General features: G+C 36.4%; 2 protein-coding genes and 2 long non-coding RNA genes across 5 annotated transcripts; 3 read left to right on the top strand and 1 right to left on the bottom strand.

Annotated features, from left to right (window-relative positions):
* The first annotated feature begins 23,310 nt into the window (after positions 1-23,310).
* LOC134201083 (uncharacterized) lies at positions 23,311-24,767 on the top strand. Its single transcript, XR_009976257.1, has 2 exons — positions 23,311-23,586; positions 24,243-24,767. It is a non-coding gene; the product is annotated as an uncharacterized LOC134201083 (long non-coding RNA).
* A 3,574-nt stretch (positions 24,768-28,341) lies between these two features.
* Positions 28,342-29,685, top strand: Mor (moricin). Its single transcript, NM_001043364.2, has 2 exons — positions 28,342-28,480; positions 29,364-29,685. Exons 1-2 carry the CDS (start codon positions 28,364-28,366, stop codon positions 29,445-29,447), a joined length of 201 nt encoding a protein of 66 aa, NP_001036829.2. The 5' UTR covers positions 28,342-28,363; the 3' UTR covers positions 29,448-29,685.
* A 1,193-nt stretch (positions 29,686-30,878) lies between these two features.
* On the bottom strand, positions 30,879-48,516 carry LOC101741987 (uncharacterized). 2 transcript variants are annotated; one of them, XR_009976256.1, is made up of 6 exons: positions 48,308-48,516; positions 36,281-36,398; positions 34,078-34,213; positions 33,219-33,282; positions 31,927-32,706; positions 30,879-31,109 (listed from the first exon to the last, which is right to left on the bottom strand). XR_009976256.1 is itself a non-coding variant. In XM_012695872.4 (6 exons), exons 1-6 carry the CDS (start codon positions 48,389-48,391, stop codon positions 30,983-30,985), a joined length of 684 nt encoding a protein of 227 aa, XP_012551326.2. In that variant the 5' UTR covers positions 48,392-48,516; the 3' UTR covers positions 30,879-30,982. The 2 variants fall into 2 exon arrangements, 1 of the variants encoding a protein (XP_012551326.2); XM_012695872.4 differs by having other exon boundaries at positions 32,552-32,706.
* A 16,227-nt stretch (positions 48,517-64,743) lies between these two features.
* Positions 64,744-69,884, top strand: LOC134201082 (uncharacterized). Its single transcript, XR_009976255.1, has 2 exons — positions 64,744-64,863; positions 68,931-69,884. It is a non-coding gene; the product is annotated as an uncharacterized LOC134201082 (long non-coding RNA).
* The last annotated feature ends 2,205 nt before the right edge of the window (positions 69,885-72,089 follow it).

Here is a 72,089-nt window from a genome sequence, read left to right as displayed (position 1 = left end):
ACAATAATATTTTTTATTAAATGTTATTAATAAGATAACATTACATCTTAATATCTATATTTTTTTATCATTTATACAATTTTCTTTTGTTCCTAGCTTTTGTGATTAGCCCTGCTGTCCACGATTTCGCATGAGATTGTAAATTTCGTGCACCGTTCCCGTTGCACTGATAAGTGAAATCGATAGTGAGTATTTGTTAAGCTCGTTTTTCATTACGAATATTGGTACCTGCCTGCAGCATTTGAACACCGGTATAGTCATATCGCTTAATACAAATGCACAGAATGCAATGCAAAATCCTTTAGGCCACAACGACTTGGAAACGAAAGTTTTATGTAAATTTATTCTGTCTTAAGGAGGGTTTTCCTGACTTAAACTTTAGCAACTGACGCATCAAAAAACCGAATATTATCCTGCGGCTTTCCTACGGTAAATTCATCACCAACATTCCCGTGTTTGTGAGTTGTGAAATAACTATTTTTCGTATTACGTGGTAGTAGGTAGGTTCTCCTGGTTTTAAAATATTTTTAAAAACGATTTTACCATCAGATGCAATTTATCTTCTCTCATGTTATGTTTCAATTACGTATGTTATAGATGTGAATTATATTTGCATAACTTTGAGAAATATTGCATTTAATTGTCCATATTTTAAGCTTAGACGTGTATCTTTACGGTTGTTACTGACGCCAGGTGATTTCGAAATGCGAGTTGGAATTTTCGCAGAAATAAACTGGAGTCGTTGTACGAAAGTGAGAGCTTAAAAAATGCTGATTCGTCAGGACTTATTCATGATGATGATTCATTCAGACTATCGTAAGGGATCCAGTTGGAAACAAAAACGGCTATACGATTAAAAATCACTTATTATTAAGACGGTTGAATAATGCAGTAGAAGACGCGTGCGTATTGATTGGCTACATCCGATTCATGTGTTTTATTCTATCTAATCGCTGGTACCCTCGAGGGGTTATTATAGCTAATGGGGCTCAGCCTGAGAAGACTTGCTCACATTAGCTATAATAATATGAATCTATAATACCACTGGATCGGAATCACGACCAAATCATATGAACCGGCGAGAAACTTAGTGGATTGTGTCTAAAAGTTAGGTCGCACATCTAACTCTTGTCGATTGAGAACGATAATTGGTGCTTGGAGTACCTAAAACCACTGAGAGTGGATTGGGAGGATCGAACAAGCTATGCTTAGGGCTACGACGGGTGTGCTTTGTTCCGTCGTCTGGGTCAAGTATGTAAGTAGAGGCAACCACGATAATAGGATTAACGCGTCGCGCCGCTTTTTCGAAGAAACTTTCTGACGCTAACTTCAGATACTTACGTAGTGGCTCGATTACGAGGCTATCACGAAGATTTATATTCCTCGCATATCATAATGCTTCGACAGCTATCTTGCATAAACGGGATCGGATGACCTGGATGAAGTTAATGTGGGTGCGGGTCGCGTGAGGGAACACTCCACATACATAAGTCATAACAGCAGACAACTTACAACCGTATACAACTTTTATAGTGTCATCTTGTTACGAAGCATTCACGTGGTCGTCATTTTTATCTTTTTTGGTCATGGACCCAAGCATATCGTTGCTTTTTAAGCTGTATCTAAAAACGGTTCTCTAACAGTATCTAAAATACGTCTTAACGGAACTCACGTTATGCGGAATATCACGTATATTTTTAATTGACCATTGACGTGAAATAAAACCGAAAACAAAACTTTCCAATTTCATATCTAACTCCACTTCAGTCTAAAATATATCTTTTATTTAATTTTAACATTTCAAAGTTTTGAGATTCAGTAATTTTATAGATAATCACGTCTCCTATGATAGTTAGGAAAATTTAGTTGTGAATTACTAAAAGTATAACGTGAAAATAAATTATTACATTCTTATATCCATTGTTTTTTATTGAATTTACATACCATTAGTACACTAGTTTGCATATTGTTACAAATATTTTTATTGACTGTTAAGGTTGATAGATATATAGTAAAGTTAAAGGATTACCCAACGATCTAAGGCTACCATCGTTAAGAATTTCAGGAACACAACTAGGCAGCTACCTATTGCTTATTTGAAGAATGATAAGCTCTTAAACAAACACTTTGGAAAAAAGTTCGTTCCAAAGCCGGGTGGTATGTGAAAAAAATATCTCAGGCAAGGCACTGTGGATCAACGCTATGATTCTAGGTAATATGGATGAAGCCCTCAGAATACTCCTCATAAAACATAAATCGAACCTAAGTTCCTCCTTAGTCTTAGAGGTTCCTAGCGAGCCATGATATTAAAATTAGCATAAATTGAAATTACCAAATATTTTATGTGTATCAATCATTAAAGAATACTTGAATTTCGACGACTTAAATTGATGTTTTTCTTTGTAAAAGTAAAAAAATATTCAATGCATCTCAATAATCAGTATGTACTTTCAAAATTCGTGACGTTAGAAAAACGACACTTCTGTTTAAAAATTTAATCAAGATAATTGTAGATTCTATAATTCAACGAATTAGGTTTGGATAAGACCAGCGATTGTAAAAACATAAATGGAAAGTTTGTTACTGGAGAAATGGTGTCGGTAAAGCTTTATAATTACCATTGAAAAAATGCTTTTGATGAATGAGAAAACTCCATTTTTTATATTTGCTTTGTTCAGTTTATTGAATAAGTATGTTTTTTATTGTATTGTTGAGTGATTGAACTCACGGCTAGCCTGCTGATAATGGGTTACCGGGCTCTATAAAGGGTCACAATGTGAAGCCGTTTCCTTTCTTGAAGTTGAATTGTAAATTTTGTTGTGTGTTACTTATGTATTTTCGCATGAATCAAGTTGTAATGAACTGGCGGTCAAAATACACAGATATTATGGGGTAGGGTGGGAAAGTGGAGTAATAAACTGAACTGTAAAGAAAACCAACGGCAATTGTAATGATACCTTTATAATATTTATTTAAAAACAAAAAAACATTATTGATTTGTAAGTTTATGTTGTTTCTAAGGTAGTTCGTGATTAACCTTGATTTCCACGGTTACGCACGTGGCTATAGACTTCATGGGCTGTTCCCGCTGCGGTGAGAACTTTAAAGCCTTTGGCCTGAAAAAAAAAAATCGATAAATAAAAGAGGTTGAGACTAAAAAAAGTCTTTAGTTAATTAATCTTTAGTGGGTTTTTAAAGTAATTTAGTTATAATTATTGTGTTTAGGAAACTTATCATAAATTCTATGAGTTTTGATTTTGTATTTACATATAAAACAAAGGTAAAATTTATTTAGGATGCTTTTGTTTGGGTCAGGAGGGAAATCACTGGACTTGTTTACTAAACAAAACCTACTGAGAATGAATTATTCAAAAATATATTCTATAAATATTATATACTCACAATAATTTTCCCACCCTTCTTCAGACTTTTGACAGGAATTTTCGGATCAGCCTGCCCACTGCAAATCATCAATGACAGGGCTACCAGTACAACAATGAAATACTTAAGGAAGTACATAGTGGATTTTATTTTGAATAACAGCAAAATATTCGGTGTACCAGCGTTGAATGACATGAAAAATGACCGAACATCTTTATTTATACTAATTCATAAGAGTATTTTCCTGATCTGACTAGACGTGATTAACCCATCAGAGAAACCACGGTTTTATCTTGCGGTTTATATTTATTATTATAGAATTGAAGTGTTGATTATTATTTTTATTTGGAGTATCTACAAAATAAAAAGGAAAAATTCAACTCAGTAATTTTAGTGTAATAATGGTTTAGTTGTTCATTGAAATAATCTATTGTTTATGGTGTGAGACCCCTTTACTACTTCACAATAATGTGTTTAATAAATTGTAATAAATTTTAATTAAAAATAGTGTAAGAAAAATGAATTTTATTGTAAAAAAAGGCATGGGGTGCATGCTATCAGTAGTTATAACTATTTTAAGTCATCTTTTGAGAGAATTACATAAAAAATTGTCGTTTGTTTCACATTGATTAATAAATATTTTATGAACAGATATGAGTAGAAGGGTTAACTATATATTAATACGTGAAGCAAAAATTTTGTACTCCTTTTTACGAAAATTGCGCGGACGGAGCAGTATGAAATTTTCCACACTTGTAGAGAATATAGAGAAGAAGTGCACAATGTTAATATTTTTTTAAAATAATGCATAAAAGATACATTAAATCATTAAAAAAAACATTACACACACTACATACCATGTATTTGACGCACACACGCATGCATAGATTATACACTTAATATATTTGAGACACGCATGTATACTATTTATTGTCAAACTTTTGTTTTTGACGCCTGTGATCAAATTGAGAATAGATTAAATATTGTTTGTCTTTATTAATATTTTTTTATAGAGTAGCCTTGGCGAAATTTGTGATTATAGAAGTATAAATACAATCATAATGTGTACAAATTTACAATTCCAATTAATTATAGTAGAATTTCGACTACTGCTAGTTTTGATAATATCCTGAAAAGCACCCCCTGCTTTTTTATAATAAAATAATTTTTTCTTACGCTATTATTAATTCAAATTTATTAAAATTTATTTTCTATTGTTTAGTTGGATTTTCTATAAAAGCGTATTTTGTTAGTTTTGTTAAACTATTATTTATTTTTCATTTTTTAGTTGAATTTCATTTTTTTTAATTTTTTTTTATATTTAATTGTCATTGGTCCTAATAAGTATACCAAATTTCGAGCTAATCCGACGTTTTGAAGGGGGTCAAATCATGTTCAAAGATTCCGTTACTAACATACATACATACGTCTGAAGCTAATAAAAGCGTATTAAAAAAAGGTGACTGTCCATAGTAGAATATCATTCGTATTATTTTTACTAATTTGAAATAATTGTGAGTTATATTGATAACACTATTAAATCATTCGCTTCGATTATAGTAAGCAATAAAATTAACTAGTGGTCCCCTGTTAATCGAAATTCTTCTAATTGAAATTATAAGTTTGAACATTATTATGGTTCTATTGTCAAAGACTATTATTTTACTTCCTATAATCATAGATTTCGCTAAGACATTACATTATAGACAAATAATATTAAAGACAAACAATATCAATCTATTCTCAGTTTGACCCATGTTTGACTAGACTTTTTAAAATAAAAAAGTGACAATAAAAAGAGCGCCTATATAGGTACGTGTGAATGTGTTAAATACAGGGTAGTATGTGTCATGTTTTTTTTATTGATTTAATGTATTCTTTAGGCATAATTAAAAAAAAATTAGCATTCTGCACTCCCTCTCTTTTCCGCCCTACTTCAGGCCCTGGATAGGAATTTTAGGATCAGCTTGTTCTCCACAAATCATCATTGTCAGAGCCATGAATAAAATAACAAAATAATTCAAAGAAGTTCATTGTATTTGAAGTTTTTGGATTTTTTAAGAGTGTCAACTAAGGTGCACACAATACAATATAAATATCTTTTATATATTTTTTTCTTATTCCTTAGATGAGTGAACGAGCTTACGGCTCACCTGGTGTTAAGTGGTCACCGGGAACCATAGACATCAACAACGTAAACGCTGCCACCCACATTTAAACATGATTTATGTCTCAGCCTGTACAGCACAACGACTGCCTTACACTTCTAACCGAAACATCTTACCTACCCGTGCGGACTCACAAGACGTCCTACCACCAATAATAATTACGCAAGTTATAATTTGTGCGGGTTTGATTTTTATTATAAAAATTGGTACCTGCCTGCAGCATTTTAACACCGGTATAGTCATATCGCTTGATACGAATGCACTGAATACAATGTCTTATCCTTTAGGCCACGACGACTTCAAAACGAAAATTTTATGTAAATTTATGCTGTCTTAAGGAGGGTTTTCCTGACTTAAACTTTAGCAACTGACTCATCAAAAAACCGAAAATTATCCTGTGGCTTTCCTACGGTATATGACAAAATTCTCACTGTTGTTGTCATTCATAATTCATTACCAACATTTCCGTGTTTGTGAATAATAACTATTTTTGTATTACGTGGTAGTAGGTGGGTTCTCCTGGTTTTAAAATATTTTATAAACGTATTATCATCAGATGCAATTTATCTTCTCTCATGTTATCTTTCAATTACGTATGTTATAGATGTGAATTATATTTGCATAGTTTTGTGAAATATTGTATTTAATTGTCTATACTTTAAGCTTAGACGTGTATCTTTACGGTTGTTACTGACGCCAGGTGATTTCGAGATGCGAGTTGGAATTTTCGCAGAAATAACCGGAATCGTTGTACGAAAGTGAGAGCCTAAAGAATCCTGATTTTTCAGGACTTATTCATGATGATTATTCATTCAGACTATCGTAAGGGATCCGTTTTTAAACAAAAACGGCTATACGATTAAAAATCACTTATTATTATGACGGTTGAATAATGCAGTAGAAGACGCGTGCGTATTGATTGGCTAGATCCGATTCATGTGTTTTATCCTATCTAATCGCTGGTAGCCTCGAGGGGTTATTATAGCTAATGGGGCTCAGCCTGAGAAGACTTGCTCACATTAGCTATAATAATATGAATCTATAATTCTTTTCTTTTTTTTTATTTATTGCCCTTGTAGGCAGACGAGCATACGGCCCACCTGATGGTGAGTGGTTACCGTCGCCCATGGACTTCAGCAATGCCAGGGGCAGAGCCAAGCCGCTGCCTACCGCTTAATACTTTCCACAAGCCTGGTTTGAAGAAGGACATGTCATAGCGCTCGGGAAACACCGTGGAGGGGAGCTCATTCCATAGCCGGATGGTACGTGGCAAAAAAGACCTCTGGAAACGCACTGTGGATGACCGCAGTGGCTCCAGGTAGTATAGATGAACTCTACTCCGGTGGCGGGCGGTGCGATGGTAAAAACGAGATGCCGGTATCATCTCGAACAATTCCTCAGAGCACTCCCCATGGAACATACGGTACAAAATACAGAGGGAACCGAAATCCCTCCGCAGACCCAGAGGTTCCAAACGATCCGTGAGACCGGGATTATCGACAATCCGAACGGCCCTCCTCTGTATGGAGTCAAATGGAAGAAGCTGGTATTTGGGAGCCCCGGCCCAGAGATGGGAGCAGTACTCCACGCGAGGCCGGACTTGTGCTTTATAAAGCAAAAGCCTTTGTCCAGGCGTGAAGTACCGCTTCGCTCTGTTGAGGACTCCCAGCATTTTAGACGCCAACTTGGCTTTGCCTTCCAAATGACTCCGAAACTGGACATCGCTCGAAATGTCGACCCCAAGTATCCCAATACTCTCGGAAGGTTGCAGGGATACTCCTTGGAATTGCGGCGCCATGACAAAGGGGTCCTTCTTCGCAGTGAACGCGCAAACTTGTGTCTTTAACGGGTTGAATTGAACCAAGTTCAATTCACCCCATTTGGAGACTCGCCCCAGAGAGTTCTCCACTTCAGACACAAGTTTTGATCGTCTCTCTTGCACCACGCTCCGAGAGACACTCTGATGGCCGATATATCGCGCATCCCCCGTGCTGTCATCCGCATAGCAATGTATGCCATCAATAGACAGCATGTCATTGATATACAGGATGAAAAGCGTGGGGGAGAGCACCGAACCTTGTGGAACGCCAGCGTTAATGGTCATGGTATCAGAACAGTCACCGTTTACAACGACCGTGATGCTCCGCCCATCCAAAAAGCTAGCGATCCACTTGCAGAGACCCTCGGGGATTCCGTAAGATGGTAGCTTCGACAGAAGTGCCCTATGCCAGACCCTGTCGAAGGCCTTCGCGATATCAAGGCTCACAGCAAGAGCCTCGCCCTTGCTCTCCAAGGCTTCAGCCCACCTGTGAGTAAGGTATACAAGAAGATCGCCAGCTGAGCGACCGTGACGGAAACCGTACTGTCGGTCACTGATCAGCTGGCGATCCTCCAGATACTTCAGGAGTTGTATATTAATTATTCGCTCCATCACCTTGGAAAGCAAGGAAGTTATCGCGATAGGCCTATAGCTCGATGGGTCCGACCGGTCACCCTTCTTGGGGATAGGGTGGACGTGGGCAGTCTTCCATGAAGACGGAACCCTGTTAGTGCAATAAGAGAGGCGATACAAACGCGTTAGCGCAGGCGTCAGCTCAGGGGCGCACGTCTTCAGAACCACTGCAGGGATGCCGTCTGGCCCGCTCGACTTATGGACGTCCAGGAGTCGGAGTTCCCGCCTGACTGCACACTGTGTAAAGCAGATCTCCGGCAGGGAACTATCACACCGGAGGATGTTCGGTGGTGTGGCACCCCCGTCGTCCACAGTCGAGTTCGAGGCGAAGAGTTTGACCAGAAGGTCAGCCTTCTCTTTCGCACTATGGGCCAGACTGTCATCGGACTTGCGTAGTGGTGGGAGACTAGACCTGCAAAAGTTACCTTCTGCAGCTTTGGCGAGCGACCAAAAAGCACGGCTCCCAGAGGGATAGCTCTTCAGTCGCTCGCCAATTCTAGTAACGTGCTCCGTTTTCGCCCTGGCAATAACCTTCTTGTAGGACCTGGAAGCGGCGTTATATTTCCGCCTTTCCTCTGAGATGTTAGGATCCCGACGTCTCCTAGCATCATCCCATGCAACGTATGCAGCGGTCCGCTTGAGGTGTGCAGCATCCCTGCTGGCATTGTTATACCAGGGTCTGCTGCGACCCCCAACGGGCACTTCAGAGGAGGGGATAAACAATTCCATCCCCTGGAGCACCACGTCTTTAAGACGGTCCGCACAGACGTCAGGATCAGCAGAGGAAAAGCAGAACCGCCCCCATGGGTAGGATGCGTAAAACTCACGCAATCCATCCCAATCTGCTGACAAATACTGCCAAACTCTTCGATACCTGGTCGTCGTTCGACGACTAGGACGAGAGAGTGGTGTGGCAGCACGGATAAGGCAGTGATCAGACGATCCAAGTGGAGCGTCGACCACCACACTGTATCCGGCTGGATCGGTGGTCAGCAGAAGGTCCAACAGAGAAGGCTCGTGCCCCTCAATATCTGGGACACGGGTGGGCTGTGTCACCAGCTGGGAGAGGCCGTAGGGAGGTCAGTGGTTCTGGACCCCAACCACTCTTGGTGGTGAGCGTTAAAGTCTCCAAGAACCACCACCTCCGCAGATGGGTACTGCTCAAGCACGCGGTTAGTCCTCTCTTGCACATGCTCTATCAGAGCTGAACCTGCATCACTGCTGTGGGACCTGTACAGGCACGCGTAGACTCGGGTACAGCCCCCGTGATCTACGCGCAGCCACAAGAGGGACAGGTCCCGTTGTTCGAGGCTTCGTAGACGGCGACAACAGACATCAGCCCGGACGAATACACACACCCCGGCTTTACGCAGGAAGTTGTGCTCCAATACGTATCCGGGGTATTCAAGGTACGAAGTATCATCCGGAGCAGATATCTGCGTCTCCGTCAGAAAAAGGAGGGCAGGCTGCGCCGTCTCAAGATGGTGGTGTACGGCGTCGAGGTTGCTATGTAGACCCCTTACATTGCTGAAATCCACATTAAATGTGGAATGGGGAATCGCCGACAAAATCCTTTTCCTTTTTCGAACTTTCATTTTTTTAAATTTTTTTTTATTTGGAGAATGGGATTGGGCGGGGTAGGATGTTCGAGGTGAAATCGTGACAATACCTGAATAAAGCGCGGAACACAGTACGTGCTCGACCACGGATTGCGTGAGAGACTGACGCAGGGCATGGAAGGGCCCCCAGTCCACCCTGCGTGCGATCGCCGGGATCCACTCCGGTCTCCGACTCCGGCACGATGACCGCACGACAGGATTTTACACCGGTTGGCGGGACAGCTTCCTGGGGCGGAGTTTAGTAGTGACACCCGGGTTCAGGGCCCCAACTGACCGGCGGGCGGCGGCGAACACCGTTTCACTGGGTCTCCCTATACCCCCGTCAAACAATCACGTCCCGCGAGCTCACACGCACGTCTGCTCCGCATGTTCCAGGTATCGCCAAGATTCACCCCCAACAAGGAAGAGGAAAGGGAAGGAATAACACTGGCTCTCCAACCCGCACGCCGGAACACAGCTACGCTATTTGGCGGCGGACTCGAGTTGGAGGGTGGTCGCCAGCCAGTCGGACAAGTCCTACCACCGATTATGTATTCGGCTCCCGTTTTGCACCACCCAGGGGTCACTTGTAGGGAATCGCGGGTTAAACCTACGGAAGCGGGAAGCAATCAACCCCCAAATATATACCCAATACCACCGGATCGGAATCACGACCAAATCATATGATCCGGCGAGAAACTTAGTGGATTGTGTCTAAAAGTTAGGTCGCACATCTAACTCTTGTCGATTGAGAACGATAATTGGTGCTTGGAGTACCTAAAACCACTGAGAGTGGATTGGGAGGATCGAACAAGCTATGCTTAGGGCTACGACGGCTGCGCTTTGTTCCGTCGTCTGGGTCAGGTATGTAAATAGAGGCAACCACGATAATAGGATTAACGCGATGCACCGCTTTTTCGAAGAAACTTTCTGACGCTAACTTCAGATACTTACGTAGTGGCTCGATTACGAGGCTATCACGAAGATTTATATTCCTCGCATATCATAATGTTTCGACGGCTATCTTGCATAAACGTGATTAGACGAACGAAGGAAGTTAATGTGGGCGCGGGTCGCGTGAGGTAACACTCCACTTGTATAAGTCATAACAGCAGACAACTTACAGCCGTATACAACTTTTATAGTGTCATCTTGTTACGAAGCATTCACGTGGTCCTCATTTTTATCTTTTTGGTAATGGACCTAAGCATGTCGTTGGTTTTTGAGATGTATCTAAAAACGGTTTTCTAAGTGTATCTAAAATAAACGGCGTCTTAACGGAACTCACGTTATGCGGAATATCACGTATATGTAGGATTGAGGGTAGACATTATTTTGTTGAACACCAAGTTAAACGAAGTCACCTTTGATTTCTGATTTAATCAACAATATGTTATCTTAACAATTCACTTTAACACTTGTCCAACTTTAACCAGTACGTACAACAGTCACTGAATCACACAACGTAACAAGGATATAGTAAGTGCACCAGGCAAACGCAGTCCAACGAATGTTTCTTGCAAGGCACGCACCGCCTTTTTATACTAGCCGGCGCAGCTGGCTTATGAGTCACTTCTGTTGCACGAGTGGAACGACACGGCCGGCGCACCCGGCTTGTGTGAGTCACGCCTGTTGCACGTGATGTTTATTAGAAATATTGTTAACGCCGTCACGGCCATACTGACATGCGCTCGTCCTCGTGCGCCTTTTTATGGTTGTTCTGTAGACAATAAGCGTATTCGTTCATCCTGACATTAACGGATGCAACTTAAAACGTGGTCTATGATATTAACAATCTAATACGGTTCGGTTCGCATAATTCTTCAGAAAATCCTATACTGGCTATAAATACTGACTGCTTACATACCTGGGCCAGTTCATTTAAATCTCTTCAGGTATGTAAGTATGTCCCTTTTAACTTAAATCGGAATTGTTATCCCTTCAGTTTTTCGAAATGGACCGGATAATGCTAGACCGGATCGCAATCCCTGTAGCTAATTGTTGTGGCTAGTCCGGATGAAAATCCCTATAGCCAAGCCATTGGACCGGACAGACCCTTCAATGACTTCACACTTTTTTTTTCTTTTTTTTTACTCTTTTTTTTTTATTCTTTGCTAGTCCGGATCAACATCCCTTTAGCCAAGTCGTTGGACCGGATACACCCTTCAACGACCTACATTTTTTTTTCTCTTTTTTTTTTTTAATCTGCGTGTACGGTAGCGTTTGTTAAAACATCTCTTAAACCAGAACATTTATACGGAATTTCTTCAGAAATAGTGAGAGACCGACCATCGTTTTCTACATTTGCAACACCTGCACCTGAGGTGCCTGAGCTTACAGACATTGTATCACTACCCGCAGACTATGTTTGCTGTATCGCTATTTGCGGACAAAAATGTCGCTTCTATTGTCAGTGATAGAGTCGTCATTATTAAGATCAGTTTCATGAACAAGATTACTTAACCCATCTGTGTACGCCGTCACGTCATCGTCACTATAATTTTCAGAAATTTCTAGTAGGCCTGACGGGCCTCGAGGTACTTCGCGTAAGTTTTCATGGGAAACTTTGTACACTAGAACCATTTACATGTCTCAACTTATACCTATCGTTTTCCAAAACTGCAGGTGATTGAAAGATTACTGGTGGTCCGGAGGCCTTTCCCGCTTCACCAGGACGGGTGGGCGAGCAAAGGCTCAGCCAAGAGGGGTGGGATTTGCTAACAACTGCCCGAGCGCCTCCGCAGGAGACCTAACAACTCAAGAGCAATTGCTTCGCGAACGAATCTACTACCGGATCGGAATCGCGACCCACTGAGAAGATCCGGCGAGAAACTCAGTGGGCTGATGCATGGGCTAGGTTGCACGTCGACCCCTTTGTCGAGCTCGACGAGTACGATTACTGGGGTTCCTCAGCCTGCTCCTAGTGTTAGAGCTGAAGGTATCCAATGCAAGAGCTATTGGATCCGATGGATCCGTAAGGACGTGTCTAGGGTGACCACGGTGACTTGTTCATGAAACCGCTTACCATTGAATAAATTACTATGGCTTTGTTTTATAAGACTACATTCTGACCCTGAATGGAACATAAAGGGGGAGCCAAAACCACTTATCTGTAACACACTGAAGCTCTGGAACACACGTTGACGTCTCTGGTTGGACCTGCCACAGCACAGTCTCCTACGAGGCGGCGCACCCTAGCGCAAGTGCAGCCGGAGCGCGGGGGCTCCAATATCGGCAGTCCGTGCTGGAGGCGTGATCTCGTCGTTTGGCGGACCCGTCGGCCGGCCTCCGTACCGTCGAGGCGATCTGCCCGGTTCTCGCGGACTGGGTGGGCCGCGACCGCGGAAGTCTCACCTCCGGCTACCTGTGCAGACTCACAAGACATTTTACCACCATGCAAACTTCTTACCGCAACAAATCTTACCAGCCACCACGCAAACTACAATTTTACGGGTTCCACCTCTCTTACACGATGTTACTCCCACACTGAGGAAGCCAACCGCGAACACTTGTCAAGCACGCACAAGCACGCACTTCACCGGAAAAACCTGCATCCGCCAGCGGAACCTGAACACCGCCGCATCGCCAGACACGAACGCACCGGACGTCTTATCTTACAGGTCACGACGACTTCAGATGTGTCAATTTTTCTTCACCACGGAAACTTGCTTGCTTTCTTGTTTGCTTGCTTGCTGGAGCCCGAAGTCATCGAACGTGTAGTGTTATTGGTATTGAATTGAGTAGATTCTAAAATTTCAGCGACAATTCACAGTCTCATGTCCTGGTTTACTGTACTAGTGCCATGTAACTCTAGCAGTAGTCATTGGCTTAAAAACGATTCGTGCCGGAACTACCCACTCGTCATGACAGATCCATTATTGCGATCGAAGTTTTACTTGAGATTTGCACTTGCCTTAATTTCTTGCAATAGCTTGTTACGTGTTGTATTTCCGTTAGTAAATGCCATGTGATGAAGTCGACAGTCAAACTGGGCAACATGAGCCAGAACGTAAGATGTGACGATTTCTTCGTGGCTCAGATCTTCCATCGAGGTAACAGAGACGTTATTACACGACTTACGTATGCTGCATTCACGCTCTTGTGGCGTACCACTACTAGTATTCTGATCTGCATCATGTTTTTTTTTGCTGTACTTCGAACATGTTCAAACACGTCACGCCAGTGAGAGTAGAGTCCTGATCCCACTTCTGATGTAGGATTGAGGGTAGACATTATTTTGTTGAACACCAAGTTAAACGAAGTCACCTTTGATTTCTGATTTAATCAACAATATGTTATCTTAACAATTCACTTTAACACTTGTCCAACTTTAACCAGTACGTACAACAGTCACTGAATCACACAACGTAACAAGGATATAGTAAGCGCACCAGGCAAACGCAGTCCAACGAATGTTTCTTGCAAGGCACGCACCGCCTTTTTATACTAGCCGGCGCAGCTGGCTTATGAGTCACTTCTGTTGCACGAGTGGAACGACACGGCCGGCGCACCCGGCTTGTGTGAGTCACGCCTGTTGCACGTGATGTTTATTAGAAATATTGTTAACGCCGTCATATATTTTTAATTGACCATCAACGTGAAACGAAACCGAAAACAAAAACAAATGAACTACTAACTTTCCAATTTCATATCTAACTCCACTTCAGTTTAAAATATATCTTTTATTTAATTTTAACAGTTCAAAGTTTTGAGATTTCGTAATTTTATAGATAATTACGATGCCTATGATAGTCAGGAAAATTTAGTTGTGAATTACTAAAAGTATAACGTATAGAGTTTAAGATGAATGAAAATAAATTATTACATTCTTATATCCATTGTTTTTTATTGAATATATACCATTTACATACCATTAGTACACTAGTTTGTATATTGTTACAAATATATTTATTGACTGTTAAGGTTGATAGATATATAGTAGAGTTAAAGGATTACCCAACGATCTAAGGCTACCATCGTCAAGAATTTCAGGAACACAACTAGGTAGCTACCTATTGCTCATTTGAAGCATGACAAGCTCTTAAACAAACACTTTGGAAAAATGTTCATTCCAAAAGCCGGGTGGTATGTGGAAAAAAATCCCAGGCAAGGCACTGTAGATCAACGCTGTGGTTCTAGGTAATATGGATGAAGCCTTCAGAATACTCTTTATAAAACATACTCATAAACAAAGTATTAAACCTAAAGCGAACCGAAGTTCCTCCGTAGTCCTAGAGGTTCCTAGCCATGCCATGAAATTAGAATTAGCATAAATTCAAATTATCTAATATTTTATGTGTATCAATATAATTATTAAGGAATACTTGAATTACGACGACTTAAATTGCTGTTTTTTTTTGTAAAAGGAAAAAAAATCAATGCATCTCAATAATCAGTATGTACTTTCAACATTCGTGACGTTAATCAAGTGGTAATGAACTGGCGGTCAAAATCCACAGATATTATATGGTAGGGTAGGAAAGTGGAGTAACAAACTGTAAAGAAAACCAACGGAAATTGTAACGATACCTTTATAATATTTATTTAAAAACAAAAAAACATTATTGATTTGTAAGTTTATGTTGTTTCTAAGGTAGTTCATATTAACCTTGATTCCCACGGTTACGCACGTGGCTATAGACTTCATGGGCTGTTCCCGCTGCGGTGAGAACTTTAAAGCCTTTGGCCTGAAAAAAAACATCGGTAAATAAAAGAGGTTGAGACAAAAAAAAAAGTCTTTAGTTAATTAATCTTTAGTGAGTTTTTAAAGTTTAATTTAATTCTAATTATTGTGCTTAGGAAACTTATCATAAATTCTATGTGTTTTGATTTCGTATTTACATATAAAACAAAGGTAAAATTTATTTAGGATGCTTTTGTTTGGGTCAGGAGGGAAATCGGTGGACTTGTTTACTAAACAAAACTTACTGAGAATAAATTATTCAAAAATATATTCAATAAATATTATATACTCACAATAATTTTTCCACCCTTCTTCAGACTTTTGACAGGAATTTTCGGATCAGCCTGTCCACTGCAAACCATCAATGACAGGGCTACCAGTACAACAATGAAATACTTAAGGAAGTCCATAGTGGATTTTATTTTGAATAAGTGCAAAATGTTCGGTGTACTAGCGTTGAATGACATGAAAAATGACCGAACGTCTTTATTTATACTAATTCATAAGAGTATTTTCCTGATCTGACTAGACGTGATTAACCCATCAGAGAAACCACGGTTTTATCTTGCGGTTTATATTTATTATTATAGAATTGAAGTGTTGATTATTATTTTTATTTGGAGTATCTACAAAATAAAAAGGAAAAATTCAACTCAGTAATTTTAGTGTAATAATGGTTTAGTTGTTTATTGAAATACTCTATTGTTTTATGGCGTGAGACCCTTTACTACTTCACAATAAAATCAATTTATTAATTAGATAAGAGATGACAAATTGTTATTTAAGCTTATGTGTTTAATAAATTGTAATAAATTTTAATGAAAAATAGTGTAAGAAAAATTATTTTATTGTAAAAAAGCGTGGGGTGCATGGTATCAGTAGTTACAAATATTTTAAGTCATCTTTTGAGAGAATAACATAAAAAAATGTCGTTTGTTTCACATTGATTAATAAATATTTTATGAACAGATATAGATATGAGTAGAAGGGTTATTTTGATAATATCCTAAAAACCCCACGATTTTTTGTAATAAAACATTTTTTCTTACGCTATTTTTAATTCAAATTTATTAAAATTTATTTTCTATTTTTTAATTGGATTTTCTATAAAAGTGTATTTTGTTAGTTTTGTTAAACTATTATTTATTTTTCATTTTTTAGATGAATTTCAATTTTTTTTTTTAATATGAATTGTCATCGGTCCTTAATAAGTATACCAAATTTCGAGTTAATTCGACGTTTTGAAGGGGGTCAAATCATGTTCAAAGATTCCGTTACTAACATACATACATACGTCTGAAGCTAATAAAAGCGTATTAAAAAAAAAGGTGACTGTCCATAGTAGAATATCATTCGTATTCTTTTTACTAATTTGAAATAATTGTGAGTTATATTGATAACACTATTAAATCATTCGCTTCGATTAATAGTAAGCAATAAAATTAACTAGTGATCCCCTGTTAGTCGAAATTCTTCTAATTGAAATTATAAGTTTGAACATTATTATGGTTCTATTGTCAAAGACTATTATTTTACTTCCTATAATCATAGATTTCGCTAAGACATTACATTATAGACAAATAATATTAAAGACAAAAAATATCAATCTATTCTCAGTTTGACCCATGTTTGACCAGACTTTTAAAAATAAAAAAGTGACAATAAAAAGAGCGCCTATATAGGTACGTGTGAATGTGTTAAATACATGGTAGTATGTGTCATGTTTATTTTATTAATTTAATGTATTTTTTAAGCATAATTAAAAAAAATATTAGCATTCTGCACTCCCTCTCTTTTCCACCCTACTTCAGACCGTGGATAGGAATTTTAGGATCAGCTTGTTCTCCACAAATCATCATTGACAGAGCCATGAATAAAATAACAAAATAATTCAAAGAAGTTCATTGTATTTGAAGTTTTTGGATTTTTTAAGAGTGTCAACTAAGGTGCACACAATACAATATCTTTTATATATCTTTTTTATAAATCTTTTATATATTTTTTTCTTATTCCTTAAATGAACGAGAGAACTTAAGTGAACGAGCTTACGGCTCACCTGGTGTTAAGTGGTCACCGGGAACCATAGACATCAACAACGTAAACGCCGCCACCCACATTGAGACATGAGTTATGTCTCAGCTTTTACAGCACAACGACTGCCCCACACTTCAAACCGAAACACCTTACCTACCCGTGCGGGCTCACTTTTTTTTTTTTCCTATTTAAGCTGGTATCCTGCAGCGGCTATTCCAGCGTAACCGTAACTAGTAGGTGAGCTCACGGGGCTCAAACCTGACGACGATGCTAACACGAACCCTAGCAAGAGCCGTGCTTCGCAGAATCTACCACCGGATTGGAAACGCGACCCACTGAGAAGATCCGGCGAGAAACTCAGTGGGCTGTGTCTGAGAGTTAATTTAAGAACGGTGGCCGGTGCTTGAAGTACCTAAAAGCACCGTTAGTGGATCGGGAGGATCCGAGATGAAGTGTTTTGGGCGACGTCGACTGCTTTCCATTCTGTCCGCAGGATCGTCCTACCACGAATAATAATTACGCAAGTTATAATTTGTGCGGGTTTTATTTTTATTATAAAAATTGGTACCTGCCTGCAGCATTTGAACACCGGTATAGTCATATCGTTGGATACGAATGCACTGAATACAATGTCTTATCCTTTAGGCCACGACGACTTGAAAACGAAAGTTTTATGTAAATTTATGCTGTCTTAAGGAGGGTTTTCCTGACTTAAACTTTAGCAACTGACTCATCAAAAAACCAAATATTATCCTGTGGCTTTCCTACGGTATTGGACAAAATTCTCACTGTTGTTGTCATTCATAATTCATTACCAACATTTCCGTGTTTGTGAATAATAACTATTTTTGTATTACGTGGTAGTAGGTAGGTTCTCCTGGTTTTAAAATATTTTATAAACGATTTTACCATCAGATGCAATTTATCTTCTCTCGTGCTATGTTTCACTGACGTATGTTATAGATGTGAATTATATTTGCATAGCTTTGTGAAATATTTTATTTAATTGTCCATAGTTTAAGCTTAGACGTGCATCTTTATGGTTGTTACTGACGCCAGGTGATTTCAAGATGCGAGTTGGAATTTTCGCAGAAATAACCGGGATCGTTGTACGAAAGTGAGAGCCTAAAGAATTCTGATTCTTCAGGACTTATTCATGATGATGATTTATTCAGACTATCGTAAGGGATCCGTTTTTAAACAAAAATTGCGATACGATTAAAAATCACTTATTATTATGACGGTTGAATAATGCAGTAGAAGACGCGTGCGTATTGATTGGCTAGATCCGATTCATGTGTTTTATCCTATCTAATCGCTGGTAGCCTCAAGGGGTTATTCCAGCTAATGGGGCTCAGCCTGAGAAGACTTGCTCACATTAGCTATAATAATATGAATCTATAATACCACCGGATCGGAATCCCGACCAAATCATATGAACCGGCGGGAAACTTAGTGGATTGTGTCTAAAATTGAGGTCGTACATCTAACTCTTGTCGATTGAGAACGATACTGGGTGCTTGGAGTACCTAAAACCACTGAGAGTGGATTGGGAGGATCCAACAGTTTAGTTTAAAATATATCTAATATAAAATATATATTTTATTTTATTTTAACATTTCAAAGTTTTGAGATTCAGTAATTTTATAGAAAATTACGATGCCTATGATAGTCAGGAAAATTTAGGTGTGAATTACTAAAAGTATAACGTATAGAGTCAACGATGAATGAAAATAAATTATTACATTCTTATATCCATTGTTTATTATTGAATATATACCATTAGTACACTAGTTTGCGTGTTGTTACATATTTTCTTATTGACTGTTAAGGTTGATAGATATATAGTAGAGTTAAAGGATTATCCAACGATCAAAGGCTAGCGTCGTCAAGAATTTCAGGAACACAACTAGGCAGCTACCTATTGCTCATTTGAAGCATGACAAGTCAGAGCTCTTAAACAAACACTTTGGAAAAAAATTAATTTCGAAGCCGGGTGGTATGTGGAAAAAATATAATATTTTAAAACCACAGTTGGTTCAACGCTGTGGTTCTAGGTAATATTGGATAAAGCTCTCAGTACATTCCTCATAAAACATACAGTATTAAACATAAAGAACCGAAGTTCCTCCGTAGTCCTAGAAATTCCTAGCGAACCATGAAATTAAAATTAGCATAAATCCAAATAACCGAATATTTTATGTGTATGAGGAATACTTGATTTTCGACGACTTAAATTGCTGTTTTTCTTTGTAAATATAAAATTCAATGCAGGAAAACGATACATCTGTTTAAAAATGTAATCAAGATAATTGTAGATTCTATAATTCAAAGAATTAGGTTTGGATGAGGCCAGCGATGGTAAAAACATAAATGGAAAGTTTGCTACTGGAGAAATAGTGTCGGTAAAGCTTTATAATTTCCATTGAAAAAATGCTTTTGATGAGAAACTTCCATTTTTTTATATTTGCTTTGTTCAGTTTATTGAATAAGTATGTTTTTTATTATATTGTTGAGTTGAATTGAACTCATGGCTAGCCTGCTGATAATGGGTTACCGGACTCTATAAAGGGTCATAATGTGAAGCCGTTGCCCTTCTTGAAGTTGAATTGTAAATTTTGTTGTGTGTTACTTATGTAATTTCACATGAATAAAGTTGTAATGGCGGTCATAATCCACATATATTATAGGGTAGGGCGGGAAAGAGGAGTAATAAACTGAACTGTAAAGAAAACCAATGGAAATTGTAATGATACCTTTATAATATTTATTTAAAAACAAAAAAAAACATTATTGATTTGTAAGTTTATGTTGTTTCTAAGGTAGTTTGTAATTAACCTTGATTCCCACGGTTACGCACGTGGCTATAGACTTCATGGGCTGTTCCCGCTGCGGTGAGAACTTTAAAGCCTTTGGCCTGAAAAAAAACATCGATAAATAAAAGAGGTTGGGACTAAAAAAAAAGTCTTTAGTTAATTAATCTTTAGTGAGTTTTTAAAGTTTAATTTAATTCTAATTATTGTGCTTAGGAAACTTATCATAAATTCTATGTGTTTTGATTTCGTATTTACATATAAAACAAAGGTAAATTTTATTTAGGATGCTTTTGTTTGGGTCGGGAGGGAAATCACTGGACTTGACCAGCTTACTAAACAAAACTTCCTGAGAATAAATTATTAAAAAAATATATTCTTTATATATTATATACTCACAATAACTTTCCCACCCTTCTTCAGACTTTTGACAGGAATTTTCGGATCAGCCTGTCCACTGCAAATCATCAATGACAGGGCTACCAGTACAACAATGAAATACTTAAGGAAGTACATAATGGATTTTATTTTGAATAAGTGCAAAATGTTCAGTGTACCAGCGTTGAATGACATGAAAAATGACCGAACATCTTTATTTATACTAATTCATAAGAGTATTTTCCTCGTCTGACTAGACGTGATTGACCCATCAGAGAAACCACGGTTTTATCTTGCGGTTTATATTTATTATTATAGAATTTTCCAAGTGTTGATTATTATTTTTATTTGAAGTATCTACAAAATAAAAAGAAAAATTCGACCCAGTAATTTTAGTGTAATAATATTAGTTGTTAATTGAAATAATATATTGTCTTATGGAGTGAGACCCCTTTACTGCTTCACAATAAAATCGATTTATTAATTAGAGAAGAGATGATAAATTATTATTTAAGCTTGTGTCTTTAAAAAAAAGGTGATTGACCATGGCAAATTATAGACAATATTAAAGACAAACAATATCAGTCTATACCTACTCAATTTGACCAGACTTTAAAAAATAAAAAAAGTTGATAATAAACGGAGAGCCTTTATGCGTGTGTGTGTATCAAATACATGGTAGTATGCGTCATGTTTCTTTTATTGATTTAATGTATTTTTTAGGCATAAATAAAAAAAACATCATCCTGCACTCTCTCTCTATATTCTCTATAAGTGCGGGAAATTTCACAATCCCCCATCCGCGAAATTTTCGTAAAAAAGGGTAAGAAGTTTTTGCTTCACGTATTAATATATACTTAGTCTGGCCATAAATACTCTTACAATTAAATATAAACAAAATATTACATTTGAATTTGGAATCTGTCATTTTTATATGATTGCTCATTGCCTTTTCTCATTTTGGCGCCAATACATTGTACAATATTTTGCGATATTAAAATGGAGTGGGGTGATAAAGAGAACCAAACCACTGTGATTGCATTACACAAAGTAGGTATGGAGCTAAATGCAATTTTTAAAACTCTCCATACGCTTGGTATTAGTAAAATGTTTGTGTACCGGGCTATTAATAAGTGCAATGAGACCTCCTCTGTTTGTGACAGAAAAAGATCTGGCCGTCCACGTAGTGTTCGTACGAAAAAGGTGGTCAAAGCAGTAAGGGAAAGAATTCGAAGAAATTCTGTCCGAAAGCAAAAGATTTTATCTCGGGAGATGAAGATAGCACCTAGAACCATGTCGCGTATTTTAAAAGATGACTTAGGACTTGCAGCCTATAAGAGACGTAGTGGTCATTTCCTAATTGATAATTGAAAAGAGAATATGGTGGTAAAATCGAAACAACTACTGAGGCGGTACGCAAAGGGAGGTCATAGAAAAATTTTGTTTACGAATGAGAATTCTTTTACAATTGTGCAACATTTTAACAAACAAAATGACCGTATTTATGCTCAAAGCTCTAAGGAAGTTTCCCAATTAGTCGACAGAGTGCAACGTGGGCACTATCCGACTTCAGTGATGGTTTGGTGGGGTATTAGCTATGAAGGAGTGACTGAGTCATACTTTTGCGAAAAAGGTATCAAAACATCGGCACAAGTGTATCAAGATACCATTCTTGGGAAGGTAGTGAAGCCCCTTAACAACACCATGTTCAATAATCAAGAATGGTCCTTCCAGCAAGACTCGGCGCCAGATCATAAAGCTCAGTCTACGCAGTCTTGGTTGGAAACGAACGTTTCGGACTTCATCAGAGCTGAAGACTGGCCGTCGTCTAGCCCCGATCTTAATCCGCTGGATTATGATTTATGATCAGTTTTAGAGAGTACGGCTTGCTCTAAACGCCATGATAATTTGGAGTCCCTAAAACAATCCGTACGATTGGCAGTGAACATTTTTCCCATGGAAAGAGTGCGTGCTTCTATTGATAACTGGCCTCAACGTTTAAAGGACTGTATTACAGCCACTGGAGACCATTTTGAATAAGCTTTTTATACTTTAAATTGTTTTATATTTATATATTAAACTAACACACTTTAAAAGTAATAAATGTTATTTGCAATAGAATTTTTTTTGTTTTCCTGTTCCTGTAACTGTATTTATGGCCAGACTAAGTAGTTAAGCGAAAAAAAAGAAATTTAATTTTACCCAAAACCTACATTTCATTCCAATTTTAATTGTTACATTTTCATAAATGGCTCACAGGAAAATATCACACGTATATAAATGGATCACAAGCTATCTGTTAGTTACCAGACCTCTTGAGATCAAAACGTTGATTTCACCGTTCACAATGGGACATGTCAATTGCATGATGACGTATCAATCGGCATGAAGTATCAATCTTGTTGTGTAACGTCTAATCCCACCCTTATAAATGGCACTAGCTAAGACAGGAATAGCTAAGATTATGGTGCCGGCTAACAATATACTCTATCACTGGATATTAAGAAAATTTGTAATTGTAACTAAAATGTAATTTTGCAGGTTTTATTGTTTTATACAGTGCTGCTCATAATTCATGGTGAAAGTCGTTTATGAACACGTCTTAAGTACGTATTTCCTTAGAAAAAAATCCAAAAAGTGCTGCTTGGTTTTAATATTTCAAAATAGCCTTAACTTCTTGAAACTTCCATTCGCATCTGTTGGTTTATGAACCAATTTAGAAACCCTAAACTGGGTTCCATTTATCACTAAATGTTCAATGAATAAACTATAATAAAACGCTTATGTCTACTCATTAGCAGACGGGAAAACCTGTATCGGTAAATCATGAGAAATGTTTTGAATTTGTCATTTTGTCATTTTCCTGTACCTTCAAGACATTATAAATACGAACGCGTGTCGCATTTGTTCAATTCCTCACAAAATTCGTGTGAGAGACATCAATATGAAGCTCCTTGCATTTATTTTAATGGTAGCGCTGTGTGCGCAGATTTGTCACGTTTCATGTGATATTAGCCTAGGGAGTAGTACTACGACAACCACACCTAAGCCTTGGACACGGAGATTCAGAGATGGATTGGTGCGTATGCTGTGATTTAAACTTTTTTTTTTTTTTATGATTGAAAGTTTACTGGTGGCCCGAAGGCCTTTCCAGTTTCACCAGGACAGGTGGGCGAGCAAAGGCTCAGCCAAGAGGGGTGGGATTTGCTAACAACTGCCCGAGCGCCTCCGAAGGAGACCTAACAACTCAAGAGCAATTGTTTCGCGAATGAATCTACTACCGGATCGGAATCGCGACCCGCTGAGAAGATCCGGCGAGAAACTCAGCGGGCTGATGCATGGGTTAGGTTGCACGTCGACCTCTTTGTCGAGTTCGACGAGTACGGTTACCGGGGTCCCTAAGCCTGCCCCTAGTATTAGAGCTGAAGGCATCTAATGCAAAGGTTATTTATTGGATCTGATGGATGATTTAAACTTTAGCGGCTTGCCTGAGGCCCTAGTATTGCTGATATCCATGGGCACTGGCGCCGTCTGAATGTTATGACTGTATACTCGTTACGCTAAAAAGCAATAAAAACGAGATTTGAAAATAGTTGTTTGCAGTACGCAGTTTTGAAATCAGTCAAAATTTGTGTTAAATTTATCGCATATTTCTATCACCGGTCTATCGAAATTGATTTTGAGCGAAACAGCTTATTAACTATTGATTGCTTAATGTTTCGTGATTTATTTCAGGGCAAATTTTTACAAGGCGCTGCTGCGGCTACAACGATCCAACAAGGATTCCAGAATGCGCGAAAAAGTGGGAAACATAAGTCATTTGGAAATCCACCTATTAGTGCTGCTGTTGCTTCGAAACACTGATTCCTTTCATGAAACATATTTTTATACAAGTTTTTTTCCTTCCTGTATGGGAAATTCATATGAGTAATTGTATTTTGTAAGAGCTATACATATATAATATAATATTGTATGACGAAAAAAAAATGAGTTTACATAATCAGTTAAAACGCACCAATTACCTTAACTAGGATAGTATGGTTAATTAAAATTAACATAATATGTATCATCTGAATATTTTGATTATGTTTGATTATGAATCGTTTGATTGTTCTTTTCAGCGTAAAACTGAACAAAACATCATGTTGAAATTTTACAGAAATAATAAACGTATTGGACAAATAATGTACATGTACATGCAGCTACAGAAACGAACGTATTTTTCAATTTAACTTACCTTCAATAAATAAATTGCCTAAAGTATTTTTTTTTTACTCTAATTACTTTTTACAATTCCTCGTAGCTGTACCTAGTTAAAATTAGTTTTTTCACCTTGTCAAGAATATTATGTAAGGCGTAAATTCAAAGGTTTGGAACTATTAAAAAAAATACCAAACTTTTTTATAACATAACTAGGAACATATGTTTAGTGGATTCTATGAACGATGGTTGGTGCTCCAAGCACGAGCTGTTATAAAATATTATATCGTTATATAGCGCCAAGAGGGTGTCGAACTACAAATGTTGGGTCGAACAACGTAAAAGTTCCTTATTAAATATTTACTTTGTGGTTACCGAAAGTTTTGACAGCGATCATTCATTGAGCAATTTATGTATTGCAAAATTCAATATAAATAACTATGTGAGTACAAATATAGAGACCTACACTGCTACACTATATTGGTTGGACACGGGTTGAAGTTGTGAAATAGGTACTACTTCACCATATTTACCAGTTAACGATATATGTATCTGTACGTGTAGATATCCAAGTAGGAAATAACATCGAAAGCTGAGAGGAGATTTTCGTAAACAGTACGATAGTGCTCAGTTTATAGTTATAAATACAAAATAACCGAATACCGCTCTCATCAAAATCGTTGAATACGACGAAGAGTTCGACGAGCGAACTAACCCACTTTTTATTTATTTATTGCTTAGATGGGTGGACGAGCTCACAGCCCACCTGATGTTAAGTGGTTACTGGAGCCCATAGACATCTACAACGTAAATGCGCCACCCACCTTGAGATTATAAGTTTTAAGGTCTCAAGTATAGTTACAACGGCTGCCCCACCCTTCAAACCGAAACGCTTCACGGCAAAAATAGGCAGGGCGGTGATACCTACCCGTGCGGACTCACAAGAGGTCCTACCACCAGTAAAAATAGACGTAACCCACTGAGTTTCTCGCCGGGTCTTCTCAGTGAGTGGCGAATCCGATCCAACGGTATGTAGATTCTGCGAAGCACTCCTGTTGCTCTCTGTCGAGGGTGACGCCTGGGTACTTGACCTTTGACCCACGGTATGGACTAGTAGAATATAGTGATGGACCAATTGGTGGAGGTGTTTTGTTTACGCGTCTATTAGGGAGTGGGCTATTCGAAGTGGTATTCGGAGAGGGACCCTTTTTGAAGAGCACCGCTGTTCGTGGCGTTGATGTCGATGCGCCACTTCCGAAACCACTGTCCTGTGGTCGTAACTGCGGTCTGGAGTCGCCGATGCAGTAACTTTTTCCGAGTAGTAGATAGACGTGTCATCGGCGAAGAGGGCTAGATGGATCTCCGAAAACGGAGTATATTGTTGATATACAAATTAAACAGTAACGGGGAAAGTGCGGAGCCTTGCGGAACTCCAGCTGTTAAATGATGGGGTGAGAGCGAGTTCCCTCAACTTGATATCGGAACGAGCGGTTCGACAAGTAGACTCGTATGATGAACACGAGTCTGTCTGCCACTCCCATGCTACACAGTTTGTATATCAAGCCGTTGTGCCAGACTTTGTCGAACGCCATCGCGATATCGAAGAGGGCTCCGGTCGGGATGATCCGTCCGCGCGTATCTGAAATATCTCTTTAGGCTACCAGTGAAAAGGTAAAAAAAGTACGTTTTCATATTTTTATGTTTTTTTTCTTGTTTGAATTTCTTAACATTGTAACCGATAATATAGCAGATCTTTTTAGATCTAATTAATCTGATCAAAGCAATTTCTCTTGAAACTTATTTTATTATGTTGGAGACTAAATATAATAATATTATTATAAAAGTAAGTATTATATCAACGAAAAATCGTTTAAAAAATTAATTGAAAAATCTGTTCAAAAACGTTGAAAAAAGCTCTTAGACCACCAAGGGTGGAACTTCTGTCGAGACCAAAGGCGAAGTCCCGATGGATGTACAGGGAACGAAAAACCGCATTAAAAAAATTGGATAATTCAAAATATTTCAATAAACATCGATGTTGTAAATAAATGTTAAATGATGTCGCGCTAAAAAGATAACAATGCAAGCGCCAACCAATATTTGTTAAAAAATAAGACAAAAATAAACAGCTATAAACATTTTTTTCCTGTTTGTTAACCGATTTTTTTTGGGTCGTTACTTACGAAGTTCAATGCCATCAAAATTATATGGCACATTAATTCGTTTATTTAAATGGTAGTAATACAATAAAATGTATAACAAATAATACAATGAAATGTAAACATTTATATTAACATGAATCTACATCTTGAGGAGTTTTACTGATTATGGTTTAATTACAATCATAGAGCGAAATCGCATAAATTTTGCAGTAGCTCTGGTTATAACGTTTTGCACTCTCTGTAGCATGCATATATTATTTGAATACTTAATACTAGGTTCAGCAGTGCATATTACATAGGTACTGTAACTTGGAAAACTGCAAGAAGTTTTACTAAAGCGCCATCTGTGTTAAAGTCGTCGCACTTTTTTCAAAAACTTCCAGCACATTTTATTATGCTAGTACTACATCTTTATAATGATATTAATTGCTTTAATTTAAATAATTATCATTTTGCAGATATCTCAATAATTTTGTTTCTTTTATAAATATCTGTGATGAATAATCGAATCCACATTTTTGTCTAATTTGACAATAGTATTAAATTTTAATATATCTCGTCGATTACTACCGTGAAGATGCAATGCGTATCGATTCAGAATATCGGTTATATTTTAGTTAAAATTTAGATCTCGTATGCAAATATCGGTGGTCGCTCTCATGTCTGTGATTTTTATGATTTCACTTGTATCCACTTGTGGGTAACTGGTTGTTCATGAGCTCGCTAGTGGGTCATGAGCTTTTCGACTCAGGAAATTAAACAAATAAACAATAGCAATCTATGTACGCTACGCCAACAATAACAACAAGTCTGCTCCTGTACTAACTTTAGATAGGGAGGCATTACAAAATAGAGATATATTATTATCATATAGGCTATTTCGTCCTAAAAGCAAATATTCGATTGGCACACAAATTATTGTCTGTCGCACATGCTAAAATTCTGTTTAAATATAACCTGCTAATTGTGCTCTATATTACTGATAAACATATTGTAAATAATTCTCAGTCTGCAGTGAGTGGAAATCTTACGAAATCCACTTAATAGCGATAACTGATATCACATCGTTGCGTTGTTCTAATGTTTACCCGGTATAATTTATTTCTTGATTTTAATGAATATAACCGATCTATAAGTATCAAATAAGCAAAAACAATTCTATTCATTATTTCTCGCAGTTCACAAACATCTAACCTGCACTTCATTTCACGTATAAACAATTATTCATTTAAGATTTTGCACTCGACCGATAACATTATTTTTTATGAGGATTAACCTCTTAAAAGATGAAGTACTTATCTGTTTTATCTTTTACGATGTTATGACGTTCACAAGAATACACACATATTTAAACAAACTTGTGATGATGACCCAACCGTTCATTGGGATTCAGTAAAGTCCCGGAGTTACATATAAAACGATTGGTAACGGCGGAATCAATTCATTGTGTTCTAAAAATTTGCAAAAACAGTAAACCGCGCAGTTATTTAAAATATGAATATTTTAAAACTTTTCTTTGTTTTTATTGTGGCAATGTCTCTGGTGTCATGTAGTACAGCCGCTCCAGCAAAAATACCTATCAAGGCCATTAAGACTGTAGGAAAGGCAGTCGTAAGTAAAAATAAATTTATCTAGAAATATATTTAATTCATTTTCTCAATAATATACTTTTTTCTTTATTTCGGTTGATTTTCTGGAACAAAATATGCTTGCCTTAATACAGGCTATTTGTTATGATTTTTGTGTTTCAGTGAACAGTATCGAAATGCATATGTTATATATGTATAATAAAAAAAAATTGTGCATAGTTGTATATGTAATTGTTGGTAACGTGAAAGCACTAATGGTTTGAAAAATATGAGAATATTTTACATTAGTTAATTGCGTAATGGTTAGCATCTCATCTGAGTCTTAATGGATGTAATGGAGGTTTAAATAAGGTGAACTACACCAGAAAAAAAACGTATACTGTACTTAAAATTCAAGTTTTGAGGAAATTTTCCAGTATAAAATTTTAATATGATACAGACTTTTTAAAATTGCATTTGTAGGCAGACGAGCATACGGTCTACCTGATGGTAAGTGGTTACCGTCGCTCATGGACGTCAGCAATGCCAGGGGCAGAGCCAAGCCGCTGCCTACAACTGTCTATTACTCTTCGACGTTTATAGTTTTCGTAAGCGTGGACAATTAATCATAAAGCCTCCTCCTCCTTCCTTGCGTCTTATTCCTCACTGCTGAGGGTAGTGACCACCCCTTTGTATCACCTTCGCACGCACGATCTTTCTCCATCTATTCTTGTCTCTGGCGGTGTGGAGAGCGTTGTGAAATGTGGAATCAAGAGCGGTGCGGATCTGGTCGGACTAACGTATTGGGCTGCGCCCCCGAGGACTTTTTCCATCTACCTTACCAGTCATGATGAGCCTCTCGAGATTGCTACCATCCTTATATAGTCGTTCCAAGAAATTATATATTAATATGTTTTTTTTTTCAGGGTAAAGGTCTAAGAGCCATCAATATCGCCAGTACAGCCAACGATGTTTTCAATTTCTTGAAACCGAAGAAAAGAAAGCATTAAGAAAAGAAATTGAGTGAATGGTATTAGATATATTACTAAAGGATCGATCACAATGATATATAGATAGGTCATAGATGTCAACGTGAATTTATGGATTTTTGTTTTCCCCTTTGTAGTACTTACTTATAGTCAGTTCTTAAATTGATTGCAACGACAACTGTGTACTATTTTTTATATTTGGTTCGAAAAGTTGCATTATTAACGATTTTAGAAAATAAAACTACTTTACTTTTACACGATGTGTTTGTTTTGAATTGAAATCTTAAATATGAAAGAATAATTTCGTAAATTTACATTTTTATGGATTCCTTGTCATTCGATTTTCTTGTTTACCTGTGAACTTTTATTGTAAGCTTTGTGCTCAGTAGTAGTGACATACCTTATATTTTATACTTTGTACCTACCCGTTTTACGAAAATTACATGGAGGTGTATGAAATTTGACACAATTAAATTTATATAGAGAAATATAAAAAGGATATATGTTTTTAATAATTCTTCAAAATATATTAAGTGGTAAACAAAAAAAAACACTATCGTACATTTTTGACAGACATAAATATGTGAATCTATATCTATATCTATATTGACGTCGTCGTGGCCTAAAGGATAAGACGTCCGGTGCATTCGTATCTAGCGATGTACCGGTGTTCGAATCCCGCAGGCGGGTACCAATTTTTCTAATGAAATAAGTACCTAACACATGTTCACGTTTGACTTCCACGGTGAAGGAATAACATCGTGTAATAAAAAATCAAATTCGCAAAATTTGCGTAATTACTGGTGGTAGGACCTGATGTGAGTACGCACGGGTAGGTACCACCACCCCGCCTATTACTGCAATGAAGCAGTAATGCGTTTCGGCTTGAAGGGTGGGGCAGCCGTTGTAACTATACTGAGACCTTAGAACTTATATGTCAATGTGGGTGGCGCACTTACCTTGTAAATGTCTATGGGCTCCAGTAATCACTTAACACCAGGTGGGCTGTGAGCTCGTCCAACCATCTAAGTAATAAAAATAAAAAATGTTACAGGGTGTGGTCAAACTGAGAAAAATTAATATGATTAGTTTACAAAATTTCTTGTTCACGCTCTTAGTGGATAATGGAAAAATTTGATAATGATCTAATCATAGTTATTCTAAGACATATTTGTGCTTTTTATATTAGTTGCTAGTGAACTCAAACTAAAAATTTAAATGAAACATGAATAATATTATAATGAATGGTCAAATTTTAACCACCAGGCGTTCATTACTGTCTTAATGTGCCTTTCAATAACTTTGAAGAAAAAAATCAATCCTCAGTTTCATCCAAAGAGTAATATGTAATTTTTTGACATCCACATGAATCTTGTTTAATGTCTTCAGTTCAACTGAAAATTACTTTTCACAGGTTAGTAAATACTATTTATACAAAACTAATAAAACCACTTTGCCTTTATTCAAATTTATTTAAAACAGTTTTTCCAGCCAAATACTTATTAAAATCTTAGTTATTAGGAAACCAAACAAAGGATTGATACAATTCTAGATATTTAAAATTTCAAGAGAATGGACTGAATAGGATCTTTTTGCAGGCTACGTTGTTGATTCCGATGTTCTGTGAGCGTTGCGCATTTTTCTGTTAACTCTTTTATTTTCTCTGCTAGTTCAGTTTTTCCTCTGTGACAAAAAAAAGGATTCTTAGAGAGAGCATTTTATAAAATAAAAATGCATGTTTGTATATATATCTGAACAAAAATTCTTGATTTGGTTCGGTAAATTTCCATGAAGAACAGCAGTGTATAATTCGTATTCAAAGATTAAAGAATGTGTGATTATTCTAATGCAATTCCGACCTCGATGTAACGTCATAAAGTTGGTTTCGGTAACAATTTAACATCTGAATACGCGTGTTTCTGTACAGAAATATTAGTATTATTATTTGACATGTGTTATTTGTAAAGTAGGATATGATGTACTGGAATTCATCTTCGATATCGAGATACTGAAGGTTGATTCGATCTTTATATATCTTTATCTTCTGGTCGATATTTACAACTCGAACATTTCTTCTCGACTCGGCCACTTACTTACGGACTATAAAATTTTTTCATCAAGCTTTCCTCGTTAATCTTACCGGTTTACTCGAACCTAAAAACTTTTCCTTTGTCTTTTATAGAAAACCGTGCTTTCTTTTACTATTTGCACCAACCTATTTGATGCTACATTTTTCCATACGTTTGTTTGATTACTAGTTGCAGTGTATTATATTCGTAAGTAGTAGGTACTGGACGGTTCCTGTCCGTTTATGACGCAGAATGATGAACAGAGGTTGAACCGTGACGAACTCGCCTGACCTATTAACTAATAATAAAGCTTGCCTCGAGGCAAATAATGATTTTTTATTTTATTTTTTATTGCTACGATGGATAGACGAGCTCACGGTCCTGGTGTTAAATGGTCACCGGAGCACATCCACGTTAACTCAGCCACTCACCTTCTGGTTGTAGTGTTGACCGCGGGAACCCCTCTACTCTGACCGGGTTTTGACCTCGGACGGGGATCGGACGTCGGGTGTAAGAGTGCAGGGGAGTCGTTTAGTGGGTGGGCCTTAAAATTCCTTGGGCCCGCGGTCTGCTCCCAACACCTTGCAGATCGTTGAGTCCCACATACCCCGCGCGCCCCCTAGGCGCGGGGACCTCGTAGGAGGTTCAGCCCCCGTACCCAAAAAAAAAAAGCCACTCACCTTGAGACATGAATTCTCACAATTTGCACAGAACAACGGCAGCTCCACAGCTCAAACAGAAACGCATTACCGCTTCACGACAGAAATAGGCAGGGCGGTGGTGGTACCTACCCGTTCGGGATCACAAGACGCCTGCCACCAGTATTTACGCAAATTATTAATTTTGCGGGTTTTATTTTATGCACGATGTTATTCCTGCACCGTTGAGGTCAGTCGTAAATATTTGTTAAATAAAAAAAATATTAGAATAGTTGATACGTGTCCGCGGGATCCAAACACCGACACAGTTGTATCGCTCGATACAAATGCACCAGACACCTTATCTTTTAGGTCACGACGACTTTAAATTACATATACTTTCTTTTATATAACATACACAATATTTAGAATATCATCAGGAATTTCAGGAACTATGGCCTGAAGCTGTCTCTTAAGTTCTTCAACCGTACTCTTCAATTCGTCGTGTTGCAGCTGAAGATCGTTCAATGAACTGATGACATTATTGTATTCAGAAGTTACTTCGTCTTCATTCTGTATTTTGTAATGTATACATGTTATGAAAATATAAGTAATCTAAGTATAAATTAAAAACGTGTATCTATATCAGCACAAGATGAAAGGAAATTTAGAAGTCAAATCAAACCCACAAAATTATAATTTGCGTAATTACTGGCGATAGGACCTCTTGTGAGTGTGCACGGGTAGGCACGGGTACCACCACCCTGCCAATTTCTGCCGTGATATAGTAATGCGTTTCGGTTTGAAGGGTGGGGCAGCCGTTGTAACTATACTTGAGACCTTAGAACTTATATCTCAAGGTGGGTGGCGGCATTTACGTTTTAGATGTCCATGGGCTCCGGTAACCACTTAACACCAGGTGGGCCGTGAATTCGCCCACCCAGCTAAGCAAAAAAAAGTGTATTTATTGTCTAAGAAAAATTAAGCCATTTATCTAATTGCTTATTATGAAGTATCACGCAGGAATCAGCTTCATTAAGTGTGCAATCATTATTAAAGTGATCTTATAGTGTGCAAATATTTACATAATATCCCCGAGTATTTCTGAAGCGATCCGCTTTTTCACGCAACGAATCTTCATATTGACGGCTGCAATAAAATATAACTGTGATGATAAATCTAGACAATAATACGCGCAACCAAGAGCTTACGACCACGAAATTGACTATAACATGACAATCGTTACGTTCTTATGATCTTTTTGGAAACAGATAACGTCTGGAAACGCAATGCAATTGGTTACTGATATGAGAAGTAAAAGATTTCTTATTCACTCTATTAACGAAACAGAAAATTATTTTATTCGTTTTTTCGTTCGTGGCAAAGTTAATATGGCCTGACTTCATAAAAAGTATTTTAATGTCGTTAACGGAGCTTGAAAACATCATTCTGCCAAACGTATCCTTACATAAGATTGAAGGTCCTGTCATATTAGTGTCAATATTGTGTAGCCTTCAAATCGCATTAGAAATAGGCAGGCCCTTATTCAATATTTCAATTCAATATTTCTTTCACTATTACCTAACATAGTATCTAGGGGAATATATTTCCTTCATGGCCCCCTAGATTTCTGTTAGGGGAAGCTGACACTAGAATGGATGACAATAATGGAAGACAGAGAAGTCGTAGTAGTTTACTCAGCAGAGGAATTAAACTCAATATATTTAACAAACTGAACTATCAAATAAAATGAATAAGATTAATAATCACAATTGTATTACTAGTTTAAAAGTAATTGCTGCTTCATTCGTAAATATTGTTTAAAGGATATTTAATTTTATTCCTACAAATTAAAATCAAGTAATTCATTGCGTAACTAGACAGTATTCCATTTTCTTAAAAAACCCAATAACAAAAATTATTGCATTTTAAAGATTCACTCACATGAGTTTCTCAGTTTCATTTTCTTCGTCCATTATCAATTCTTTTAAATGATTTCGGTTCGTTTGCGCGGTTTCAAGGGACTTACTTATATCTTCACACTGTCGTTTGAGTTGCATCCGCTTAGCAGTTAATCTCACTGCACATATTGAACGTATAACTTTAATCCAGTTTGTTTGAACTAAATGACTCGAAACGCGCTCGACACCACATCTTACCTTACCGAAGTTGAACTTCGAACCATTAGCTTCTCAGAGTACTTTTTTTTATATAGATAGCTTACGACAGCTTTCGATCCATCTAGCATTTAGTGGTTACATGAATCCACAAACAAACGGCTGTATTATTCAAATAAGCTTTTGACGAAAAATTAGTAGATGGAAATATAATATTCGATTTCATAAGTAATAATTTTGTAGGTCCCGTTGATTATTGAACTGACTACCTCCTTATTGAGGTAGTCAGTAAGTTTTGAAGCGACTTATTGCGTAATGATTAAATTAATTATTAAAGAACCTAACGTAATTTATAAACGTAGTTAACTAACGTAATTAATAAAGAATCTAAAGAGGGTAAGCCATGCTGGTTAATTATGCGAGTTTTTTTTTCATCGATACAAAAACCTTTTTCTGATGGCAGATTATATCGTGTGTCCACCTCGTTTAGAAATGAGCATTTTATGATGCAAAGAATATCTTTCGTTTAAAGGTAATCATGTTTAACGAACTGTAGGACGACGGTATATAATCTTGCGCTATCAACGATAAACAGTGTCTCGTAAAATCCTGCGGGTACCTTGTTTCACGTTAAATTTAACTTGGATGTCCATAAATACCTTATATTTTATATTATATTGTTTTTTACGTTTGTATATAATGCTTGGGGACTACGTCATTTGAAATAGTAAATATCATGCATGGATATTGCCAAGGGGTCAAGAGATGCAGCTCAATATGCATAACGTTAAGGCCACGCGAGTGAAGATATTATTGAGAGAAGCAATTTCGTAGTGATATAGAAATAAGAGGTAGTTTCCCGATTGTGCTTTAGTAACTGTATTTAGTTTGCTTTCGAAGGTAGACACGAACAAGGGTTTTAATGCGATGTTTTTTCTTACTAGCAATCTAGCATTGCCTTTTACAAATTAAATAATTAAAACCACTTTTATGATTTAGGCCCGCTTTGATTATTTTCGGAGTTTCTAATAATTTTACATATTTCGTGGTCACAAATGACTGACAGACCGTTAGAGAGGTCAGAAATTGCCTTAAGAATGAAACCTTAAGAATATAGTAGACACAGTACAATACACAACAACAAGAACACAATTAGTACAATACAGTAGATTGGTAGAATAGACACTAGAGTTAGAATAGGGACAAATCTGGGATATCGCAATAATTTTGTTGAGTTGTTAGATTTATCTTAATTGAACTGAAAACTAAATAGTTTAATTTAGTCATCAACGCTTTGTAACTCATTAAAGATATGAAAAAGTTAATAATCTAAAGTTAGGTACCTACCTAACAACTAAATAGTGCCAGCTCTATCGAAAAACTATTGTCCCCATACGTAACCTGATTCACCCGAAAGCCAAGGTGAATCGGGTCAAGCTACTTTTTTCAGTTTTTGTGTATATTTTGTAACAAACTATGTATAATAACGCATCGTACATAAAAATTGAAGCCTCCGGAACCATTTTAATCCAAATTTGATTGGTATTACCCTAAGAAAAACCATTGACAATTTGTGTTGGATTTGGAAAGGGTCCCGATTCCTCCCAATCTACAATAATGAATACACCGTTAGCAAACTGCTAACAGTAGCACGTTATGAAAAACATATAAAGTTTTATGTTACGCTGAATTAGTAGCAATGTTTCTGTTCAACGATAGGCAAGATGTTTTTTCTAAGTAGGTAAGCACGTCCTTCTTCAAATAAGGTTTGAAAAGGGTCTCTTCAGCGTCTGTTGTGTATTCGTTTACTTTCAAAGGTAATAAAAACACTTGTCCAATACTGCAGACACACAAGCGTTCATTGGAACTTGACGTCACATGCTGGAGCACGCATACATTATACGCAGAAGGTATGATAAAAAAGTTGAAACTTTTCAAACCTCTAATTATTTTGACTAAATTGAAATGATTTAACTTTATATAAAAATGTACTTGTAATAGATATTGTTTTTAATTCATATATAACGTACCGTTTTCCAACTTCAATCGTTCTGTCTCATTGTTCAGTGAGCGTGCAACTTTCAGCACTGTCATTGTTTCGCGGTACTTTTGTTCGTTTTCGGCATCTAACGCGGGCAATGCTGATCTCTATAAAAAAGATAATGAATAAATAAGCGATTTAGCTCGAAATATTGCGTGGCTGATATGGAAGTGGGCACACGTAGAGCAGATGGCCCCTGAGGCCAGAAGGTTTTTTTTTTATTTGCCCTTGTAGGCGAACGAGCATACGGTCCACCTTATGGTGAGAGGTTACCGTCGCCCATGAACTTCAGCAATGCTAGGGGCAGAGCCAAGCCGCTGCCTACCGCTTAATACTCTCCACAAGCCTCGTTTGAAGAAGGACATGTTATAGTGCTCGGGAAACACCGTAGAGGGGAGCTCATTCCATAGCCGGATGGTACGTGGCAAAAAAGATCTCTGGAAACGCACAGTCGATGAACTGTTATAGGGATTTGGCCGAAGGCCTTTTTAAAAAAATGAAATTAATAAAGAATAGATTTATTTAAATAAATTGGGCTCAATTTAGGGCAAGTGTCACGCGCGCGGATGATGGTTTCAAACTGACTTGAATTATACGAGTAATTATAAAGAGATTATAAAACTGCTGACTTTGTGATTTGTAATGGGGTTCCTTAGCACTATTGTATACGGGAACCATTTATAACAGCCCCGGGGCCGAGAGTAAACTTACCCCAAAAGGGTTAAGTTTAGGAAAAAGATGTACGGAGTTTTGGCACACTAAGGGAGACGGCGGCGACTTCCGATAATTCTTCGGTTTTTTCAATATTTAATTTAGTTTTGAATTTTAAAAGACGGTGACAAGTGCCCGATTTTACAACATTATAAAAAAGAGCTAAAATAAAAATAATAACTATAATAGAAATAATTATGGTTGTATATGAATAATATTCGCCGTATAGAACAATATGCGGCTTTTCATTAATCGTATCTAAACTTTTTATAATATTATTTATCTGTGTATGTTGTTGTGAGGTGATAGAATCAAGGTTAAAATTAGATAAATTTAATAAAGGCAATTTAGTTTTGTATAGAGTTACAGAATTACAGCAAGAGTCGTTTAAAAGGTTGAAATTTACAATAATTGGTTGAAATTTTATTATCTTTGAATATTTTGGTATTAACCTTGAATCTTTATAAAATGCTACACAATGTATGGGAAGGTTAATGATGCCTGTACCTACTATTATTATCTCTGTACTGGGTTGGTCTTGACAATCTATGGAGAGTTTATAAGGTTCTGTAATTACAAAGACCCACCTATTATTGGACAGTGGTTGCAAAATATCTAAATGACCTCCAAGAAAATTAGTTTTACAAACATTAGGTACAGAGTTTAAGGCTTTAGAAATAATTTCCGATTCGCAGATCGGGGATCTAGAACTGGAATAGGCATCTATGTTTTCACAAATGTAGTTTAAATTATATATTACCTTACAACTAATTAAACTATTCAACTTACAATAATGATTTCTATTTCTAGTGATGGCGATATATTTAGTTGATGGAATGATAGTTGCGTATGTTTTGTTAGAAATAATGACTGGATATGGAATACTATGGTATAAGTGATAATCTTTTGAATCGACAAGTGGTACTTTTAGAACAAATACAATTTTATTGTTATTATAATAGGTAGCGATTTCAGATACATTCATTAGTGTATAAATATTATCTAATGACAAACTTATGGGGAATTGGTGATAATCAGCCAAAAATCTATAATTGTCTACAAGCTCTGAAAACAATTGTTTCGGGGTTATTATAGACGGATATAAAATATTTGACTTGCTGAACATAATTGCGTTAATAATATCTTGTAATTTAAACGATAGTGTTAACAAACTGCTCTCTAGAACGTTCAATATTTCGTTAAGTTTTGACCTTTGAAGTAGATTGTCGGAAAGTAATGTGGAGTTTTGTTGTGCATGCATTAGAGTATCAATTGCACTGTTTAGCTGTTGTTCATTGATATTGATTTTATTTAAAGTATCTTTAAAAGAAGAGATGGTTGATGTAGTTACCAAAATATTTTGTTTGATTAATTTAGATAATTTAGTTTGGTCTTTTTCTATAACTTGAATGGCATTACTATAACGTATGGCATCGTTTTCGTCCATTGTACCGAACAGATGTTTGGACAAAGTACCGACTCCACCAAACCAGGCCGACCTTTTAGTTCTAATTTCGATTAAGTGTGATATTGATTCAAAGTCGCGAACTATGTCATTATATCTTATTGATAACGGCTGGTGTAAGTTTAAACATTCGACATTGGAGTAGAGAGCACTTTGCCTACACAGAAATTTTGAACTGCCTATCACACCGTTCAGATTTATAATGTGTGGTTGTATGTAAGAAATATCTACAGGAACTATTACACTAAGATGTCCGTCTATTATTTTGAGTGACCCGATAGGGTCAAAGTATATACCAGATGTATTCATTGAGGGTTCAATGAATGTTTCGTGTGCTGAAGACAAGGAACTGTAAAGGAATAATAACTATACTAAATCTTAATATACGTATCTTACTATAGTTATGTATTAAATATAGTTATATATTAAACACTTATTAAACATATATAATAATAATTTCATGCATTACATCGGCGTGCTAGTTTTATTTCATCATAGTGATGAATTACATGACGCCTATTTATTAATAAGGTTAAACTATTCCTACCGTTTAATTTAATTATTTTATAAGGACCCTTCCAGATAGGTGAAAGAGCCTTGCGCATTCTGAGGTGATTTTTCAAATAAACGTAGTCGCCGACATGATAAGTTACTGGGCGAGTGTGGGCGTCGTAGCGGGCCTTGGAAGACTCTTTAGATTTCAGTGTATGTTTAGTAGCTTGTTCTCTAGTGACTTTAAGGCGATGTTGCAGCATTCGAATATAATCAGGGTAAGTTGCATTTGGAGCTGGTTCATAAATGGAGTTTGGAAGAACGGGTTTGTGACCGAAAATTAACTCGTAAGGCGTATAATTTGTTGTTGAATGGGTTGCAGTATTATATGCCAACATGGCTGTATATACATATCTTGGCCAGTTGTCCTGGTTTTCGGATACGTAGGATTTCAAATACTCTTTCAATGTAGAGTGGCTCCTTTCTAATGCACCTTGCGTCTGTGGGTGATAGGGAGACGACCAGAGCTGTTTAATTTTTAAGAATTTGCATGTTTCTTTAAACATTTCAGAAGTAAAATTTGAACCCTGGTCGGTTAAGATGGTTTTGGGAATGCCAAATAAGGAAATAAAGTGAATCAGACAATCGCTGGTTTCTTCAGCGGTAGTACTGCGAATGGGATATGCTACAGAATATTTAGTCAGATCGTCTTGAAGGGTAAGGATGTATTTAATTTTTGCTGTACCGGATTCGGGGAGAGGACCAACTATATCTAGGGACAATCTTTCGAAGGGAGCTGTTGAGGTGGTCGTTATCTGCATTGGTGCACGGTTGATTTTCCTGAGCGCTTTATTAGTTTGACATTGATTACAGTTTTTAACATAATTTTCTATTTCACTACGCATGTTCTTCCAATAGAATTGTTCCCGGATTTTATTGAACATTCTACTAGAACCGAGGTGTCCGGCGACAGGTAAGTCATGATTTTCGCGGAGAATTTTTTGGACTTCGGTAGGGCAAGGATAGTATATTTTATTCCTATAAATGTGTATTTGGATACCGGTATTATGGAATAAGTGAGCAAGTATGTTGTAGATTTTTACATAAATATGTTTATCGAACGGGTTCTTGAAGTCAGTGATGCTTATTTTATCGATAGTTTCATTCATGGATATTAAATGGTTTCTAAGGGCTTTTAATGACTCAAAAATGTCACTGTAGGTGCAATTATCAAAGTGATGTACCTTTATAAATAGAAAGTAATAGTTTTTATCATTAAGTAAAAGGTTTTTGTAGGAAAGTAAGGTTTTCTCTGAATTCGTGAATGATTCTGAATCTGGTGAATTTAATAAGATTTCTTGAACATAGGGAATTGACTCATCTAAATCAAGGGATGCAGGTATTACGATAGTTTTGTGTTGGCTTTTTATTATACTATCATTATGTTCAAAAATGGCTGTATCGTATTTAAAGCTTGAAGGAGTTTTTAAGAATTTAGTATAGGTGTCGTCGAGATCAGGTAAGTTATGGGGGCTTATTAAAGTATTAGGTTGTTGTAGAATAGGAGCTTGACTACTAGAAGGTTGGGGTTCATTTTCTATTATTGGATTTTGATCAGTGATTTCAGGTACAATTTCTGGTTGGAGCAGAGTATCAGGTAAATTGTTAGGACTTGGACTTAGAGGCGTAAAATCAGGGACTTCGTCATTAAAGGGACTGATGTCTAATGGACCCAGATCAATCAGTTCATTTTCATTTAAGTTTTCAGGATTTTCGGTATAGACAGGATTAACGGGATAACGAGATAGAGCGTCAGCTGCTGAATTTAATTTGCCTTTTCTATATATAATTTCGTATTCAAATTCTTGTAGTTGGAGACGCCAACGTTGTAGTTTGCTACTTGGATCAGTATGGTTAAATAGCCATTTTAGTGGACGATGATCTGTTACTATGGTGAACTTACGACCAAATAAATACGGTCTAAAAGAATTGCAGCCCCAAACTATAGCTAGCAACTCCTTTTCGGTTGTGCTATAGTTAATTTCACATTTATTTAGTGTTCTGGATGCATAGGCTACAGGGCGGTCTTTACCTATAGGACCTTGCGAAAGAATAGCTGATATTGCATAGTTCGATGCATCGCAAGTAAGGTTGAATGGTTTAGTAAAATCTGGGTATATTAATACAGGAGAGGTAATGAGTTTATCTTTGAGCGTTTCGAAAGCTAATTGTTGTTCGTTGGTCCAAAGAAAAGATGCATCCTTTTTCAAGAGGGATGTGAGTGGTTTTGATAGTTTGGAGAACTCTGGGATAAAGCGTCTATAGTATGATATTAGTCCTAAAAAGGATTTAATGTCCTTGGGGGATTTTGGGATTGGAAACTCTTTAACGGATTTTATTTTATTAGGGTCTGGTTTTAGTCCTTCCTCGCTAATTATATGACCTAGGTAGCCGACTTCTTTTCGTAGAAATTCACATTTGTCTGGCTGTAATTTTAGGTTAAATTTACGTAGTCTATCGAATATTGCACTGAGGTTTTCAATGTGAGTTTTAAGGTCATGAGAATAAGACACAATATCGTCTAAATACACAAAACAGCGCTCACCTTGTAGGCCAGTGAGCACATTGTTCATTAAGCGCTGAAAAGTTGATGGGGCATTTTTTAGGCCAAAGGGCATCCTTGTAAATTCAAAGTGTCCTTGAGGGACACTAAACGTGGTTTTGCAAGCGTCTTTTTGAGTCATTGTTATCTGATGAAAGCCGGAAGCGAGATCTAATGTTGTGAAGTACTTTGAGTTTCCTAATTGGTCAAGAATTTCGACAATGTTAGGTATGGGGTAAGTCTCACCAATAGTAATATCGTTAAGTTTCCTATAGTCAATTACAATCCGCCATTTCTTTTGACCAGAGGCATCGGTCTTTTTTGGGACAATCCATATAGGCGAGGACCAAGGAGATAGAGAAGGTTGTATGATTTTTTGGTCGAGCATTTTTTGTATTTGTGAGTTTACTTCTTGTTTATGAATCTCAGGAAATCGATAGGATTTGACATTAATAGGTTGATCGGAAGAAGTTCTAATCTCATGTTGGATGGCGTCAGTCGAGGTGAGTAAGTCATCAGGGAGGTGAAATATATCAGAATATTTAGAGCACATATCGTAAAGGGCTTCACTTTCTTCGCTATTTAAATGTGATACGCGTAATAATTTAAGGACATCATTAGTTCTATCTAAGCAGGTTTTAGTTGTGATTTGCGATTTACAGAGTTCATAGTCAACTGGAAGTAGAGTAAGTTGAAGTTTAGAATTTATAATAGCAGGTTTTTCAGAGGTATTTAAGACAGTAAGATTTACACGATTGTTATTTTTTACCTTCACTAAGCAATTAGCAATATAAAGTGTATCACTTACGTGTTGATCAAGAATGAGACCTTCTCTTAGCTCAGGATTTGTAACTGAGCACTCAACAGTTACCTCTGAGCGAGGCGGAATTTGGTAAGTGGGATCCGTGAAATTGAGTTTAATTTTATTTTTATTTAAGTAGAGAATTTGGCGATTGTAATCTATAGAGCACTGAAAACGGGTGAGTAAATCTGTGCCTATTATTCCGTCATAGGGTAAATCTATTTTGTCTATTACGTGAAAAGTGAAAGGAATTGATTCTTTTCCAAATATAAGTTTAAGATCAAAACTACCCAAAGTAGGTACGGGGTCTTCCGTACTATCTATACCTTTTAATTTAATTATATTATTTATGAGATTTATGTGTGAAAATGATTGAATAGATGTTTTTTTTATGAGGCATACGGAGGATCCAGTGTCAACAAGGAAAGTGAGCGGCTTGAAGGATATAGATGTCGAAACAAGTACATGGGGTAAGGATATTTTACTAGAAATACAAGATAGTTCATAAATTTTACTTTCGTTTTGTTTTGTAATTGTATTTTCAATGATATTGCGTTTGTGTTTTGATATTGGATGAATGTAGACACTTGCTTGGGGCTGGTTACCCGTGTGGTCTTTGGAAATTGAATTACGGACACTTGTTTGGGGCTGGTTACCCGTGTGGTCCTTGGGAATTGAATTATGGACACTTGTTTGGGGCTGGTTACCCGTGTGGTCCTTGGGAATTGAATTATGGACACTTGCTCGGGGCTGATTACCCATGTGGTCCTTGGATATAGAAAAGGTGTCTTTATCGTTACAGTTAGCTTGAAGTTGCGGTTTGGGCCTCACGAGACACCTTCGTGAGTCCCTTATTCGTTTAAATTCTGATTAAGATTATCTTGTGCATAATCTGTGCTAGATGATGGTTGCGGCTCGAAATCATCGTAGGTATAATTTTCGTCAACTAAACAGTTTACGCGAGCAGGATTAGGTTTAAAGTTTTCTTGAATTGGACGTTGTTGAAAATAGGGTTGAGGTATTTTGAATCGATTATTATTGTATTCACGTTTTTTACAGGTTTCGATTGTGTGGCCTTGGGTTTTGCAGTAACGACAGTACAGACCTTGGTTGCTTTGATTGTAAGGTCTCTGTATTTGAGGTTGAGGCCTAAGATTTCCGTTGAAGTTGGGAGGTTTGGAGATTTGGAAGGGTTTTGGGGACTGGCGTTGTGGCATGGAAGGGTTACGTTTGTTAAATAAATTTAATATTTTCTCCTCGGCAATTGCTAAATTAATAGCTTCGTTGAGGTTTAATGGATTTTTACCTCTGACTAAATTAGAAATTTCAGGCTTAAGGCCGAGTAAAAATGTATGAAGAGCTAAGTCTTCCATGGCTGCTACGCGGCCGCTAAGCTCAGACTTCTTTTTATTGGATAAGGTTACTTCTGTTAATAATTTTGAGAGGCAAGTTTCTAGGCGTAGAGAAAATTGGCTGACGGGTTCACTAATGCCTTGACGGCATTCTTGCAAATCGGTTAATAAATGGGCGTAATGCTTTCTTTCCCCAAATTGTGTCTTTAGAAAATCACGTAACTGGTCCCAGCTACTGAATTCTTTTATTGAACAGGCTATTTCGGCTTTTCCCTCTAGTTGTGATAATATAAATTTAAAAAGAATTTCTTGTTGTGGTTCTGACGCTAATTCAATGGCATTACTACAGTTAGAAAGAAACGAATTTAATTTCTCGCGTGTTCCGTCAAATGGTTTAATAAATTTAAATAATATAGCAATCGTTACGTTATCGGTTTTTTCTAGTTTAAATTGAGACTCCTTTTGAGACATAGCTAAAAGTAATTAATACACACAAATGAAATAGAATAAAATATAGTGAACAATGATACTATACGGTGTAATAGGCAGCCACCTAAGTAATTTGATACACAGATAGCGTTGAGTAGTTAATGCAGGTGTGGTGAGTGACAAGTATAATTCTAAGAATTGACCCGTGAGAATATAATGTTAAAAACAATATTGGCAACTTATGATTAATATTATTAAAATTATTTTCTTTTATATTATTTCTAATTCTTCAATTCGTCAAACACAGATTTTCAGTCACGATGATTCACTTTAATTACGCACTTGATTATTTTCAACTGATATTGATATGCACTTTCACTATGGAGTAAATTGGTAAATAAATTCACTTACAGGATCACGCAGCAACAGAGGTATAGGAACATGACTGGTTCACCTTGTTTTCTTTCAGGAAACGCCACACGCCTTAGGACTCGCAGATTTTCCACAGGAACAACAGGTAGGTTTGATAATTATTTTCTTTTCAGGAGCGTAACGCGTAACAAGACGAAAGCAAGCTACTTTCGTTTTTAAATAATACGTTTTTCAGGAAACTGGTATATTTTATTTTTTCAGGGTCGAGACTAAGTGTTCGCCAGGATAATGCGGCGTATTTGAGCACGAAATTCTTCTTAATTATTGGAATTGAGATGGATATGAGTTTGATGCACTTCTTGACACTCGCGGCAAAGTCACTTTAGTTTTCACTTTTAGTTTTTCACTAATTAATGAGCCCGGACGGAGACGTCCCAGGGATACCTTAACCTTCGGTATCCCACCGCTGCCACCAAATTGTTATAGGGATTTGGCCGAAGGCCTTTTTAAAAAAATGAAATTAATAAAGAATAGATTTATTTAAATAAATTGGGCTCAATTTAGGGCAAGTGTCACGCGCGCGGATGATGGTTTCAAACTGACTTGAATTATACGAGTAATTATAAAGAGATTATAAAACTGCTGACTTTGTGATTTGTAATGGGGTTCCTTAGCACTATTGTATACGGGAACCATTTATAACAGAACGCAGCGGGTCCAGATAATATGGATGAACTCTGCTCCGATGGCGGGAGGTGCGATAATAAAAGGGAGATGAGGGGATCATCTCAAACAATTAAACAACAAACAAACAGAAGGTTCTCGAGCGACGATCGCGCCTCAGAGGAGGCCGCGCGGGACGGCCTCTTACAACCTGTATAAGTTGGATTCTGGCAGCGCAGGCTGATCATTATGGCGTCCTTGGGAGAGGCTTATCTTTTTTAAGACCAGTTTGAGGAGTTTAAGGCCAACTTCGTTGTATCTTGCAAACTTTGATGTCGGTACAATTTCAAACTTGTGCAGATTTCTCCTCATTCGCTTAAAGACAATTGACCAGAATTCTAGAAAATTTATATATTTTCTTATTTTTAAGGTAATTTTGATGTTAATGTTGAGTTTTTGTTTTTTTATTATTATTGCTTTTGTTTTATTCTGAGATTCTACTTATTATTATTATTTTTATTTTTATTTAATTCTGGTAAACTATATGAAATGTTAATGAATGTAATATGGATGCAAAATCTGAAGTAAATGAAATAAGTAAATAAGTCAATTGGTAATACAATCCTAAATTAATTTAGTAATTGTATGAACATTTTGAACATGGTACTTTAGTTGATTTTTATGATGGTTCCAATAACAAATTTAATAAATAATTATTTTTTGTGTGGACGTGATAATTTTTTTTTTTTCGAAATCTAAGCAATTCACGAGGCCCTTTAGAATTTTTCTGTATAATATGACTAATGTAACATCTTATAAATGATCCATAGTCGTAATCCTATTACACGAACATTTAGAATATTGGTAAACAATTGGCCCAACAATTTCTGGACGCATATAACTACGTAAAGACCCATTTATACATATATTCATCTATGTTCAGGGAACGTGAACATTTCGACGGCTTTATATACATATGTTAAATGCCGTCGTCGCAAAGTCGAAAAATAAAAATAAGCAAATAAAAAAAGAAAAAAAATATAGGATAAGTTCGTTTTTTTTGAAAATTTTGTTGAAAAGTGAAACTTCTAAAAAAAATCTTAAGTCCAATCGGTTTTCGTTTGCGTCAGATTTCAACGAGTCAGCTCAAAAATCATAAATACGCAAATAAACACCAGAATCGAATACTGAAATAATTAAAAAAAAAACCGATGCCGTGTGGTAGAACGGACGAGTACTCGTGGCGGGTATCGAATACATCTGAATAATATGTTTATTTGTATTCGTATTCGTACCCATTCATCTGTACTACATTTCGTAGCGAGCAAATTAATTTCGCGAGACTTAATCGGGATAGAAGTAACCCTTGCTAATCAAAATACCACTGTAGTACGGTCCACACCTCGTTTTATCAGGTTCAATGGTTTCGTTGTTACGAAAAAAATCTTTTTTTTTCTGTCATCATTCATTTTTAATATTTACTTAAAATCACTGACTACATACCGTAACTGAGTTAATATGATACGTACTGTTACGTAAATTATACATAGAACATGCGTAGCTTAAACCAGTAATCCCATATTTAAAATTTGGATGAATTACATTTGGGTACCCGAACATTTGTTACATTTGGGGACAGGTTTTTGAAGTTCCATCCCTAAATTAATGGACAGGGTATAATTACTTGAAGAGACCTTTTTAGGTAACGGTGATTCCACTTTTTGATAGTAATTACTTTTCAAACAAGTAAAACTACACATCCAAATATGTGTTTTTTTATTAAGATAGATGAACATATTATGTGCGTTTTTAAATTAGTTTTCCAGTGAACCGTTTTTTTAACGTTGGGGAAGAGGGAGAAGAGGAATACCGGGGTCCTTCTCCTCCTCCAATTTCTCCCAGGAGATTACACCTTATAAGAGGCGCGCGAGGTACCTGCCCGACAGAACCGACAACTGATTAAGCCCCATCGAGCTCCACCACACCAGCAGACGAAACCTATGGTACTGCATAGTGCACGCTGAAAGTTTGCCTTTGCCGGTACCTGGTGGTAGAACAGGATTTCATTCCCGGGAAAATCCCGAAGGACGTCATCTCACACACCATGGCGGCGCACAGGGTTTAAGACATTAAGATAAGATAGATAGACGTACATACATATGTGCGTTTTTAAATTAGTTTTTCAGATAAGTGAACCTGCAGTTACGGCTACCTTGATGGGTCCTAAAAGACAGGCCAAGGAATGGGCGACTAAGACAGTAGCGTCAACTAACAACGGGGTCAATAATAACAGGGTCAATTGTGGTTGGTAACAAGTGTGGTTAAAGGCCAACCGTGGCCACTCATGTACGGTGGACACATTACGTAAATATTTATATTCAGACTTCCAGAGAGTAAATACGTAAATGGAGAGCTCAGACACGAGGTGTCTGGTTTTGAAAAAAATTGCAAATCGGTATCCATATGTCACGATTCTTAGTCATGTATTTATTTACTGGTCGTAGGACCTCTTGCGAGTCCGCACGGTTAGGTACCACAACCCTGCCTATTTCTGCTGTGAAGCAGTAATGCGTTTCGGTTTGAAGGGTGAGGCAGCCGTTATAACTATACTGAGACCTTAGAACTTATATCTCAAGGTGGGGGCGGCATTTACATTGTAGATGTCTATGGGCTCCAGTAACCACTTAAAACCAGACGCGCTGCGAGCTCGTCCACACACCTAAGCAATAAATAAATGTATTTAAACAATAATCGAACAAAAGATGAAATGTTGTTCTGTTTTTGTCTGAGTTATCTATGCACTCAATTTTCGTGTTTATAAAACTTTCCTTCGTATTTTTCTCTTTACCTTTCTATTTCCTTGGCGTGTTAATTTTAATTTGTGTAAAAAGAAAAAAATAGTGGCCCTTGGATAACACAACTTGAGAATTTGAGCACTGATTCGACTGTTCTTTCAATGTTTGTAATAGTCCGAAAAATGCTTCAGGGAAAGAAAATATCACTAGAAAATATTCAAAACCAAATATAAATCAATTTATTGAAATTTTGACAGAACTAAAACGAGGCCACGCTTAGCGCAATTATAAAATTTAACTTTATTAAAATCTTTCTGTGATTATGTAACTAACCTGTACAACTAGTTCATTTTCAATATCTTCTAAATTGAATTTTAATAAACATATCCCAATTTGTTGCTCTTGTGGCGATAACATTATCACTGTTTAATATTATATTATAAAGATAAAGGTTTTGAAAAAAAAAAACAGTAAGTTTGAAATTGGACAAAAGTAAAAAAGCGAAAATTAGTCGGCGGCAAAATGTGTGCATACTTCATCCTGATTTAAAATTAGAACGGCTAAGGTTGCTTTGACTATTCAGCCACGTTGTATTTGGAATTTCCTTTGTAGTTTCAGCTTCATTCCGGCCCGAGAATATCTTTTCCGTCAGCTTTTGTTTTATTTGATTTTATTATTAAAGTACCTAAAATAAAAATACGCTGGTACTCAAATTGCAAAAAATGGTCTCTTATTATCTGCAGGACAAGGACGTTTATATAGTTTCAGAATAAATTGTATATTGGCGCCATATAGATGAACTCTGTAAAGTTTTTATTTATTATTAGTGTATAGATGAATGAGCGAGCTCATGGCCTATCTGGTGTTAAGTGGTAACCGGGCCCCACGAGGTGCATGACCCAAACACCTCGAGACACGAACTAAAATCACAATCATATTGATTAATAGCTGTCTAAACCGGTAGGCACGACTTGTTCGCGGCAGAAACTGGCAGTATGTACCGAATAATATTTATCCGAAAAAAATTCGGGGCTTCTTATTACAATATGCAATTTTTTATTTTTTTATTTAAGGTCGCTTTTTAACATCTAGGGTCATTAACGACCACAGCTTAAAGTATAATTTTAAGTTACATTGGCATCAACATCATACTAAATTATACAAATCAATGATCTTTAAAAAAATAAGGGTCTGCTTATACCCATCTTGAGTCAGACAGTCCGTTAAATTAAAAATGTTATTTGTTTTCATGGAAGAATAAGTATTATGTTCGTATGAATTTATCTCAATTGAATTTGTTTCAATTCAAGGTGAGCACAGAAAACAACCCCGTCAAATTGTATGCTTAGCTTTAACATATTAATTTGTGTCAAATGCTTATTTTAAATGCGAATACGATTAATCACTTTTAAAGTTCAAAACAGAAATCTACAATGGGTCAACAGGGCTGGTTTTAATTACCAAAAGGCATTTCAGATGGGCAACGTATCCGAACAACTGACGGCTGTTGCCGGTTGCATGTTAATTTAATACAGATAGACTTGAGTAATAACAACGAATAAAACAGATTTTCTATTCTATGCTCTGTTTAAATGAGGTTAAAGTTTAATATCTAACGAAGTCAAAAATGTAATCGAATGAACGGGACTTCCTGGCCCAAAGCGATTTGGTCTTTATTTTATTACCATTTTGGGATTAACTATTTTTGGCGAGAGTGTTGACAATTCCATGTACAATGCTTTGTACGATAAATATATAAAATATAAAGCCTTAGTTTGTCGTTCAATTTAATAATTTACGTTCTTTTGGTTAGAGAATGTGCGGTCACTAAGTTCTTCAAGTAAGATTCTTCAAGCAACGATCACCGTTCTCGTCAAAGTCGTCGAAAATTTCTACGCATAACCTAGCCCATAGACAATGTGCTCTGACTTTTTCGCGGCATTTTCTCAGTGGGTCACGATTCCGATCCGGTGCTAGAGTCAGCGAAACACTGCTCTTGCTAGGGTTAGCAAATTCTCTCAGCTTGCGCTCGTGAGCTCACCTATTCGTTTGAGCGTAGTTGGAATATCCCTTTAAGCTGTCAGCGATTAGGTAGGGAAGTAAATGAAAATAAGTATTATTACAAGGACGTCCTCGAAGCATTGAAGACGTACTTTACATACCCGATAAATTTACTTACAAATAACAATAAACAAAATAAAGTAGTTAAGTTTACGTTTTGCTTCATTTTAGTAATAACTTTAATTCAAGATGAGTAAACTTAATTGAAATAAAAAAACTTAAAAAAAGTACTTAAAATTTCAAGTTTCTTTAAATGCATGTCCCTAACATCAAATACTACGTGAGAGCACTAGTATTCAAGGTCAACTCATATAACATTAAAAAAAAAATGTGTGCGTGTACTAGTGTACACACGTAAGAAGTGAAACTTGTTTATGGCCTTATTTTTCGAAAAATGATCTACATGCAACTTTCTAGAAATTGGTTAAATAAAGTTAAATTAGATAAAGTTTAAACAAAAGGATTTTATTATCATAGACATGAATACAAATAATACAATTATTTCACTTTACCTTTTTGCTACTAAGATTATTACAGCATTTTAATAATACATCTCTTTGATATCATAATACCCTGGTACTTTTCTTCCTATAAATTAATAATAATAGCACGGTCCACGTGGTGTTAAATGGGGTTCCTGAGGTTCGTGAAGTTTGACCCACCTTGAGACATGAGGTCGATTTCTCAAATCCGAAACCATGCTTCAGAACATACCGCCGTTAATTATTAATAAATCTCTTTGCTATCATAATACCCTGGTACTTTTCTTCCTATTATTTTACGTAATAACAGTAATAAATAGCACGGTCCACGTGATATTATTAAGTGGGCTCCCTGAGATTATTGGAATTACAAAATGATTTCCGTAATCCACCTGGAGACATGAGGTCAATTTCTCAAATCGGAATCCATACTTCAGAACATACAGCCGTTAATTAATAAAGAAGGCTGTACGTCAGAGTAAAGTTATAATAATACATCTCTTTGATATCATAATACCCTGGTACTTTTCTTCCTATTAATTTACGTAATAACAATAATAGCACGGTCCACGTGATATTAAGTGGGTTACCTGGGATTATTGCAATTACAAAATGTATTCCGTGACCCACCTTGAGACATGAGGTCGGTTTCTCAAATGCGCATCCATACTTCAGAACATACAGCCGTTAATTAAAAGATGGCGCGTAACGGAAAAATGTGACGCGTAACCGAAAAATGTGACGGTAAATTTTTTTCCAACGCCGATAAGGAAGTTTCACTTCAAAAAAACTTTTAATCTTATCACTTATAGTATACTCAAGTATCATATTTAGGCATTTATTAGAACAAAATCAAATTAAACTTCTTATTACATACATCTTCCAATATATTACCTATAAGTATTCTTCAAAACGACCTTAAATATTCATTACGAGTTCGAGGCTTAACTGAGAACACTTCTGAGATCCGTTAAGCCTTCCAATATTATTTAAGATCGACGTTCACTAATCCACGATATATTATTGGTTTGGTGCTACCTTAATTGAAAACTTAACCTTCAAGAGTAAGATCAATAATTAAATTCAATATTGTAGAATTCAGTTTGTATGTACATATTTTATTGAAAACCCAGGAAAAAGTATGTACATCTCAGCTGAAAAGAAAGCACTATGCAATTTTTTTATTTAAAGCAATCTCTTCCAGTTAGCTGCTGAGCTAAAATAATAAGTAAATAAAAGAGCTATAGAAAGAAATATAGTATATAAATGTCTGTCAGAGTATTTATTTTTTATCTTGTATGCCTGTACCTTACGTTAATATGTAACAAAATATTTGGAAGTCATTTTGAAGTACTTTAAGATGTCCGATTACTTTGAAAATTCGGATGCACATCAAGAACCGATGATCATTCAATTACATCGCTCTAATATCTTGATTAGTATTATTAGGATGAAAAAAATACAATTAATTCTTAGAACGGTTTTCTCTTTAAGCAGGTTATTTTTAATATTACTCATACTACATTATATACATCGTGATGTACTAATAATCCTTTCTTAGTATTTTGAATTTTTCCCAAAAAAATCAAGATCGTGCTCCTATCTTCTTTTACATGAGATCAAAGGACCCTACAATAATCTACTCCGCTATTCATCAGTGGAACGGATGCGCGACCACTCTAGCTACTGCTAAAAATCATCTAGTTATCCCTATTAACAATACCCACTCCTCAATTACATACCTTAAAAACATTCTGCCTTCGATTCTCATTTCCCCATTTTTTACTGACGATAGGGCATATTCCACTTTGATTCTCCGCGATTTGTATTTTGGAATGCGGTATAGAATTTGGTGTGGTTTCAGGCTGTATTTAATTAGAAATATGATCTATGAGTTTCAAGATAGTTGAAATAGTATTACATTTAGTTTATTTAGTATTCTATCGCGATATCTTATAACGTCGCTCTTTATTTTAAAACATATCTACAAGATTAAGACAAAAGAAAATATGCGTTTCGCGTATTTCTTCTGTCCTACCTTGAATTAGGCACGAGGTAAATGCGTGTTCCTTTCTGGAAGGCACGGCAACCGGTAACCCTAATGAAATTAAGGCTGCGTCACCTTAGATTCTATAGATTTTAGTTACTGCAGACCAATATTTTGCTCGTCCAAGCCCAACCAAATAAAATAAAAATTAAAAACTACTTTTACGGTTTCACTACGCGTTTTTTATTGTCATTATATTATTTACGACGTTTCATTTACTTTATGTGATCTGTAAGTGATCAAGCACGGTGATATAAGAAAAATATATAATAAATACTATATAATAAAAGAAAAACGCGAGATTAAGCCGTAAAAGTAATTTTAATTATGTCTACGACTCGCGATAAGTGAAGAAAATACCAAATAAAACAGCTAAATTGAAGTTCATAAAATTTCGTTCCATAATCTTGATAACATTCTCTTCCAAACTATATTAAATGCAAGCTTGTACGTGTCAACATTCGATCATTTTTCCTTAGGCAGTATCACGACTGAACATTTCTATTCTAACCGAGTGTAATTATCGGATATCAATTTTTTTATTGTCCTTGTAGGCAGACGAGCATACGGCCCGCCTGATGGTTAGTGGTTACCATCGCTCATGGACGTCAGCAATGCCAGGGGCAGAGACATGCCGCTGCCTACCGTTAAGTACTCTCCACAGGCCTCGTTTTACGAAGAACAAGTTATTATAGCACTCGGGAAACAAAATATGCGTGTATGTATGTTACTGTGTCGCAAAAGCTCGAAATTAATCTATACTTAATACTTCGATCAACAATAGTACTTAATATTATAAAGCTGAAGAGTTTGTTTGAACGCGCTAATCTCAGGAACTACTGGTCCGATTTGAAAAATTATTTCAGTGTTATATAGCCCATTTATCGAGGAAGGCTATAGGCTATATTGCATCACGCTAAGACCAATACAAGCGGAGCACCAATAAATAATGTTTCAAAATCGGGGCTTTTTTTCCCTTTTGAGAGCTTCCGCTGCGTGCGCTGCAGAAACGGTTACAGTCTCGCTAAGCTATAATAATGTATGACAGAATTGTTATCCTTTAAAATATCTAAAAAAAGTCCGCGACAGTATATGTCTATATGTTAAGGTTGGCTCACTATAACGTTTTTTATGCTAATCAAATTTGTTCTAAAATAAAGCTTTATTTGTGAACTATTCCACGCGGACGAAGTCACGGGCAAAAGCTCGTGTTAAAATAAAATATTCCCATTTGCAGCCATTAGATAATGCTAATTCATCTGGTTGTATATTGAGCGTGACTGTGAATATTACGAATAGCGAGAAATGCTGGCAGAAGTCTCATAGCTTTGCGTGTGTGTGTTTTCAGCAAAAGTACAGTATCCTTTATGAGAATAATGTTCTGGAAAATCCTAACATACGGTTTCCGGGACGAGATTGGATATACCACCGCCACAGTGTTACATTATTTTTTTAGCTTTTATGTGCAATCAACCTCAAGACTCACCCTGTTGACTACAGGAGCCTATAAACATCACAATTGAATGCCACCACCCATCTTGAGATATGTGGTCAATTCAATTGTAAATTGTATTATATGAATTTTAATATAACAGCTGTGGGAATCAATCACACTCTCAGACCGCAAGACTATTATGAAATATGTTAAATGTAGTTTTGCGTGTCGTTTATCTTAAGCATTTGACAAGATATTGATTGTTTTGTAGCAAAAAGGTCTCACAGGACATTAAATTGGTAAAAATTAAGAAAGCAGTCCGTCCTATTCGATTCAATTTACATAATTTTGAATTAATTGCTTTTCTGTTGTCTAAGGATTACATTATTAAGTAAAGTTGTAAGGACGTTTTCAACAGAAAACAAAACTAATAAAAAAGATATCTTGCGAACGCTGTCTTTCTAAGTTAGCCCTTAATTTAATTCTTTATTAATTAAATTAAGTTAGCTCTTAATTTAATTCTGATTTACATAAAAATTTTCACAATGATTTCCATACAAAATTTCAGTTTTTTTGTTGTAAACAACAAAGTATTTTGTTCATGTCTTCAAACAATAGCAAAGCAAAAAAGGCAGTTACCTATTAAATGAGCAAACGCAATGAACATAGTTTAGTGTCTAGAACATAATATTATCCCTACCTTGTCGGAGTAGTCTCTGCGGTTTTTACCTTGTTTTACGTTGCCCGTAACCTTCTCTATTCGAGATTACATTTTTTACGATGGGTCGGTGATGTGATTCGTGTTGTGTATGTAACGTCTTGTGTAATATACAATGCGGTATCGATATTTTTTTGTTGTTTTTTAATCCCTTTTTTTATATAAAATTTACAGCTGAAATTAAAAAAAAAAATTGTTTCGTTATATTATACTTTGTGTGTGTTCTTCCAAAAAAGTTAATTGAACTTTAATAAGTTCCCAACTTTTTACAGCTTTCATCTGGCCCGTTATCTAATGACTCGGTGGTACGGTAGTTTTTACCTCTAACTGCTGAGTCGAGAGTCATGGGTCCGTCATTTCAAACAGACAAAATCTAAGCTTTGCGACGAGATTTGCGGTGACCACTACTTTCAATCCGTCTTAAAATATTTTATTTTTCTTCGATTATGCAAATTTCATTCTAATAATAAAAATGAAACCCGCAAAATTATAATTTGCGTAATTACTGGTGGTAGGACCTCTTGTGAGTCCGCACGGATGGGTACCACCACCCTGCCTATTTCTGCCGTGAAGCAGTAATGCGTTTCGGTTTGAAGGGCGGGGCAGCCGTTGTAACTATACTTGAGACCTTAGAACTTATATCTCAAGATGGGTGGCGCATTTACGTTGTGGATGTCTATGGGCTCCAGTAACCACTTAACACCAGGTGGGCTGTGAGCTAGTCCACCGACCGAAGCAATAAAAAAAAGTAATAATATTAAATTGTACAATTTAGACAGCCTCTAAGGCAGACGAAGCCTTTTTTCTGAATGAGGGATTACTGGTGGCCCGGATGCCTTTTCAGTTTCACCGGGACTGGTGTGTGAACAAAGGCTCAGCCAGAAGGGGTGGGATTTGTTATCAGCTGCCCGAGCGCCTCCAAAAGAGACCTACGACTCAAGAGTAGCTGCTTCACGAATGAATCTACTACGTGATCGGAATTGTGATCCGGTGAGAAGATCCGGCGGAGCGAAACTCAGCGGGTTGGTGCATGGGTTAGTTTGCACGTCGAACTTTTTGCCGAGTTCGACGGTTTTGGGGGGTTTTAAGCCTGCTCCTAGTGTTAGAGCTGAAGGAGTCTATGGCAAGAGTTATTGGATCTGATGGGTCCGTAAGGACGCGCTTAGCGTCGACGGTGACTGGCTCCTGCGTGATCAGAATTCGGGGGGAAGTCAGCGGCGGCAACGATAAGGCGATTATCATGACGCATTGCACAGACAAAACCTTCGGTCCATATTCTGGTAGTGAATAATGATGTTTGTAGTCGTGCCCAAAGCATAGCAGGGTTGAATGTGTGAATTTTTGTCAGTTAATTAATAAACATTGAAGAATAACTAATTCTTTTACTATAATCATTAATAATGTGAAATTAAACATAATGATTACATAAAACAACAAAGAAAACAATATCATTATTTTCTTGCTGTAAAGTTGAAAGTAGCTTAATTTTAATATACGAAATTTATTAACGACGAAACACGGTTTGTTTCAAAGCATTTTTCAAAGTTATACAAACAACTTAGATTTGTTTTGTTAAAAGTTAAAGCTGAAGCTAAAAGTTCATAATATATATATTGAATCTTCGAGTAATTTTGAGCAAGGTTTCCGAATTGAGGAATCTATTGGTGTTCTGTCAGTAAAACACGGTGTAAAAGTCAAAGTTTTTCGTATCATATCAGTTAACAAATCGCATTAGAGATTACTTCACTTTGTAAAGCTACTGAAAACATATTAGGTACGCATCCCAGGTTGAAAAGTTCTTTTTCTTTTTCATTTATTTAAAAGTTTTTATTATTTAGTTTTACGTATCCTATTTCTATGTAAATCGTTTTTGCTTCGGTTCGTCCAAATATACAGGTAAAGGATACATGTATGGAATGTGTGGTCTATACAACCAAATTTGATAATGTTACTTTATATTATTTTATAAGCGCTAACTCTTTAAGTTTATATGTACGAGTATGTTATTGAAACAAGCCGGATACTTGAACAACATTAATTTCGCAAAATTGCGTGTTGTATATGAAAACCTTTAGCTTGCACTCGGAACCTTTAAGTCGCATATGTCCGGTTTTTTTTTAAATATATTGGATAATTCAAGCTCTCTCAACATAACATGAGCTTGAAGTTTCGTTGTAGTGCATTCCGATTTTCAGTGTATGAATATTTTTTTTCCAGTTCAATTTACATCGACTTTATCTCCCACGGTGTATAGTGGTCGCAACTTACATACAACTTAATCATGTGGATCGTGAGCCTATCTTAAATAATCTAAATGATTATTTTCTAATGGCTACCAAGAGAAGCGCAAAATTATCTCCAATCGCTTTCAAATAAATGACTCTTCAATAATAAATTACAGTGAATCTTGAACGAAATTATAAATCTCTTGAGTTCTCATAAAATCATTTCGCTTCCAGAAAATGCTCTTTGTACTAAATATTAGTAGCGTTCATTAGTAGAATCTTACGTATTCAAAATAATGTGCCTTCTGTAGCCAATAACTCAGGGAAATAAGATTATGTTGATTCCTTTATTTATGTTTTTTTAGAAAAAAGCTTTTGTCCGGGAAAATAATTGTCCAGAATTTCCTAGAGTTTTCAACCACCATCAATATATTTACATTTTTTTCGTGAATACAAAAATTATGCAGTTTCTCAGAATATATTTAAAAATATTTGAATAATTTAAGAGAAGAATAGCATTTTTAATTTGCATAGCTGTCAATGTAAATAATCCTTATTCATATAAATAACCTCATGGCTCACTTGGTGTTAAGTAGTTTCAGGTGCATCAACGCTAGTGTAATTTAGCCATTTACCCGTAGATATGAGGTTTTTATATGATCTGTTATTAGTGTTATTACTTACATGTATGAGGTCGCGGTCAACCGAAATAGATAAATATTACAATAAGAAACTATTTGCCTACTTTCTCCTATTTTTTCAATGTATATAGGGAATATATAATAAGAAAAGCCTTAGATGAGTGGGAGGGGGGGCATTTAAGTCGGTGGTATGAAAATTAGCAATCTGAGATATGCGGACGATACACGCTTTTTCGCGTCATCTGAGAAGGAACTTACTAACCTATTCTGTAAAGTGCCGTATGAGAGTGGTTTGGTGGGGCTCTCTGTTAATAAATCCAAAACAGAGGTCATGTTAGTGAAATAAGACCAGTCACCTACTACTACTTAATATAATCTAATCTAAAATAATCTACTATTTAATACTTACTTAGTACTTAGTACTTTAATACTAACTATTTGATACTTATCAAGGCATTGCTTAATGGTTGTGGCACTCTTCAAACAAAAACGTATGAAATAGTTTTCTATCTTTAAATAATGGAATGTAAATATTGGAATGAATAACATTTGTAGAGGATTTTGACAATCAGTCCGACTTCCAAACTTGCAACCTGTTAACATATAGCACCTGTTAGTCGAATTTGCGGGATTTTATTGCAGGAAGTCAAGTTATCTTTATTCATACATTTGATTGACAGTAAAGTTTCTGCTTCACACGACTTGATCGACATTGATGTCCCTGTCTCAATAAGCGGCATGTAAATTGATATGTGCATCTACACAGAAAACAGCTAATTCGATATATTACCTTGGTATCAAATCAATATCAAACAACAAGGCTACGATGGAAATGTACAAAATAATATTAACAGGGCTACAACAACAACAAAAAGATGATTTCTGAATATTGGGTGTCAAGATCGTTTCCGTTTTGTTCAGCGCAAATCCACTTTCGTCTGTTGACAGTGACGTTTATTTGTTTCGAGTGTTTACTATTACAATAATTTATTATTGTTATCATCACGGAAATACTAAACAAACATTTTGATACTTCGAGAAAATATTTACGGCAGTTTATTCGCGCAAGCAGAGTTAAATAATGTTCTGATGACAAAGCTATAACTTCATTGCTTGTGTACATCCAAATCTACATCTATATTTGTCGATAAAATCTTACTTAGGTAGATTTTAATTAGTAATCAGAATGAAAAATATCAAGCTCCAACTGTCAATCACTTTTATTACTTTTAAAAGAACTCCTTTCGAAATCTAAGCTTTGTTGCATAAGGTGAAACCAATGAGAAAGGAAATGGGCCCCCTTCGGTGTATAAGAGTCTCCTTCATAGGTTTTTCAAACGCTGCCATCGCTTCGAATGCGTCCTAAAGCTGGACTTATTTTTTTCAAAATGGAAAAAACCTGAACCACTTTTAGCCACCTGAACACATAAAGAGTTCTATTTTTGAATGTAGTTTATTCCTCTTTCTTTAAAGTAGTTCTAAAAACTGTTAGCAATACCCTCGTGTCGATTTAAGCTCTATGGAAAAATATGCTTGAATGTGGTCTTCAAAACTTTAAAAGTGAATCAACAATTCAAGTGAAATTAAGCATAAAACACTGTTGGCATAGGAAGGTTGTTTACTTTGAATTTAAGATAAACATCGTTGCTTTTGACATAACAGCAATATTGAAAATAAACTTCGTACTTTCATTCAGTAAACTTGCTTTTCATAATATGTACATTTAATTAATATATTACTTGAGTATTCCAAGTATATACAGAAATATGTATGTATACAGTATGATGCAGTAATAAGTTAAATTAAAACAAAAATACTTTAGGGCTGTGTCGTTAAAACTCAGTAATAACAAAAACATAAATAGCTTTTAAGAAAAAAAGGGAAATGTATTATTTGTTACACTTACAGACAGACATGAGAGATTAGAAACCAAAAAATATGTATTCTAATTTAAAACATGTGTAGTTTGGAGCTTAATTTTTGATATTTCGTATGTACCACTATATACGTAATTTATTCCAACATTAAGGAACAACATTCCAACGTGAATCCGAACATTAAGGAAGTTTAACTTGAATATAACATTGTAAGAGCAGGTCAAATTATCCTTTAGAGTGGGATGTTACAAACCTTTTAGTAGAATGAAATGGAGCGCATTTGTGAACTTAATTTTGCTATTGGCTGCGACTCTGAACATTTCATTGTAACGCAATGCGTACATCCAATTTGCATTGTAAATTAGCAGATTATTAGTAGTGGCACGTTTCCTAATTTTCCTTAATATTTTTTAATTTGTTTGACCATACTCTTCGAAAATCCGTTAATATTTTTACGCGCTGGGGTCCGGGATAAATAACAATTCTACCGAAGTACAAATTAACTAAACCACTTAACGAACTCTTTAAAATTCTCAATTCACTTCTTCCGCTTCGCTTCGGGTGATCCGTTCGCTGTTTCGCTTCGAGTAGCTCCGATTAGTAACTGCCTTCGTGACATCCCTGCAACACTTTTATAGTCGATACGACACCATTATAATTATTGAGAACATTCCTCACAAGTCAAGTATTTTCGATATGCGTTTCCGCCATTTAATAATAGATGGCGTTGTACTTCTCGGGCGTTTCAGATTTCACTGGTTCTTTTTTATATACGTTTCTGCTATTCGACGATAGATGGCGTTGCTCTTATCGGCGTAACAATATGAACTAACGCAAACGATACGACTAAACCGAGTTCTCAAATCTTGAGGCGGGTATTGATATTTCTAAACATAAAAAGTGCTGCCTCCCGATGTAATAACATCGTGGTATTGAAATCAAGTTAAGGCGCAGGTATTGTGAGTCCGTATCGGTTAATTACACCATCCTGTAAATTACTGGTGCAAAGTATTCTTCGATTTAAACAGTAGGATAGTCATGAAAACAATACAAGTACGAAACGATGATGGGTTAGAGGTAGTAGATTTAGGGGCTCGGTATCTTCTTCCACATGTTCGATTCTTCTGGTCTGGTCGCATTAAATGCTATTAATAATTTGTATCTTGGGAACACCAACGGAAAATAACAAATAAATAAATAATTGGGGACAAATCTCATACGGCTATCTCGCCCCAAATCACTAATATACCTATTTATGTATATATGTTTAAATATAAAGGTGAAGAAATAGCAATTGAAGGGATCAAAATTTCTAATTAAATACGTATTTAATGTTCGTACGTATATACGTATGTTCACGAATTAATTCATAATGAAGGAATAGCATCCTGTTACATAAATCAAACTTGCATAAATTATAACAGTATCCGTAATTACTGGTGAGAGCGCGACTCGTGACCTTGTAACGTGTGTAAACCACCACTCTGCCAGAAAAAAATTTTTTGTTGTTGTTGTTGTTGATATGGGTGAACGAGCTCACGGCCCATCTGGTGTTAAGTTGTTACCGGAGCCGATAGACATCTACAACGTAAATGCCACCATCCACCTTGAGATATGAGTTCTAAGGTCTGCGTATTACAACGGTTGCCCCACTCTAACCGAAATGCATTACTGCAATAGGCAGAAATCTTCCGTGAAGCAGTAATGCCTTCTAGTTTGAAGGGAGGTTTTACTATACAATTGTGACTTAGAGATTGTGTCTCAAGATGAGTGAGTGGCTACATTTACTTTGAGATATCTATGGGTAACCACTTAACAACTCATTAACCTGTCTATACAATAAGCAAATACAATATGGGTAGGGGGAAAAAACTAAATTTTTTGAAATTTTCACCACATTGGTGCCCTGGTTCTATATTCTTGAAGATTCCTGCGGGGACGAGTATCGCCAAACGGTGAACAACTAAAAAAAAGAGGGGTAGGCTGAGGTTAGATAATTAATGAGAAGTAGATGTACCTGCCAAGCCGTCGCTGGCTTCTTGCAGGTTGCAGAATCCAAGGAACACGACTGGTGGACGACGCGTAATGGCGGCGGTCGGCCTGACGGCTTGACAGCACTCCTCTAAATTATTTGTATTCACAAAACGGGTATAACACTGGCACAGTGAGGATAATTATCGTTCTTAGGAGTTTGTAAGAGAAAAGTAGTGAAAGTCCAATGTGCAAAATATAGAAATGAAAAACAAGCGGCGGTTGCCTGTACAATGCGCACGGTGTGGTCGACGATAGTCTTCTCTTTCTATCTTTTTCTTTTTTTTTTTAAACTGGCCTTGCGAGAGGTTTTGTCTACTCTTATCAAAAAAAGAACCAATGGGTTTGATTATTGTCGAAATGGAAATAAAAAAGAAAACTAACCAGCTTCGCAGCGATCTCGCTAAGTAAATAATAATGCTACGCCGGTAAGAACAACGCCATCTATTGTCGAATGGCCGAAGGGAATATCAAAGGAACTAGTACAACCGAGAACGCTCAAGAGGTACAACGCCATCTATTGGTAAATAGCGGAAGCACATATCGAAACTACTCGACTTGTGAGGAATGCTCTTGACAATTCTAGGGATATCGTATAGATTATAAAGGCCTTGCAGATATAACACGAAGGCATTCAGTAATCGGATCTACTCAAAGAGAAACAGTGAACGGATCACCTGAAGCGAAGCGGAAGAAGTGAATCTCGAACTATAAAGTGTTCGTTAAGGGTTCTGAGTACGACTTGTTGTTGCCGAGTGCTGTGGCATCGATGCTCGGTGACGACGAGTCGTGGAAGGCGATGCTCGACTTCTGCGAGTGCACCATCTCGCAGAAGGAGGCGGCGGGGCGCGTGAGAGACGCACAGGCCCGCCGCCGTCGAGCGGGGGCCAGGGAGGCGGATCTCGAAGTGTTTCGGGTCTCCCTCACATGTCGGCCTGGGGACCGGCGAAGGGGGCCTAAGAAGACGACGTGCAAGCTGCTCTGCACGCGTTTTATGCATGAGCATCCGGGTGATGGAAGGCCGGCTATCCTCAACCCACGCTGGTTCTGACCCAGCGGGGTATTCCGTAGGATAGACCATTCTAACCGGCGCCATCTAGGCGGGCTTCGGATAGCCTGCCGACCGAGAGGGCTGGTGGTCGTGGCGCCGACGACCGCTGGTCCGGTGTCCCGAGGGGGAGGGTGATGGGAGAGATGTGTTCCGCACTAAACGCTTCACTTTCCCCTCTTTGCCTTTTCATGAGCTTTGTCTCATGCGAGGTTTGGACGTTGGTTGTTGAGAGACAGGAGGTTTTAGTCGGTTCGACTCCGACATGCCCCACCCTCCGTCCCCAGTGAAGGGCGGAAGTCCGGCGATTTCCTCCTGACAAAAAAAAAAAAAAAGGGTTCTGAGTGTTAATACAGTTTTAATCTGTACTTCGATAGAATTTTTATTTATCGCGTACCGCAGCGCGTATTGATTAAAAAAAAAGATGTGTGGTATCGTGGGACACCGGATTGTAGAACGAAGTGCCATATTATAAAAATATTAATTTGAATTTCAATTCGAGGTATAAAGAAAAAACGTATTCGGGTATACATTTTTTATTATGACTTTTTTAATTGATAAAAATAAAAATAATCGCAAGGGTCAACTACTTCGCAGTGCAATGGAGCAGCCTCGCCCTGGGGGAACCGCCTGCATGATCTCGGTATCCCTGTGTTACATCTCGTCACCGTGATTCAGGAATTGTTGAATTTACGTGCAGCGACATCTGTTCATAACGAACTAAATAGAAAAAATCTTACGTTACGGACGTTTTTTCCCGGTTAGGGTACCCCTCCGCATCGTCCCATAAGGAACTTCGTTCCATTAAACGTTCCATTAAAACAAAATTATACCCACTAATTCAAAAAATGATACATCGATTAAAATTATAAGTACGCCATTGGTTATAGCATTGATGACTTATTACAGAAACATTCCCTGAAATATTAACAGTACCAAGCATGGTCACAATCGAATGAATAGCTTAGAAACGTTTTTAAGTCACCCATACAAATAAAATTTCATTTTATTATGCCTTACTAACAAACGCTGTTGTAGGTACTAAGTTTCATCATAGTCAGATGATTGCGAATGGATAGAGGACAAAGTTACAAATCTTCAATTTTATTTATTTATAGAGGTGGAGAAGGCAATATAATAAATGAAAGAAGATTTTCATATCTAGTTTTGGTGAAAATTGTTCAATATCTCAAATATTTCGGAAACCTATCATTGTATTTATAAGCTTAATTGTGTCTTTTTTATTAATAATTAAATTTCTAAGTTATTATTTTCACAATAATGATACAATTATTTATTCCTATCATACTAATTCCCTTATTTCTTTGCCGCGTGTAAAATTTTTCATCAATAAATCAATAGATTATAAACTATGATAAATCAAATACGTATCACCAGAAACCTGACAAGCCGAGGATTTTGTTTTATTAGAAATTTTTAATGTCGACGTGATTGTAAAGATAGACTCGTCTTCATGTTGGAATCTTTATGATTAATGGCTGATGCTCATCGGAGTCAAATCGTTATAAGAAAGCCAGTCATGACTAGGTCCGTGCCAAAATATATCTTCTGAAAATTTCACTTTGGGGGCAATAAATTAAAAACGAGACTATAATTAACGATGAGGTTGAGAACGGTGTTACACGAAAGTAGAAGGGATGATTTTAATTAAAGTATTGATAACATGTAATTAATTTTGTTTTACGCTTTTAATTTAGTAACTAATTAAAATATTAATATATTGTTTTCGAATAACAACTTGAGTTATTTATGTAGGTAAAATGCGCCATTTTGAAAAATAACACAGCCATAGATTATGAATTTTGAATTGCTAATATAAGGTAACAATGAGCTCCTCATTAAAAAGTAAAACATTATATTTGTTTCTCACTCTAAAATTGTAGTGTACAAAAATTGAATCTTAAAAAATAAGTATAATTTCGAAAATAATAAATAACGGAAAGTATTTCAGCACAATATGTTTTTAATTATTTGTTAATATAAAAAAAAAAACAATTATTTGCTAGCGCCGCGTTTCTTTTGGAAAAGGTTGTTGTGAAATTTAACAAATTGTCCACTATACAAAATTGAGAAAAACAACTTCATATTTTACATGTGACGAAATGCTTAGATCGTGTTGAGATATTTTGTTATCAAAGGAATGAAATATCTTTTATCATTTGTGATATGACGTTGACACCGGTAAGTGGTTGCATGATGTATGTTCACGGTTGTGTGCGCGAACAATAATAGGTGTTTGGCTGCCGTCCAAAACAGTCGACTAGTATTTTATTTTTAGTTTTTCAATTAAGATAACTTTACAGGTAAGTTGGAAGTATACCATACCATAGGATACCATAAATAAAATTTTGACTAAAACTTCTATAGGAAAACCTTTTTTGTGCAAACTTCAGAAATTAAGTGAAAAGTAGTATAATGTTTTCAATCCTTCATATTCCTAAACTATTACCTATTTTGCCAAGCTCAAGTATGGGCTCCAGGGTAGATTTGATAAATAGTTATAAAACTACAGTACTGATAATTATATACGTGTAGAATTGGGATAATAGCGCATAAAATAAAACTAATTCACTATTATATAGGTAGTTTTGTTTTGTATAATACCAAAGCTATTTGCTAAAGCACCCTATTTATTGTAACAAAAAATTAGTTGAGACTCTTTTCTATATCTCGGTCATTCAATCGTCCTCGTCATTTTTTTTATTTCTTTTATTATTTTATCTCTTTCTAACCATTTTCTCTCTCCCACACCTTAACACTCCGTTCCACACTGTTCATATGTTCCGTTGTTATCCATCCTACATACGTTTAAATAAATAAATACATATATATATGTATTTATTAGTATATATGTATTATATATATTATATTATATATATATGTCGTGGATAACGACTTTTAGTAATATTAAGACGGTGGTTTTGATTATTATTTTAAATGATGAAATGTTGTTTTGATAAATATCACAAAATGAAGGGTAGACTCCGTAACGCCACAGTATAAAATGGTGGTACGTGGACAGAGTCGTGGCATTCCGTGTCAGACAGTCATTCCGTCCGTCTCAGTCAGTGAGTCTCTGGCAGTCAGTCAGTCAGTCAGTCGGTCTGTCGGTATGTGCAACGAAACTGTCGGTTTATCCTGTCATTGTGAAAGTTGTGTGTGTTGAGTTTCAATAACTATTATTCAAAAGGTTTTATTGACTTTTTATAAACTGAGTTCAACCAAATACGAGTGATGATGGAAACTACCGCTTAGCCATCCCTGACGTGTGCCGACATATATATATATATATATATTATAGTGCTTAATATCTTAATATCTATAGATATTAAGCTCTCGGACAAAGCGCAAACAAACCTGTTCATCACATGAATGTTTGCCCCATGTTGGGAATCATATTGCTGTAACACAGAGCGAGTCATTGAAAATAAAAACTAACAAATGCTTAGGTCACGGTAGCAAAACTTTTAATGAATCTTGCAAAAAAACATGATCCGGAAAATAACTTTTGGGTCGTGTAGGTATATATATTTATTTATTAATGGACATAATAATGGAAATGTTGGGGTCCAACTTGAGAGACGAGGTTGAAGTTAACTTCGCATTGAATTAACAGTTGTCCTACTTCACAAATTGGAACTTACAACTCTTTTACGAGAAAAAGGCAGGATCTTTTTATCTATCCGCCTGGGCTCACAAAATGCCTACCCACTCTGCGTTTTTTGATGTGTGGCGATGGCGACTCGAAAACTTAGACCATTGACCTTCATTTTTATTTTTTTTATTGCTTAGATGAGTGGTCGAGTTCACACCCCTTGAGATACGAGTTCTAAGGTCTCAGTATAGTTACAACGGCTGCCCCACCCTTCAAGCCAAAACGCATTACTGTTTCACGGCAGAAATAGGCGGGGCGGTGGTACTTACCCGTGCAGAATCACAAGAGGTTCTACCACCAGTAATTATGCAAATTATATTTTTGCGGGTTTCATTTTTATTACAAGATGTTATTCCTTCACCGTGGAAGTCAATCGTGAGCATTTGTTAAGTACGTAGGTATTTCACTAGAAAAATTGATACTCGCCTGCGGGATTCGAACACCGGTGCATCGCAAATTTTTTTCCCTTCTCAAGCTTTAGCCTTGAGAGGCTATTTCAGCTCCTCCTTGACATGTAGGCGAGTTTACGGGGCTCAAACCGGAGTGTTGCTAACATTGGCCCTGACAAGAGCAGTGCTTCGCGGAATCTATTGGAATCTACCACCGGATCGGAAGCGCGACCCACTGAGAATTTCCGGCGAGAAACTCAGTGGACTGTGTCTATGGATTAATTTAGTCGCCGAGCCCTTCGTCGCAAGCAACAGGTTCGGCGAGGACGGTAACCGATGCTTGAGGTACCTAAAAGCACCGTTAATGGATTGGGATGATTCGTAATGACGTGTTTAGGGCGATGTCGACTGTTTACCATTTGATCCACAGGATCGGGTATGTAATTACCTGTGGCCACGTCAAGAGGGTTTTTATGTCGTGCCGTCTTCTCAAAGTGGCGCAATGTAAATACGTACTGACTGAGTCAAACATCATGGAATCGCTAGATACGAATGCACCGGACGTCTTATCCTTTATGCCATGACGACTTCAAACTGATTATTCGAGCAATGTGCCTTACCCACTGCCACTTCAATCTCGCAATCCTTCCGGCTATATCAGTTGATTCTACGATGATTGAACTCAGGTTATTGTCGAGATGAAAACAATTGAAATATGTTGAAATATGATATCAGATCAATATTGTGTATTAGATAGACTACAAAAAAAAACTAAATTGACGTATTTTATCATGTGGCTATTAAGGGGAACCGCTTTTATTCGATCTTTTTTACCTTAATAAAATTTCACGTAAAATTCGTATTGCGAGCTTTTAATTTATTTATATATTATACTTCATGTTTTTATCTGAATTGGCGGAATTGATTCCTAAGGCATTCTCTACCAGTCAACCAAAGATATATTTGTAAGAAACAAGTCACACTGGGTCATCTGGCTCTAGGCTACTAAATAGATCATGAAATAAATAGAGCCTTAATACATTTAGAATTAAATTGTGGGTATCCGTTTTACCGTACTCAGTTGTGCTTGGACGTGGAAAATATGCTTTTATTATTTTTCTTAGGTTTCATCATAAAATGTAATGTAAAAAAAAAAACGAATCGACTTAGAAGCTTTTATACGACACAAACAAACAAACCTATACAAATCTCAAGGTCAGTTGTTTTAGTGGGAACATACACCTAGAAATCATCCTCCTTTGTGACATTTCTCTTACGGTAGTTTATAACAGTATAATAAAACTTGCATGAAAACAAATTGCGTACAAAGCTTTCTCACTACCCGTGTATTGTTTAAACTAAAATAAAATACTAATACCTAACTTTTGCATGAATTTTGTACACACGTTTTGAAATTATGCTCCAGTGTATCAACAAAATTAGCACTAAGAATCAACGCCATGCGAACCTTTTGTCTTGCTTTTATTGTTCGAAGTATCTCCTTTGTATAATTTAAATTAAGGTCTGATTTATTGTGAAAGGGTTCTGTATATTGTTATAATTCTATAACACCTGTTTTTAATTTATAAAATATAAGATTTATTTAATTTAATGCATGGAGATAGTGTCACAAGTAGTAGCGATGGATGTTAGATTTAAAATAGTAAGTCACATTTATTAATATTGCTTAGTGAATGAGTTCACAGGTATCATAATATCAATGCCTCCACCTACCTTAAGACATGAGGTCGAAGTTTCAGTTGTGTTATATAACATATGTCTCATCCTCCAAACAGGAAAACATTACGGCTTAGCGCTAAAAATAGGCAGGATGGTGTCACTCTCTCAGACAAGGTCATAGCGCGCCTTACCATCAATAAATCGTGCTGTCAATATTAATTTTTTACCTACTTATTCGTTAAATATATTAGTATTAATTATTGATTCAATTTTAAGGAGCTTCCGATGGAGCAACCTTGTTTAAATGATTACATGAAAAACTCATATTTTTTAGCCCTTCAAAAGCACAAATTTATTCCATACAATTTTAGTATGTGCTTGTGAAAGGTTCAGTGATTCACAAGTTATATTTTAGCCGAATTAAATGTTGTATAAAAAGGTTCGTTTAAACTTTTATCCCGTAGCTTTACGTAGAAATTTCAAAAGAATTTTTTTTTTAAATTGTCTAATTGAGATAGAACCTTCATGGTTTGAGATTTTTGAGTGAAACTTTTTTCAAATGGTACCTAACCTCTAAACCCAAACCTCTTCTTTTAAAAAATGTACTACATTCGATTATCGACTTTTAGTTGTTTTGTTTCTTCAGCTTAGACAAGAAAGATGGATACATCGAAAATTCGAGAGATTTTTGGATACGGGTTCCGAAGCGGAATTATCGCTGCAGAAACAGCTCGCAATATCAAGGTTGCGTTTGGGGAGGGAACTGCTAGTAAACGCTTTCGTAATGTAAATTTTGATTTGAAGAACAAACCACGTGGAAGATGTGAATAACAATGAACTGAAAGAGATGGTGGAAGCCGATCCGAGGCAAACTCTCCAGGAATTAGTGGCATTGTTTAACGTTACCATACCAACAATATAGACTCATTTGCATAAAGTAAAATTGAAAATATGAAAAATGGGTGCCTCATGATTTGACTGATCTGCAGAAAAATACACATGTTGAAACTTGTAAGTAGATTCTTTACGATAACCGTAAGCGAAAAATGCAATGGTTGACCCAAGGTAAGCGCCGCAACAGTGTCCTATAGCAAAGCTTACCAATAAAAAGATAATGGTAACTGTTAGGTGGTCTCTGCATGGTGTTATTCACTATAGCTTTCTCCGATCTGGTCAAGTAATAACGGGAGATGTCTATTGTGCCGAACTTCGAGCACTGATAGCAGAACTTGCAGTGAAACAGCCCCGACTCATGAATCGATCTTCACCATTATTACTGCATGATAACGCGAGACCTCATACAGCACGAGAAACCGTTTTAACTCTACAGGAACTGCAATTAGAAACCATTCGTCACCTTCTGTATTTGCCTGACCTTGCTCCAACGGACTACCATTTTTTTCGTAATTTGGACAATTTTCTACCTGAAAAAAAGTTTTCTTCCCAGGAGGCAGTACAAAATGCTTTCACACAGTTTGTAGAATCTTGATCACCAGAGTTATATCGCAAAGGCATAAATGACCTTCCTATTAGATGGTAGTAGTGTATGTATGGTAGATATTTTGATTAAATAAATGTATTAAATGAAAAAAAAAACAAATTTCAATTTTTCAGTACAAATCGGAAATTTCATACTTTAACCCCTAATAAAAATAATTCAGTTCAAATTGAATTCATGGGTATCATAAGTCAACTATTACTTTATAAGGTATAGTTAAGGGATGGTCTGTGAACCCTTTAATTTCGGAGATTCCGCTAAGGGTTTCAAACTTTGATCCCTTTCAGGAGCAACACTCTCATATGTTTTATTCATAACGTTACCCGTACACGTTCTTTGGAAAATGCCAACTTAATATTTTATTAGTAAAAAACTGGTTTATTTATTTATTTCGTCTTATACACTAAGACTTCAACACAATTATCATAATCGCATTATATGTTGCAGGCTAAACTCTTCTTCAAATTTCTTATTCTAAAATTCTTCGTTATTCTATTTTAACTTGAAAATTCTATCAAAGTTGGAACTATGTACTTAGCGTAAATTACTTTTATAGTTTGTGTATGGAATTTAAACGTTATGGCCTTTCGGATTCTTGATAATCCCGTTCGAAATGTTTGGAACGTCTGAGTCAACGCAGGGAGTTTAGTTTCTATCTATGTTTAGTACCGTATGTTTCACGGAAAGTACTCTAAGAAATTGTTAGAGATAATCCATGAATTCTTTTTACCAGCGCACTTCCAGCCACCACAGCAAAGTTGATGCTATCTGGAATCGCTGCATTCATCTACAGTGTATTTGCAGATATCTTTTCACCACGTACGATCCTGATCTAGAATTTACTCCCCACTGTGGTGTTCCCAGAGCGCTATAACATGTTTTTTTTTCAAACGAGGCTAGCGGAGAGTACTTAGCTTTAGACCGTGACTCAGCTGTGCCCTTGTCATTGTCATTGCCGACGTCCAGGAGCGGTAAACACTCACCATCAAATGGGAAGTATGCTCGTTTACCTACAAAGGGAATAAAAATAATTACATTAACAAAGTAAACACGCACTCTGGAATTTAAATAAAACAAGTAAAAGCGTTTTTGTACAAAGCAATTCTTCGATTGTATTAAGCACTTTTTTGGATTGAGCTTTTATGTAATATATTTACGCTAAGACGTAAGTACGTCAACTAAGAAAAATTCGGTAATCCTGATTATTCTACTAAGGATATAGGCTAACTGTTTAAGATATAGAATTGTCCTGGGTCCTTTATAAGTATGCTAAATTTCGAATTAGTTCGATGATTTGAAGGGTGTCACCAATGATTTTTTATACAACAGTGTGTTATCTTCATAGTAACTGACTCTTCAAATCTGATCGCGCCATATATATTTACATACCTACCGATATAGTGCACACACATGTTGACAAGTAGCATTAATGAAAAGTACAAAAGATGGGATAAGCGCGTGAGTAAAAAAGATAGCTATAATTGGAACGATTGCACTTGTTATATTATTATTGCATTTGTTTAGACGCGACTAAAGACGAAAAGTCCCAATTGGCCTGTTTTCGTGTCTTTACTTGACGTGCGCTTGAAACATATCTGCTTCTTTTTACATATAAAATATCATTGGGTGTCACATATTATGTTCGTTACATATGTACCTACTAACACACGTATGAAGCTAATAAAAGAGTTTTAAAAATAAGTATTGTTAAGTATAAAATTTCTTAGTTCAATAAATGTAAGCCGTGAAACGAATACATTAGAAAAATACGACATCAATTCAGGTTACGTGATCCAGGAACCAGGACTTTGATATAGTTCTAGTTTAAAAAATACATTATCATACAAAGTAAATATGTGGCGACGATATGAAGCCGCTCGTATATCTACCACCAACAATGAAAGCTTACAATTTGGTTGGATTCTTATGCCAGTCGTAAGTTTTAATAGCATTATTTTTGATCTTTTTTTAATTTATTTTTTGTATTGGATAGTTGGCAGTGCTCATGGTGCTTACTTGGTGCAGCCTATAAACTGAAAGGCTCACGGTAGAAATAAGTAGGATGGTAGTACGGCAAACGCATTTTGGTTTAACGATGGGGTAATCGATATGTTATTAAAACATCCACCTTGTATGTCAGGGCGGATGGCGGTAATCACTTTGTAATGTGTAAAGAATACGGCAACCTCTTAAAGCCATATGGGCCCCAAGCACTTCTACCTATCTACAGTAAAATAAAGTCCGGTTCCCTTTTAAAAGATTTTTAAAATAATTAAACACATTGTCACGATTATTTCTCTCCTGAAA

The sequence above is a fragment of the Bombyx mori genome, chromosome 23 (assembly GCF_030269925.1).
Source record: "Bombyx mori chromosome 23, ASM3026992v2".
Taxonomy (NCBI): domain Eukaryota; kingdom Metazoa; phylum Arthropoda; class Insecta; order Lepidoptera; family Bombycidae; genus Bombyx; species Bombyx mori.
This window is presented reverse-complemented; position numbering and strand designations above follow the sequence as displayed.

Excerpts from the sequence above, each read along its gene's own strand:
- Mor (NM_001043364.2), top strand. The coding sequence starts at position 28,364 with ATGAATATTTTAAAACTTTTCTTTGTTTTTATTGTGGCAATGTCTCTG. Across the intron at positions 28,481-29,363 it reads AGACTGTAGGAAAGGCAGTC|GGTAAAGGTCTAAGAGCCAT; the intron begins GTAAGTAAAAAT and ends TTTTTTTTTCAG.
- LOC101741987 (XM_012695872.4), bottom strand. The coding sequence starts at position 48,391 with ATGTTATCGCCACAAGAGCAACAAATTGGGATATGTTTATTAAAATTC. Across the intron at positions 34,214-36,280 it reads ACGATTGAAGTTGGAAAACG|TGAGATTAACTGCTAAGCGG; the intron begins GTACGTTATATA and ends CAATATGTGCAG. Across the intron at positions 31,110-32,551 it reads GATGATATTCTAAATATTGT|AGGAAAAACTGAACTAGCAG; the intron begins GTATGTTATATA and ends TTTTTGTCACAG.